Below are 72,089 nucleotides of genomic sequence, written 5' to 3'. Positions count from 1 at the left end.
CATTTCACACAAAGATATTAGGTTTATTTAACACTAAAAGAGATAAATATGATCCGTATCTATTTTCCATAGGATTTCTAATTTTTGTAATTTAGAAATTTTGTTTTGACGTCAGAATCTGGTCCTCGTTCCATGAAGCGATATTAGCACTAAGATGATATTAGCACTAAGATGATCTTACATAAGGTGATCTTAGCGCTTTTATGAGGTTTTAGCCCAGTTTTAAGTTTTCTTTTCCTATATGTAATAAATGTTTATCTTTAGTTAATATTGTGTCAATGTAATTGTTAGTTCCAAGATAACTTTCTAAATCTCTCCTGCTCCGCGGGGCACTCGCTTGATGGGCGGTCGGTTTGGGATCGATCCCCGTCGGTGGGCCCATTTGGCTATTTCTCGCTCCATCCAGTGCACCACGACTGGTACATCAAAGGCCGTGGTATGTGCTATCCTGTCTATGGGATGGTGCATATAAAAGATCCCTTGCTGCCAGTCAAAAAGAGTAGCCCATGAAGTGGCGACAGCAGGTTTTCTTCCTCAATATCTGTGTGGTCCATAACCATATGTCTGACGCCATTCTTTCTTTCTTTGTCCTATCTTTTCATTTAAAAGTGCTCTTGTTGAACTTGTATAACCGTAAATAAAATGTGTTGAGTGCGTCGTTAAATAAATCATTCCCTTCCTTCCTGCTCCGCGTGGACGACTTCTGCCAGTTTCTGAATAATGTTCGCCCCTCTCCGGTCAATCTCGGCAGACACCTCCACCGTGCTGATTTCCACACCAGTTTCTAATCTGTCCACTTCAGTCTTGATATTGGCCTCCAGGATTCTGTAGACTGACTTAGTGTCTTACATGTAGATTCCAAGGCCTGTCTGTGGGGGTATGCAGAGGGGGCACATCACCTAGGAAACAAAATACAAATTATAAATAATTACATGTATTTGTATTAAATGTGTCGCCTACCATAAATTGGTTTGGTGTCTTTGATAGTTTTACCCATATAACTATTCACTTGAATTCATGATGTGAAAAAAGCCAAACAAAACACACCATTTTTTTTTTTTAAATAATAAAAAAACCCACATAATTAATCTGATTCTAGTGAACTAATAGGACTTTTACTGTTCGTGAGAAATGTAAATGAAAACTTAACATTAAAATTAAAAAATGAATTGTCTTAATCTTATGAAGAAATATATAATGAAATATCCATTGTTAATATTCTGGTTATGACAAATATTTTGTCTGTAAATGAAAAGATGTATGTGTCTATGTTGTGTTGACACTTGTTTGTGTGTCTGAACACTGAGAAATGGTACGAATACATATTAGGTAACATAAATATTTTATTAGTACTGCGATATTTTGTATACATTTATAATTACTGCATTCTATTGAAATATTAAATGATAGATAATTCTGTCTGAGATTTTTTCTTTTCTTGTCCATCTCATATTCAGTTTAAAGTTTCAGCAAACTGCCACGGCTCTACCTAGCAGGCGGCAAATACTGCACCAACCCCACCCCCTATTCTAAACAGTATTTGAATATTTTTCTTTCTTTCTTTGCCCTATCTTTTCATTTAAAAGTGCTCTTGTTGAACTTGTATAACCGTAAATAAAATGTGTTGAGTGCGTCGTTAAATAAAACATTTCCTTCCTTCCTGCTCCGCGTGGACAACTCTTCTGCCAGTTTCTCCGGTCAATCTCAGCAGATTGCACTGATTTACAATTTACAATTGCCAAAATTATAAGGTATATTAGCTGTGGGGAATGGTTATATGATAATAGTGAATTAATTGGGCAAATATTACAACTGGTAGTTCAGTATTACAGTAGGTTTTATGACCACCAAACATCTTGAAGGACGATAGAAAGTTGACGGGGTTTTTTATCAGTAAATCGTAAATTCAAAAAAAAAAAAATGACTAAAAACAAAACAATAACAACTGTATGATCAGCAGAATGAAAAAGATTGACAGAAATAATGTTCCACAGTGATTAATCGACCCTCCTGGAAATTGTCAAAATCAAGAATGACACCGCATGCACGTGTACGGGGCAACTGCGTGATGCATATGCAAACTATGGAATGTGTTTCGGTGTGTTGATAAACAGACCTGAACGTTCTTTACTAGGATGTCTGTGGTCAAAACATGTTTGGTCTAATAGTTGATATTAATATTTCAGGTCCCCCTACTTGTTTGAAGAGTATATATATATATATATACAAGATTCACACACGCTTGAAAAGGCCCTGAATTTGAAGGGTTGCCCTAAAAAGTCCCTATTTTGATGATCTAGCCCTAAAAAGCCCTATATTTTATGGGCACATTCACATAAGACTGGGCCATATAAGCCCTGAGATCGATAGATGTTTTTCTTCTTCCAGAAACATTAAATAAATACATAGATATCTACTTTCATTTGTTGAAAATACATAGATATCTACTTTCATTTGTTGATCTCTGTGCTCGCTCGAACGTTGGGTGTGTAAAAAAATGCCAAAATTATACCAACAATTCATTCGTAAAACATTGTCAATGTTCGATATTGTTCGTAACTTTTGGGGTGCGCTTGATTGGTCATTCTAAAATAAAACACATTTCTAAAATACTAATCAAGAGTCTTAATCTCAGTGCAAACTGAATAAAATGGAATATTCTAAAATTATCTGAACTGAATCTGACATTTATGCCTATGTGGATTCTACATATTTATGTTAATGAAAATGTGTAGGATAGTTATGTCGTTTCCGACGGCCCGCTCGAACACCTCCCATTATTTGGTCAAGTTCGAAGGTCATTGCAAATGGTGGACGGCAACATTTTAGTCCCTAAATTTTTACTTACATTGACCCTAAAAAGTCCCTTAAAAGCCCTAAATTTAGGTTTTATATATATATATATATATATATATATATATATAGTTGACATTACATCCAGTGAAGTTAATTCTCACAAACTGACACTAACAGACACCCGGACAGGCAGGCAGACACTGACACAGACATTTCACACAAAGATATTAGGTTTATTTAACACTAAAAGAGATAAATATGATCCTTATCTATTTTCTATAGGATTTCTAATTTTTGTAATTTAGAAATTTTGTTTTGATGTCAGAATCTGGTCCTCGTTCCATGAAGCGATATTAGCACTAAGATGATCTTAAGTATATAAGGTGGTATGCACTTAAGGTGAATATCTTTAGTTAATATTTTGTCAATGTAATTGTTAGTTACAAGATAACTTTCTAAATCTTTCCTGCTCCGCTGGGCAGAACGTAGCCCAGTGGTAAAGCACTCAATTGATGGGCGGTCAGATTTGGGATCGATCCCCGTCAGTGGGCCCATTGGGCTATTTCTTGCTCCAGCCAGTGCACCACAACTGGTACATCAAAGGCTGTGGTATGTGCTATCCTGTCTATGGGATGGTGCATATAAAAGATCCCTTGCTGCTAATGGAAAAGAGTAGCCCATGAAGTGGCGACAGCAGGTTTCCTCCCTCAATATCTACGTGGTCCTTAACCATATGTCCGACGCCATATAACCGTAAAATAAATGTGTTGAGTGCGTCGTTAAATAAAACATTTCCTTCCTTCCTGCTCCGCGTGGACAACTTCTGCCAGTTTCTCCGGTCAATCTCGGCAGATTGCACTGATTTACAATTTACAATTGCCAAAATTATAAGGTATATTAGCTGTGGGGAATGGTTATATGATAATAGTGAATTAATTGGGCAAATATTACAACTGGTAGTTCAGTATTACAGTAGGTTTTATGACCACCAAACATCTTGAAGGACGATAGAAAGTTGACGGGTTTTTTTATCAGTAAATCGCAAATTCAAACAAACAAAAAAAGACTAAAAACAAAACAATAACAACTGTATGATCAGCAGAATGAAAAAGATTGACAGAAATAATGTTCCACAGTGATTAATCGACCCTCCTGGAAATTGTCAAAATCAAGAATGACACTGCATGCACGTACGGGGCAACTGCGTGATGCATATGCAAACTATGGAATGTGTTTCGGTGTGTTGATAAACAGACCTGAACGTTCTTTACTAGGATGTCTGTGGTCAAAACATATGTTAGCCCTAAAAAGCCCTATATTTTATGGGCACATTCACATAAGACTGGGCCATATAAGCCCTGAAATCGATAGATGTTTTTCTTCTTCCAGAAACATGAAATAAATTGCCAAAAATACATAGATATCTACTTTCATTTGTTGAAAATACATAGATATCTACTTTCATTTGTTGATCTCTGTGCTCGCTCGAACGTTGGGTGTGTAAAAAAAATGTCAAAATTATACCAACAATTCATTCGTAAAACATTGTCAATGTTCGATATTGTTCGTAACTTTTGGGGTGCGCTTGATTGGTCATTCTAAAATAAAACACATTTCTAAAATACTAATCAAGAGTCTTAATCTCAGTGCAAACTAAATAAAATGGAATATTCTAAAATTATCCGAACTGAATCTGACATTTATGCCTATGTGGATTCTACATATTTATGTTAATGAAAATGTGTAGGATAGTTCTCTGTCGTTTCCGATGGCCCGCTCGAACACCTCCCATTATTTTGTCAAGTTCGAAGGTCATTGCAAATGGTGGACAGCAACATTTTAGTCCCTAAATTTTTACTTACATTGACCCTAAAAAGTCCCTTAAAAGCCCTAAATTTAGGTTTTATATATATATATAGTTGACATTACATCCAGTGAAGTTAATTCTCACAAACTGACACTAACAGACACCCGGACAGGCAGGCAGACACTGACACAGACATTTCACACAAAGATATTAGGTTTATTTAACACTAAAAGAGATAAATATGATCCTTATCTATTTTCCATAGGATTTCTAATTTTTGTAATTTAGAAATTTTGTTTTGACGTCAGAATCTGGTCCTGTTCCATGAAGCGATATTAGCACTAAGATGATCTTACATAAGGTGATCTTAGCGCTTTTATGAGGTTTTAGCCCAGTTTTAAGTTTTCTTTTCCTATATGTAATAAATGTTTATCTTTAGTTAATATTGTGTCAATGTAATTGTTAGTTCCAAGATAACTTTCTAAATCTTTCCTGCTCCGCGGGGCACTTGCTTGATGGGTGGTCGGTTTGGGATCGATCCCCGTCGGTGGGCCCATTTGGCTATTTCTCGCTCCATCCAGTGCACCACGACTGGTACATCAAAGGCCGTGGTATGTGCTATCCTGTCTATGGGATGGTGCATATAAAAGATCCCTTGCTGCCAGTCAAAAAGAGTAGCCCATGAAGTGGCGACAGCAGGTTTTCTTCCTCAATATCTGTGTGGTCCATAACCATATGTCTGACGCCATATAACCGTAAATAAAATGTGTTGAGTGCGTCGTTAAATAAAACATTTCCTTCCTTCCTGCTCCGCGTGGACAACTTCTGTCAGTTTCTGAATAATGTTCGCCCCTCTCCGGTCAATCTCGGCAGACACCTCCACCGTGCTGATTTCCACACCAGTTTCTAATCTGTCCACTTCACTCTTGATATTGGCCTCCAGGATTCTGTAGACTTGACTTCAGTGTCTTACATGCAGATTCCAAGGCCTGTCTGTGGGGATGTGCAGAGGGGGCACATCACCTAGGAAACAAAATACAAATTATAAATAATTACATGTATTTGTATTAAATCTGTCACCTACTATAAATTGGTTTGGTGTCATTGATAGTTTTACCCATATAACTATTCACTTGAAACTGGTGTTTCAGCAAACTGCCACGGCTCTACCTAGCAGGCGGCAAATACTGCACCAACCCCACCCCCTATTCTAAACAGTATTTGAATATTTTTCTTTCTTTCTTTGTCCTATCTTTTGATTTAAAAGTGCTCTTGTTGAACTTGTCCAGCAGGAGTACACTCTGTTACAGCTATTTCTCACTCCAGCCAGTGCACCACGACTGGTACATCAAAGGCTGTGGTATGTGCTATCCTGTATGGGATGGTGCATATAAAAGATCCCTTGCTGCTAATCGAAAAAGAGTATCCCATGAAGTGGCGATAGCGGGTTTCCTCCCTCAATATCTGTGTAGTCCTTAACCATATAACCGTAAATAAAATGTGTTGAATGCGTCATTAAATAAAACATTTCCTTCCTTCCTGCTCCGCGTGGACAACTTCTGTCAGTTTCTGAATAATGTTCGCCCCTCTCCGGTCAATCTCGGCAGACACCTCCACCGTGCTGATTTCCACACCAGTTTCTAATCTGTCCACTTCACTTTTGATCTTGGCCTCCAGGATTCTGCAGACTGACTTCAGTGTCTTACATGCAGATTCCAAGGCCTGTCTGTGGGGGTGTGCAGAGGGGGCACATCACCTAGGAAACAAAATACAAATTATAAATAATTACATGTATTTGTATTAAATGTGTCACCTACCATAAATTGGTTTGGTGTCTTTGATAGTTTTACCCATATAACTATTCACCTGAATTCATGATGTGAAAAAAGCCAAAAGCCAAACACACACACACACACACACACACAAATATTACAAAAAAAACCAACATAATTAATCTGATTCTAGTAAACTAATAGGACTTTTACTGTTCTTGAGAAATGTAAATGAAAACTTAACATTAAAATTAAAAAATGAATTGTCTCAATTTTATGAAAGAAATATATAATGAAATATCCATTGTTAATATTCTAGTCATGACAAATATTTTGTTTGTAAATGAAAAGATTTATGTGTCTATGTTGTGTTGATACTTGTTTGTGTGTCTGAACACTGAGAAATGGTACGAATACATATTAGTGTTACCTAGCAACCGTCTGGCGGTCAGTGTGTGGGGGTTTGTTAGCGAGTAGACATACTGGATGAGGGGGGTAGCGTCATTCAGTCTCTCCCCCGCCACTTGATCCCCGCCCCTCGTGTCTCACAGTGAAAGGCGACTCTGTGGTTGTTGTATCAGGGAGAAATAGTTTGAAATGTGTTACGTCATCAGGACGTGTCGCCTCTCTCTCTCTGTCTCTGTCCCTGTCTGCAGGACAGGAGTTCTGCCTTATGGGACACGTGGTTGTTAAATTGTGTGTTCTTGTAGCATGTTCATCTCATAAATATTTTATTAGTACTGCGATAATTTGTATACATTTATAATTACTGCATTGTATTGAAGCATTAAATGATAGATAATTTTGTCTGAGATTTTGTTTTCTGTTTTTTATTTCATGTCCAGCTCATATTCAGTTTAAAGTTTCAGCAAACTGCCACGGCTCTACCTAGCAGGCGGCAAATACTGCACCAACCCCACCCCCTATTCTAAACAGTATTTGAATATTTTTCTTTCTTTCTTTGTCCTATCTTTTCATTTAAAAGTGCTCTTGTTGAACTTGTATAACCGTAAATAAAATGTGTTGAGTGCGTCGTTAAATAAATCATTCCCTTCCTTCCTGCTCCGCGTGGACGACTTCTGCCAGTTTCTGAATAATGTTCGCCCCTATCCGGTCAATCTCGGCAGACACCTCCACCGTGCAGATTTCCACACCAGTTTCTAATCTGTCCACTTCAGTCTTGATATTGGCCTCCAGGATTCTGTAGACTGACTTAGTGTCTTACATGTAGATTCCAAGGCCTGTCTGTGGGGGTATGCAGAGGGGGCACATCACCTAGGAAACAAAATACAAATTATAAATAATTACATGTATTTGTATTAAATGTGTCGCCTACCATAAATTGGTTTGGTGTCTTTGATAGTTTTACCCATATAACTATTCACCTGAATTCATGATGTGAAAAAAGCCAAACAAAACACACACAATTTTTTTTTAAAAATAATAACCCACAATTAATCTGATTCTAGTGAACTAATAGGACTTTTACTGTTCGTGAGAAATGTAAATGAAAACTTAACATTAAAATTAAAAAATTAATTGTCTTAATTTTATGAAAGAAATATATAATGAAATATCCATTGTTAATATTCTAGTTATGACAAATATTTTGTTTGTAAATGAAAAGATTTATGTGTCTATATTGTGGTGACACTTGTTTGTGTGTCTGAACACTGAGAAATGGTATGAATACACATTAGTATTACCTAGCAACCGTCTGGCGGTCAGTGTGTGGGGGCTTTGTTAGTGAGTAGACATACTGGATGAGGGGGTTAGCTCATTCAGTCTCTCCCCCGCCACTTGATCCCCGCCCCTCGTGTCTCACAGTGAAAGGCGACTCTGTGGTTGTTGTATCAGGGAGAAATAGTTTGAAATGTGTTACGTCATCAGGACGTGTCGCCTCTCTCTCTCTCTGTCTCTGTCCCTGTCTGCAGGACAGGAGTTCTGCCTTATGGGACACGTGGTTGTTAAATTGTGTGTTCTTGTAGCATGTTCATCTCATAAATATTTTATTAGTACTGCGATATTTTGTATACATTTATAATTACTGCATTGTATTGAAGCATTAAATGATAGATAATTCTGTCTGAGATTTTGTTTTCTTTTTTTTATTTCTTGGCGAGCTCATATTCAGTTAAAGTTTCAGCAAACTGCCACGGCCTTACCTAGCGGCAAATACTGCACCTACCCCACGCCCATTTCTAAACAATATTTGAATTATTAAAAAAAGAAATTCTTTGATTTAAATCTTATTGAACTTGTCCAGCATGAATACACTCTATTACAGCTATTTCTCGCTCCAGCCAGTGCACCACGACTGGTACATCAAAGGTCGTGGTATGTGCTATCCTGTCTCTGGGATGGTGCATATAAAAGATCCCTTGCTGCTAATCGAAAAAGAGTAGCCAATGAAGTGGTGACAGCGGGTTTTCTCCCTCAATATCTGTGTGGTCCTTAACCATATAACCGTAAATAAAATGTGTTGAGTGTGTCATTAAATAAAACATTTCCTGTTACTCTATTACAGTGCACTAGACTTTGTTTTGCTTATGAGATGGGTTTTTTTTTTAGGGATGTGTGTGTGTGTGCGCACACGCGCAAATTTTGGTTGATGTGGGGTTTCTTTTAGTGGGGGTGTTTCTTGCTTTTGTTTTTATTTCTTTTACTGGCCTTTTGTTATTTTAGGATAGATATAGCTATGATTCTGGACATAAATATCAAATATGCAGGTGGCTAGACCCCACACTACAAGCACATTTCCTGAATATATTTTCTGGAGGAACATGACCAAACATTTTTAAAAGTTCCCTCACCACATTCTAGAACCACTACCCCCACACCTGCTATCTGTCTAGGACTGCCGTTTGTGAGTATGGATGTAGCCTCGTGGGTTCGGACACACCCACCCACCATCGAAGCTAAAACATATTTTTTTACAGGGCATTCATATCCACTGAAAAAAAAAAAAAATTAATATAGAAAACGGGTTTGCTAGGCTGATATTTAAAACCTCCCACCTCCCACCCCTCACCCCAGGTTCCGACCATGCTGTCCTGTTGAGAGAAATAAATATTTAGATCGTTTATCTTGCACGAGTGAATTGATGTTGTCCTTCCAGAACCTTCCCGAGTGAATTAATGTTGTCAATTCACGAGTACAAGATAAACGGTATTGCCCAGTAGCGAGTTGGGTACATTTATTATCCATGTGGTTCAACATAACCGAGTTAATAATAATCATACGAAGCACACGTGTAATAATAAGTGTAATGACGTAATTTTGGGAAGCGACGTCATAACATGACGCTACTTCGCCAGTCCTAGCTTAGACTGTGCATTTGAAATATGACGTCATTTCGTCATCTCGTTCTAGTTGTGGCGGAAACATTTTGAGCCAGGTCTTGTTATTCATAAAGAAAACAATAATAATATGGATAATAAAGATATTATTACACTGGCGCGAGTCGTACCGATTTTACGAAATTCGTGTATTACCCTCGCTCTCGCTTTCACAATACAAAAATCCTGACACTCGTTTCGTAAAATCAGTACGACACACAAGCTCGTATAATAATCTCTATTATTACCCATTAACAATCTTTATTATTTTATGACAAATTTTCAAACGATATTCTTGTTACAAACAAGTTTGCAAGTTGAGAAGAGACAGCGCTGCGTCATAGCTGTGACGTACGTATCGCTGATGACGTAAGTTAGTTGTTGCCATGGCTACCACCATGGAAACTATTCTTACACACAATGACTATTAACCGCCTATAGTGAAGCATTGTTTATGACGTAAAAACGTATTTGGGGAAGAGATTGTACGTCTTTTTTCTTTCCCCACTTCTCTCTGCCCATATTAGTAATAAAGTGGTCTTTCTCTTCCCTATAGATTTGTGACCTCACTCAATGTTGGGTGCGATCCAATTCAGTCGGGGGCGGGACGTAGCCCAGCTTTGGGATCGATCGATCCCCGTCGGTGGGCCCATTGGTTTATTTTCTCGTTCCAGTCAGTGCACCGCGACTGGTATATCAAAGACCGTTGTATGTGCTATCCTGTCTGTGGGATGATGCATATAAATGCATAGAAAACGTGTCAACATTACAAATTGTTTGACATCCTCAGTGTGCTCTTGTGGTGTCGTTAAACAAAACAAACTTCAGTTCGACAGTAGTGCTTTGATCATAACATTGGACACCCACTGTGGACCCATTCTGCGATTGGTTCCCCCCCCCCCCCCCCCCCCACGTTCCCAACCAGTGTTCCATGACTGGTATATCAAATGCCTTAGTATATAGTATTATAAAAATGAGCTATAATATTAGTATGCAAGAGTCAAGACAACAGGGCTAGTTCTGGCACTCGCCAAATTCGCCATTTGCGAATTTCAATAACAATTGGAAGAATTTATTTTAATTTGTAATAATTTCATTAAATATTTTTTATTTTATCACAAATTTAAGTTTAAAGGTATATTGTCACAGACCACTGACCTATTTAATGGTCTAACAAAGTATTACCTGAACAAAAATAATTTGATTTGTCCATAAATGTACTCTTCATAACCACCATGCTCCATTTATTAATGAGATTTTGTAAAACTAATTGAATTATGGCAATGGTCAATAATTCAAAAACTAAAACTGCTGAGAGGGATGAAATAGATTTCACTCCACCATGGTTCAGTTACGGTGATGCGATAGCTAGATTTGGTTTCCAACAATTAATGTAATTTTCATTTATTATCCATTTTTAGAGAAATAAGGTCCTTAAATCCTTGACAGTATGCCTTTAATATATAATTTGGCCGTATCTGCTGATCCAGTGTTAGCACCGAGACAATTATATATCAAATTATTTTGAAGCCAAACAAAACTAATATTACAATTATTGTTTAACTACTATTTTTTAGATACTGGATTGGAGGTGCAAAACAACTAATACACAATGTACATCATTTTATAAAAAAGGGTGGGATGTAGCCCAGTGGTACAGCGTTCGCTCGATGTGGGATCGATCCCCGTCGGTGGGCCCCATTGGGTGATTTCTCGTTCCAGCCAGTGCACCACGACTGGTATATCAAAGGCTGTAGTATGTACTACCCTGTCTGTGGTATGGTGCATATAAAAGATCCCTTGCTGCTAATCGGAAAGAGTAGCCCATGAAGTGGCGACAGCGGGTTTCTTCTCTCAATATCCGTGTGGTCCTTAACCATATGTCTGATGCCATATAACCGTAAATAAAAGGTGTTGAGTGCGTCGTTAAATAAAACATGTCTTTTTTTTCTTTCATTTTATAAATGATAATAAACACTGGAGCAGTAAGTAGTTTATTCATACTATTACAGCAAAATGTAATGCCATTTCATCAATATGCACAATTTTAAACAAAACTAAAATGTTTGTTTCTTTCCCAGAGATTAATTATACATGTATGTAAATATTTTATCAAATGTTTCAGCTTTGTTTACAATATTTAAATAATTATATAAAATCATAATGAACGATGAACGTACTCAAATAGACAAACAGACAGCTAGGTAATGCAAATAATATACAGGTCAGCTCAAGCAAAAGCAAATAATCGTTCTAATTCTACTGAAGCAAATAGTCTACAGGTGAAATCAGAATAAGTCTGCCATTACTGTTTAAAAGGACATTCCCGAGTTTGCTGATTTTAAGATGTTTCCGACTAATAAAATATTTCTACAATTAAAGTTACATATTAAATATATTTTCTCGATTAGAATATCAGTGTCTGTTTATTCAATGTGTTTCTGGTTGTCTTAATATTAGTAAAAAGCTCAAACTGAATTTTGTCTTCAAATAATTGCGTACGTACGAAAAATTTATATTTTAGGAAATAAATGAAATTTAACCCAGTACAAATATTAGAACGATCAGAAACATGTTTAACATATAGCCACTAATATTTTATGCAGAAAAATATATTTGATATGTAATTACAATAGTTAGTCTCTGGTAGTCGATAACATCTTAAAAATTGCATCAAACTCAGGAATGTCCCTGTAACACACCACACCGCCATTCAGCAAAAACAGCTATTATTTGACCAACTAAGTTAAAATGTACTCAAATAGCTCCTTAAGTTTACTTTCTCCCACCCAGCCCAACCCTTTCCTGGTCGGAGGGACCGATACAAGTCAACACCTGACCCACGATAGACATGTGCTACAACAGCTTGCTCTTAATGTGCACGTTAAACCCGGACCTGACCAGTCAGTCGCAAAAGTGAAAGGGTGTGCTCATGATAGGCATCCTTGAACAGTTTTCTGATGAAAGCATGCCAAAAATGTCCCAAACCCATACCATTCCCTATGTGAGCATTTCAGTTTAATTGTCCACTTTAGGAAAAAAAACCCATAAAATACAGAAATGCTTTCTCAATTTTTAATATAATTGTTTTTACGATTACATATAGCCCAGTGCATTAAAATTATTTTCTACTGTTGTTACAAGTCATGCTGCCACTTATGTAACAACAAAATGAGGTGGTGCTTTGGCTTAGGGGTGGATAACTTCCAACATTTTGAGGTCAACCTACTATATTGACTTTTTGTATGGTGGTTACAGAGTGACTACTTCCTAACTAGCATTCTAAGAATACATATTCCCTACCAGGCCCAACAATTCTTCATATCTCTGAAGTTCAAGGGCCATAACTCTGTCAAAAATGGGCAAATTTCAATGAGTCGAAACTTGATCTACAAGATAATATTTACACAAAATTTCAGCTCAATATCTCAAGGCATTGAGAAAAAAAGTTCGGGAAATTCTATATGGGACAGACGAGACAGACAGACAAAGCATATAGCTCCCTCTAGCTGGACCAGTAGGGAACTAGCAGTCATGTCATTGTTGTATTTTTCACATGATTTATTCTGATACAGAAATTACATAGACAGAATTTGCTAAATATTTAGTCAGTTAACTGAAATCAATTAACTAAACTAAATATTTCACACCATCTTAATCTTCATAGTACACTTTGTTATTAACTAGTATTCTATTTCTTACATATCCTCAAAACCCCCAGATTTTAAACAAATTTAAATCTTTTTTTCTAACTGAAACTGTATGGTACTTACAGTTAACGCATGGGCGTACATGGGGGGGTTCGATGGGTTCGACCGAACCCCCCCGAAATCGCTTTTTTTATAATTTAATATATCTGACATTATTATATTTACTCAACATAGAAATATATGCCCAATATCTCTGCAATCTATTTTGGAACCCCCCTTTTCAAAATCCTATGTACGCCCATGTAACGTAAATGATATAGAACAATCAGTTTCATTTTAAATTATACACCACAGAGCAATCAATCCATTTTGATTGTGCATTGGATGGAATGGCTGTGGTAACTTTAAATGGATATCACAAGTATGTTGGAGATTATTATGTGATACCACAATTCTCACACAGTGTTCTCTTCAATGGGTATGTAAGAAAATCAAGTTCATTATAAATATTATACAAAATGTTCACACCATATATGAAATGACTATAGTATAAATTCACCCACAACTGTATATTTTATTCATATTCCCATTATAGGGCTCTAACTAAACGACAACACCAGTGTCAAAAAAACAATTCTGATATATTGTCTTAGAGAGGAAACCTGCTACACTTTTTCCATAAGTAGCAAGGTATCTTTTACATGCACCATCCTATAGACAGGATAGCACATACCACAACCATAATATGGGACCAAGAAAAAAGTCCAGTTTTATGAACAAGTATGTTTTGTTTAACGACACCACTGGAGAATATCAATTAATTAATCATTGGCTATTGGATGTCAAACATTTAGTAATTCTGACTCGTAGTCATCAGAGGAAACCCGCTACATTTTTTCTAATATAGCAAGGGATATTTTATATGCACTTTCCCACAGACAAGAAAACACATACCACAGCCTTTGTCCACTTGTGGTGCACTGGTTGGAACAAGAAAAACCCCAATCAGCTGAATGGATCCACTGAGATGGTTCGATCCTGTGACACAAGCACCTCAATTCTGCCCATTGAATGCTCAACCGACTGAGCTAAATCCCGCCCCGCACCAATGACAACTGCTGTAGTTTCAATATGAATTGTTGTAGGTCAAGCACTGAATAAACATTAATACTACTGGTCGATGATGATGATGATAAGTTGTTTACCGTGTCCATATACCACTTGGGTTTCGAACACGCCCATCCCGAGTCCGACCTCCGATAAGATCGGTGACCTGACTCGGGATGGAGGAGGGGTGGGGTAGAGTTGAAAATGGGCAGAATTTTGAAAATAGCAATTAGTAAAAAAAGTTAATAGAATACATTTTTTAAAAAAAAGAAGAAAAAACCCAGTTACATGCCAAAAATAAAAAGAATTGACTGCTCGGCCGAATATTTATATAATTTGGAGCATTTTAGAAGGACAGTCCAAATTTAAATAAGAGAAAGAAGAGAGGATCGGACTATTTAATAATAATAATTTAAAAAAAAGTAATTTCGACATAAACTTTTGAACGCAGATCTAAAAGTTTAAAGTCCGATTGATATGTCCACATGAGTGGCCTCGTTAAGGCCGTTTGGGTGCACAGCTTATATGGACGAGATGGGTTGCATCCCGTCAAGAAAACCCCTAGATTGACAGTCGATAGACGTTGAAGGTGTAGTGCTGTGCTGAAATACAGATCTTGAGAAGCCGGATCCGTCTGAACGAGACAGAGTATCAGAGTAGGGTATAGTCCAGTCGTCATGGGTTGGTATAGTGGTGCGGACGGGCCCGACTCCGGAGGATACGAGATGGTATCACTATAAAGCAAAGTAAAGTCTAGAAAAGAGTAGTAGGGGCCGACCCCGCTTCCTATTTCTTCTTAGAGTGGGCGGTCAATCTTCCAGTGCTGCTAGGACAGGCTCGGACATGTAGAGACTAAACGCGAACAACCGTGGCAACCGTCATACGAGTCACGAAAAAACAAGTCAACATAGTCAGACGGAGAAATGACGTGGAGGCGAGGAATCTCGCTGAAAAAGAATCCAACCTGGTGGTGCAGACTGTCGAAACGAGAAGCGTTCCAGCGTTCAATCAGTTCCAATGGCCGCATACATCCCAGTAGAAAACTTCATTTCGCTGACAAAAACAACGAAATGAAGGATTCCCAAGTCGAGCACGAAAGCACGCGCAGTGTGCACCAGCGAAACAAACACGTCTTACCGCGTGGAGCTCCAGACTGGGAATCCCATTGGTCGAAGGGATCATTTTTGCTTTTTCATTTGTTGCAAAAGTCACTGGTTTAAAATTGCCGTATATAGGCTAAAAATTGTCATATAGACATTTTGCCTACAAAAAAACCCAATTTTTAAAATTGCTGTAGGTAATAAATTGTAGACAATTTGGATATTGTTTTCTTTTATGAATACTTAGCTTGACCTCAAACAATTGGTATTTCCCCCCAATGTAAGTAGACTGGTCCAAACATCCCAACAGCCAATGGGATGGCTTAAAATCTTCCAGCAAGACCTCTGCTTCCTGTTTCATTTGTACAGTCTGGACATCTTTTTTTTACTATTGTACAGGGCTTCTAGATTATGGTAGCCCCACTCCCATGGCTAGTGATATTCAATGTTGGGCTAGTAAATAACTACTATTGCCATGCCCGACAGGGCTTCTAGATTATGGTAGCCCCACTCCCATGGCTAGTGATATTCAGTGTTTGGCTAGTAAATAACTACTATTGCCATGCCCGATGGCTAGTGAAAACAATTTGTCCAAATATCAGGGCTAGCTCTGGTACTCTCCAATTGCGAATTTCAAAAACAATTAGCGAATTTTATTTAAATTTCAGGTAATAATTAATATTTTCTTATAAAAAAAAATGGGTTTCTGCAATTTTTAAAGTTTAAGAGATAATTTGTCTGACCCAGAGCTAGCTGTTTGTAAATATGAATATCCTGCTCCCACCCAAAACCAAATGTTAGTATTTTTAAGATCTATCTCCCTCTTTAGATGACATATCTGATCATTACTATTATTTACTAAAATTGTATTAACTTAAAGTAAAGTAGAGCCAGTGAATTTTTAATCGTGGCTAGTAAATGTTTTAAATCACTGATCCCATGGCTAGTGGATTTTCAAAAAAATTCTAGAAGCCTTGAAATTTAATGTAAAATCTAAGCCATCATGATTTTTCTGTTCGGTTCGTCAAGTGTTCTTTTATGTGGATTAATTTCTACCACATTTATTTTTGCGTATTGTCGCTAAGTTGCAAAGAAAAGTTCAGTTTGATCCCTGTTGGACATTCTCAATCACATAAATATACATTTTAATAACAACACTAGGCCCCCTAGTGTAATGTACTCGGATTAGTTAATGATGGGTCATTGTATACTTTACTAATCAAAACACTGTAAAAATTGTAACAAACCCATAAATACCTCATTTTAATTTTAACAATTATTGATAGTGTTTTACAAAACCAAAAAGCATGTTATCAAAACCAGCTAGATGCCTGATCTAAGAGAAACCCAAAGTTTAGAAATATAAAGTCTCCAGCTATCTTTCCAAACTTCCTTTCTGGATAGCTTCGTTAACTATGTTTCTCATGTAGTTGATGGTCTGTCTCGGGTTGTCGCTATTCACCAGCGCACTTCCCGAAATGATCACGTTTGCTCCAGCCTGAAAATACAAAAGGAAAAAGTGAACATTATGGTGTGATTTTCTTTTGTCTGTAGATCCATTATGTATTGCGTCATGAATGTTTTGCAATATGTCAACAGTAGCCCAAACCGCGAGTGTGGAAAGTTCTGCGACATCAGATGTAGCTTACATGAAAAGTATTGCGACCTTAGCTGTTATTCAAAGAGTAATAAAAATAAAAACTCTTCGAAAGCAGATGCTTTGTCCAATGTTGAACAGAGTGCTTACACTTACGTGTCTGGCATGTCTGGTTTTGATTAATATCTATAGCCTACATTTATTGGCCAGTATGCAGGTATAACATGTGCATCATCTCATACCGGTGAGCTCCAGCCCATGGATTTATCAGTGAACGCAGAGTTTACATTAGCAATCAAGGGGAAATTTACCAAGTGGTACAATGTATGCTGACATCGTGGCCAAGAACATAAAAACCCCACCAGCAAGCCTGTTGACTTAAGAATCAGTTTGATCAAACTGTTTTATTTGTAAGTAAAGTTGCTATATTATTGCGTGGATAAAGTACTGCGATGATTAGTTGTTCACAGTTTTTGCAATACTTTGTTGTTTGCAATACTTTGCTGTTTGCAAAACTTTCATGTTCTACAGTATTTAAAACACAGCCAATGGGGTGTCAACAGCTGTATTACAAAATGGGGAAATGTTATGGGGAACCTGTCCCCCTCCCCAAATTATCTGAGTGACTCTTTTTTAATCTTTCATTTTTTTAAAAATTGGTATGGCTTTTGACGATTCATGTGCCTTTTTCCCTGTTAAGACTGGTATATCAAAGGTCGTGGAATGTGCTATCCTGCCTGTGGGATGGTGCATATAAAAGATCCCTTGCTGTTAACAGAAAAATGTAGTAGGTTTCCTTCATGTCAGAATTGCCAAATGTTTGACATCCAATAGCCAATGTGATCTGGTAGTGTTGGTAGTGTTGATAAACAAAACAACCTTTTCCCGCTCCACACACCCTCCCAACAAAAACATCTATTTCTTGGACCTGCTCTTGGGTAGGGGATGTTTGTCAAGAAATAAACAAAATTAAATTCAAAATAATATCCAGGGCTCGCTTTGGCACGCGCCAAATTTGCCAATTACAAATTTCAAAAACAATTGGCGAATTTGATTTTAATTTGGCGAAATAATTTCAAGTAATAATTGATATTTTGTAAGAAAATAACTGGATTTCTGCAATTTTTAAAGTTTAATAGATAATTTGGCACAATGTTTTGCTGACCCAGAACTAGCCCGGAATATTTCTATTTTATTCAGAAAGTAAATACTGCTACACAGGACCAATCTGTATTTGGTTTTAAATTACAATAATTTTGTACATAATATAAAAATATAATCATTATTATGATACACGACTGAGCTTGTACAAACATTAGGACAATCAGAAACATCCTGAATAGAGGAAAGAAAGAAATGTTTTATTTAACGACGCACTCAACACATTTTATTTACGGTTATACACATTTTATTTACGGTTATATGGTGTCAGACATATGATTAAGGACATTTTATTTACGGTTAAATGGCATCAGACATATGGTTAAGGACAATACAGATATTCAGAGAGGAAACCCGCTGTCGCCACTTCATGGGCTACTCTTTTCGATTAACAGCAAGGGATCTTTTATATGCACCTTCCCACAGACAGGGTAGTACATACCACGGTCTTTGTTGCACCAGTTGTGGAGCACTGGCTGGAACAAGAAATAGCCCAATGGGCCCAACGGCAGGGATCGATCCCAGATCGACTGTGCATCAAGCGAATGCTTTACCACTGGGCTACGTCCCACCCCTCTTGAATACAGAGTCAAATGTATTCCAAACAAGAAATTGTATTTAATATATAATTTTAGTCATTAAAAAGGTTCTATTAGTTGATAACATTTTAATGACAGCAAACTCGGGAAAGTTTCTTTAATTTTATAAAAGAAATTTGGAACGTAGCATTCATGATTAATTTATTCATATATACTTTTTAAATATTTTTAAAGTTAATTTGAATTTTTTATTTTATTTTTACATGCATTAGGATGTACACACCACCAGTGAAACTATAAATTACGTTTTTTACTCTTTGTTTTTTAATCTAGGTTTCTAGTTTGTAAAAAACCAAAGCTTAAAGTTAATACAAACACTGAGCATGGTGCTAAACACAGAGTTCACAGAAACGTAATGGTCATGGTGATATAGGTTGTAGAAGAAAGGTTGTTTTGTTTAACGACACCACTAGAGCACATCGATTATTCATCATTGGCTATCAGATGTCAACCATTTGGTAATTCCGACATTATTGCCTTAGAGAAGAAACCCGCTACATTTTTCCATTACTAGCAAGGGATCTTTTATACGTACCATCCCACAGACAGGATAGCACATACCACAGCTGTTGATATACCAGTCGTGGCATACCGGCTAGAATGAGAAACAGACCAATGGGCCCACCGATGGGGATCGATCCTAGGCCGACCGTGCATGAAGCAAGTGTTTTTCCACAGGGTACATGCCACCCTTTCCCACGACCAACAGGAAAAGAAGGAAGGAAATGGTTTATTTAATTACGCACTCGACACATTTTATTTACGGTTATATGGCATCCGATATATAGTTAAGAGGATAGAACATACCACGGTCTTTGATGTACCAGTCGTGGTGCACTGGCCGGAACGAGAAATAGCCCAATTAGCCCACCGATGGGGATCGATCCTAGACCGACCGCGCATCAAGAGAGCGCTTTACCACTGGCTACATGCCCCCCTCAACAAGGAAAAAAAAAACGGATGTCAAAAGTTCGCACCTCAGCACATTCGTGGATGGTGGTTGGACCGACTCCGCCATCAACCTCAATATCCATGTTATGAAACTTCTCTCTCAAGAACTTCACCTGTAAATAAACAACAAATATGCATCAATGTTAAAGTAAAGTTTGTTTTTATTTAACGACGCCACTAGAGCACATTGATTTTTTATCTTATTGGACGTCACTACTACCAGCCTGTAGACCGATGGCCTAAGCATCAATGTTATGACATTCACGATCGGATCCCAGGGTGGGTACTGGAGATGTGCACAACCTCTATATACCAAAGTGCTGAAAACATTCATCATTTTAACAAATGTTAAAAAAAATAATGAATTCATTGAAGATTATCTGAACAAAAACAAGAAAAACACCATTTATTGTTTTCACTCTTGTTCAAATAAAATTTTTTAAAGTATTCATTTCTGTTTGTTTAAAAATAAGGGTTTTTTTCCATGTGTCTTCAAACACTCTAAAAACTACTAGTATGCTAAGAGAATGACAACATAGAACTTTAGCCACATGTTATCTTTTCCATCCCACAGACAGGGTAGTACATTCCACAGCCTTTGATTTGACGGTATACACTCTCAGTAGGGATAGCTCTGGGAGAGCAAAACATTTTGCCAAATTATTTATTAAACTTCAAAAACAGCACGAACCCAGTTAATTTCAAAATACAATATCAATTATTACACAAAATTATATCGCCTTATTAAAATTTGCCAGTTGTTTTTAAAATTCACACTTGGCCGTATCCGACAACTTTAAACTTTAAAGACAAAGGGGCAAATTTACCAAGCCTGTTTTAAACTTACACACGTGTAACTATGCACATTTACAGAGATGCCAAACCTAGTTTGAGTGTCATAGGAATCCAGGCCTTCAAAAATAGGAATCTCACCCCTCACCCAAAATAGGAATGTTATCAGTAATGGCTCAGGATCCTGTTTTTCGACATTTTGGTAAAGTCAAGTTTAAGGCCATACCCAAGCGTCAAACATCGGGGCAGTTTGGAAGACAGATTGCTAAACTGGTTTATTCTATACCGTCACGCTTGCTATGCTCGCTATTTGGAATCCATAAGTTTAAAGAACAAGGCAGGAAACCAATCTACGATTGTTGCAAGTGAAGAGGGAAAAAGTTCTATTTCTCCGGTATTAACAACAATTGTGCCTTCCAAAATACGATCCGACACCAAATACGCGAAATTACTATTTTCTTTTTAAAAATCAGAATTTCGAACAAGGCAATCGTAATAGTGCAATATATGCTTTAAATTCGTAATGATTCTGCCAAATTCGTAATGGTTGGCATCTCCGCATTTACCATGCTTAAACACCTGCATTTAAGAAAAATCATCCTTCGTAAATTCAGCCTAAAATATTGTTAAAGCTCTCTGTATGTGAGTAAACCTTGGACATGCAGTCGACCATGAACTTCTGTCCACCGAACCCCGGCCTCACAGTCATGACGAGGATGAGGTCAACCGTGTCCACGAACGGCAGCACCACATCTACGGGCGTATCTGGACTGACCGCCAGGCCAACCTGCAATAAGGAGAAGAAGTTTGTTTTGTTTACAGACACCACTAGAGCACATTTATTCATTTATTAAACATTTCTTTTCCTTCTTTTTATTATTCCATCTACTTTTGAACTATATTTCTATTATTTGTCCAAATTTGAGTAATAAAAGTATAAAGTTACACGCTTGCCATTTTCAGGACCTTGCATAAGCTTTGTAGGCTTACAGTTGTGAACTAATCAAGACAATTTTATCAACTTCGCTGATTTATGTAACAAGTTCATTTGTGTAGACTACAGAAGCGACTGTTTAATTCAATTCCTTTTTTATTCATAACTATATGAACAGTATAAATTAGTTAGACTTATCAGATGTTGTGATCCATTACCTTACAAAAGTGGACTGTTTCTAATCTGTAATAAATTAAACAGGCAAAGGAATTTTGATCAAAGTGGTACATCTTCGAAGATGTTTATTAAACCAGTGTTTTCCAATTTGTATAGCAAATATAAGTACCATTAGAACACACTGATTTATTAATCATCTGCTATTGGATGTTTTGTTAATTTTGACATATAGTCTTAGAAAAGAAACCTGCTACATTTTTTCATTAGTAACAAGGGATCTTTTATATGCACCATCCCACAGACAGGAGAGCACATACCACGGCCTTTGGTATACCAGTTGTGGTGCATTGGCTGGAATGAGAGATGGCTCAATGGGCCCCACCGATAGTGATCAATCTGAAACAAACATTTTACCACTGGGCTACAACCCTGGTGTAGAGAATAGAATAGAAATGTTTTATTTAACGACGTACTCAACACATTTTATTTACGGTTGTATGGTTATGGACCACACTGATATTAAGAGAGGAAACCTAATGGGCTACTCGTTTTGATTATATGCACTATCCCACAGACAGGGTAGTACATACCACAGCCTTTGATATACCAGTCGTGGTGCACTGGCTGGAATGAGAAATAGCCCAAAGGGCCCACCGATGGGGATCGATCCTAGACCGACTGTGCATCAAGCAAACACTTTACTACTGGGCTGTGTCCCACCCGCCTGCTGTAGAAAAGAAAAAGAAAAGTAACTCACTTTCATCCCAGACTCCCTGACCATGCGGATGCAGTGAGCCGGGTCTGAGGTGGCTTCGTAATGGAAAGAATACATATCAGCCCCTGCACCAGACATATCCTCCACCCACTGAAAACACAAAACACGTATCAGTCCCTGCACTAGACATATCCTCCACCCACTGAAAACACAAAACACGTATCAGCCCCTGCATCCATCCTCCACACACTGAAACACAAAAACAATACCGGATATATCCTCCACCCACTGAAAACACAGAATACATATCAGCCCCTGCACCAGACATATCCTCCACCCACTGAAAACACAAAATACATATCAGCCCCTGCACCGGACATATCCTCCACCCACTGAAAACACAAAACACGTATCAGTCCCTGCACTAGACATATCCTCCACCCACTGAAAACACAAAACACGTATCAGCCCCTGCATCAGACATATCCTCCACCCACTAAAAACACAAAATACATATCAGCCCCGGAACCGGATATATCCTCCACCCACTGAAAACACAGAATACATATCAGCCCCTGCACCAGACATATCCTCCACCCACTGAAAACACAAAATACATATCAGCCCCTGTACCGGACATATCCTCCACCCACTGAAAACACAAAATACATATCAGCCCTTGCACCAGGCAGATCCTCTACCCACTGAAAATAAAAAATACATATCAGCCCCTGCACCGGACATATCCTCCACCCACTGAAAACACAAAACACGTATCAGTCCCTGCACTAGACATATCCTCCACCCATTGAAAACACAAAATACATATCAGCCCCTGCACCAGACATATCCTCCACCCACTGAAAACACATATCAGCCCCTGCACCAGACAGACATATCCTCCACCTACTGAAAACACAAAATACATATTAGCCCCTGCACCAGACATATCCTCCACCCACTGAAAACACAAAATACATATCAGCCCCTGCACCAAATACATATCAGCCCCTGCACCAGACATATCCTCCACCCACTGAAAACACAAAATACATATCAGCCTTTGCACCAGACATATCCACTACCCACTGAAAACACAAAATACATATCAGCCCTTGCACCAGACAGACATATCCTCCACCTACTGAAAACACAAAATACATATCAGCCCCTGCACCAGACATATCCTCCACCCACTGAAAACACAAAATACATATCAGCCCTTGCACCAGACACATCCTCCACCCACTGAAAACACAAAATATGCTGATTAAAAATGATGTCATAACTCAAATTACAAGTAACAAAAACATTTATTTTGTTTAACGACACCACTAGAGCACATTGATTAGGTAATCATAGGTTACTGGATGTCAAACATTTGGTAATTCTGACTCGTAGTCATCAGATGGAACCCGCAACTTTTGTCCTAATGCAGCAAGGGATAAATTTTTTCAGACAAGAAAGCATGATCTTTGATCAGTTGTGGAACACTGGTTGGAATGAGAAAAAAATACCAATCAGTTGAATGGATCCACTCCTGCGATGCAAGAATCTCAGGTGAGTATTTAACTGACTGAGCTAAATCCCGCACCTACAAGTAACAAAATGCATATTAATTTTTGTCAAATATTTTTTAGTTTCATCACATACATGTAGGGACTCATTCTATATAGTTAATTGCACTATTTACCCCTATAACCATTAAGGGCTTTTTAGTGGCAACTCCTCCCCCCCTCCCTTTCCTGTCATGGACGGAGGAACTGGCCAAGGCCGGCTCTTGTGCCCCCCCCAACCTTGTTCTGAATTCCTGTCAAGGGGTGGGTGGGTGGGTGATAATTCAAATAAATTAAATCATAGTTTCTGGCACTCGTCTTTTTGTAGATATGGTTTTTTGACACAAGTATCTGACAAAACAAGAAATATTTTCTATTTCAATCATCTATAATTTTAAAACCATCTATAAAATTAAAGTTCTGCATTTTATTTTTGTACCATCACGTCACGACCCTGCTGACAGCTGATATATATATTGTCACTAGAAAGAATGCATGCATGCAGTGTTACATATATTACGTGACATCACATACTACCTTTAAGTTTAATTATGGAATGACGTCATCAACAGGTACCGGCCTCGGTGGCGTTGTGGTTTGGCCATCGGTCTACAGGCTGGTAGGTACTGGGTTCGGATCCCAGTTGAGGCATGGGATTTTTAATCCAGATGCCAATTCCAAACCCTGAGTGAGTGCTCCGCAAGGCTCAATGGGTAGGTGTAAACCACTTGCACTGACCAGTGATCCATAACTGGTTCAACAAAGGCCATGGTTTGTGCTATCCTGCCTGTGGGAAGCGCAAATAAAAGATCCCTTGCTGTCTGTTGGAAAAAAGTAGCCTATGTGGCAACAGCGGGTTTTCCTCTAAAAAACCCAGTGTCAGAATGACCACATGTTTGACGTCCAATAGCCGATGATAAGATTTTTTTTTAAAAGTGCTCTAGCAGCGTCGTTAAATCAAACAAACTTTACTTTTTTTACTTTCATCAAAAGGTAGCAAAGGCTATCTGCCTCCTAAATGATGAACACAATCAACCAATGAAAAGGCTGCATTACTGTCTAGAGCACATGTGCTAGACGTTATTTCTAGCACTTTTCTACTAGTCGATTGACCGGCCTCGGTGGCATCGTGGCAGGCCATCGGTCTACAGGCTGGTAGGTACTGGGTTCAGATCCCAGTCGAGGCATGGGATTTTTAATCGAGATACCGACTCCAAACCCTGAGTGAATGCTCCGCAAGACTCAATGGGTAGGTGTAAACCACTTGCACCGACCAGTGATCCATAACTGGTTCAACAAAGGCCATGGTTTGTGCTATCCTGCCTGTGGGAAGCGCAAATAAAAGATCCCTTGCTGCCTGTCGTAAAAAGAGTAGCCTATATGGCGACAGCGGGTTTCCTCTAAAAAAACCAGTGTCAGAATGACCATATGTTTGATGTCCAATAGCCGATGATAAGATAAAAAATCAATGTGCTCTAGCGGCGTCGTTAAATAAAACAAACTTTACTTTTACTAGTTGATTGAACCTTTCTAAGAAAGGGACATCTTGACCCCCTCTCCTCGAGACCTTTCATGGGAGTAGAAAGCTTTTAAACATTTGTGTTTTTTGCAAACTCTATTAAGCCCAAAGTTTAAAAAAAAAAAGAGCTATTGTCCGAACCAAATTGTTAACCAACTACGAAAAATTACTCTCCTACCTTTAATTGCCGTTAGATTTCCTCCAAAGTTTGTCCAGACAGAAATCTTGAAAAAACCATTACAATGACACAGATTCCACATACCAGATGATAACTATGTCACCTATATCGACTTCGCTGAGTGTGTATAGGGCAAAAAGCATGTAATTTTGTGCCAGCTGCCATTTTGACTTTTTTTGGAATATTCTTCTAGAGGGGTGAAAGGATAGGACTTAATCTAACAACGTCATAACATGTTATGATATAAAAGCAAACGTGATGACGTCATATTATTTATTATTAATTTTTTAATGATACCACTAGAGATCGTTGATTTCATATTAATTGTGTCACATACTTTGGAGGTTTTTACCCCTCTTGAAGAGTATTCCATAAACAAGCAACATGGCAGACGGCAAAAAAATGCATGTATTTTTTCCTATGCAATCTCAGCAAAGACGATATCGGCGACGAATGCCAGACACAACTCGGCCCGGAGGACAACTTGGCCCAGACAACTCGGCCCACATCGAGACAGTTCGGCCCACCGCGAGACAACTCGGCCCGGAGTCCAGAGACAACTCGGCACATGGACAATCTTGTCTATTGTTGAACAATATTGTTGAACAAGTGTTGCTTTTTAAATTAAAGTATTCTCACAGAAATAAAAGAAGTTTTTGTTAAATTGATAAATTGCTGATCCATTTATCTTTGAAGATAGTTTCCGCTGTTCGAATAATTTGTTTTTGTTCTACAGTCGGTGACCTAAACATTGGAGATGATCCCAGAAAAAACATGCAAAAGTTATTTATCGTTGTAACAACACGGACTTTTATCTCTATGTTCTTTTGGTGATTGGTGTTTTATTTCTTTATTATAACTATTTATGTATATGTGTTCTGTTGGGTTTTTTGCGTACATATGTGCGTATGTATTTAATGTAATAAATGTGGGAATTTGGCAAATGATGTCTTTTGCGTTATTTCTATAGTACAATACTTCTAGAAACCCATCCGACACTACGATATGCGCCTACGACATACACAATTGTCATTCTTAATGGTGACCATATAGTTAGCGGTATCAGTATAATGCATTATTATTACTATAGTACAATACTTCGACGACGGCCAACTATCATACTTAACACGCATATAATGTGTCACAGCATGCCCCATCTATCAGTCTAATAACTTGGCCCCGTGGCCGAGATGTCTGGGCCGAGTTGTCCCCCGGTCCGAGTTGTCTGGTCCCCATCGGCGACATCGTTGCAGTCTTGTGTGTGGAATATGTATATTTGTAGTGGGGGTTTTTGCGATTTGTGTCTGGACAAACTTTGGAGGAAATCTAATGGCAATTAAAGGTAGGAGAGTAATTTTTTGCAGTTGTTAAAAATTTGGTTCGGACAATAGGGATGCTTATCAAGTTATCTTAAAGGGACACACCCTAGTTACGGCTATTTATTCCATTACGGCGTTGTTTTTCGCTATTAAACCCCATTTTTCACAAATAAAATTGCACTTTACTTACATTTTATTATTTAGAATACACATTTCCATTCACCTGAAGTGCTTTTTGGTAATCCTGATGTTTGTAAAACCACGAAATGCATTTTTTCACAAGACGTTCTGTCGAGAAAAAAACATTAAGCAAGCGAGGTCCAATCTATTTTTAATGTCATAGACGTTGGTATATCACGTGACCATTATCATTTTGGTTCGGTTTGTTTTCTCGTGCACGGTTCGCGCAATCAACATCTGATTTGTTGTTGTTCATTTGTGAGATTTTTCTTCACAGTTCGTGAACATTTTCAGTAACAATAAAGTTCAGACAAGTAAGTGTCTCAATACAAAACGTTACAAACCCTTAAACCCAATAATTTTGCTAAGTCTTACGATATCTGGAGAGGGGATACAACCAGGACAGAACAGTTGGAACATGTCCAGGAGAGGTGAAACTAACGCACCCCAAGTCTGTGAAATTTGTCGTGACGTAGGCATTGTTGTGCTTCGAGCGACATCTACCGGTGACATCAGAATACTAACTTTCAAAATTATTTCAAGCAATTGGGACATGGGGATTCCCATGGTATTTATCGATATAAAACCTGCTTTTTCACTCCATTTCATAAAAAAAAGTGATCTAAGTGTGTTACAGGTTTGTAGATAACCAAATTATAATTTATTTTCGCTGGATGGAACTAGGGTGTGCGGCTTTAAATGATTGAATGAAAATTAAAACGAAAATAAGAAACCTCCGACCTGTCATATGCATAAGGAGCCAAAACCTTACCGGCTCTGCACATGGCGGTCTTCCACAGGACGGTTCTGCACAGGACGGTCTTAGTATATGCTGCAGTGACCGGTTACCAGTCGTTTGTGTACATGTGTACTAAGATATGGGGGTGGGTGGAGAGTCAGTAATAATAAAGAAAACATATGTATATTGTGGATAATACTCAATAAAATAAAAACGTGTATTTACTTTTCCCAATTAGAAAAAATGCAACAAAACACATTCTAATATTTAAAATATTACTTTACTCTTAAAACAAAATTATACGTAATTTCAAGTCACTCAGAAACCCGCAAACACTCTCCGTAATTTAAAAAAGTACTTTCTGGTTCCTTTCTTATTGAAATGAACGCCATCTTTGTGGAACTCGGCCGGGTATTGGATGTTCAGACCAATCACACGTTTTCCAAACTTTTTCCTGAGGTGTCTGTTGATGGAATTTCTCTGCTTACAATATGCTCTTGAGGTAAGCCCGGGAGATTTCTTAAAGTTTCCTCGTCTGCTAATCTCTACAAAATATACTTCTTCAACTCTGAGTCGTTTGAACGATTGCTCTACTGCGCACAATTTATCAAATATATCTTTTGGTGAACTGCTCCCAGAAATGTCATTCCAAACAAAGCGATTTTGGCCATTTCTAAGTATATATTATCGATCTCAAAACGTGTTCTCTATAAAAGGTTTAAAAGGTAGTGTCTTTGTTACTCTTTTATGTATTTCTGTTTCAATTCAATCTTCAATTTAAATGCTACGTGTGTGTATGTATATAGATGTATATAGATATTGATATAAATATATAGGTATAGGTATAGATATATAGGTATGTATATGTATATAGATATAGATATAAATATATAGAGATATAAATATAAATATAGGTATAGGTATAGGTATAGATCTACAGGTATGTATTGTGTTTGATGAAATGAATACTGAGGTGTAGCAACCGGTAATAAATATTGTTTAAACCATATCTTTAATTACAATTGTGAGCTTTAATCTCTCAAGCTATACTTGTCCAGCATTCGATGTGTATATATGTATATAGATATATTGTATATATTGTATATTGTTTCTGTATAGAATTATGTACGTGTATAGAATTATGTATGTAAATAAATTGATATTGATTTCCATGGTTGTTCACTGTTTTCTTCATTTAATTAACAGTTATCATCAATAAAGTAGCCCAAGTGCTCCCAGAGGGGTGTGTGGTTGTAGGTCATTAACTGAATTGATAACTAGAAGGTGGGGGCTGCAGAACTCGCTCTCTCTCTCTCTCTCTCTCTGATATATATCCAATACACCCGACATTGATGGTACACAGTATTTTACGCAGATATCACTCCTCTATTAGTAATAGTTAGTGAATTAAATTTGATCTACAAAAACGACGTGTCTATATACGGTAGACAAACGTATTTTACGCAGATATCACTCCTCTATTAGTAATAGTGAATTAAATTTGATCTACAAAAACAACGTTTCTATATACGGTAGACAAACATTTATATTGTCTAAAGTTAGCAATGTCCATTACTGATATAAACTGACAGAACACAACCAGTCGCACACATACTGGGCAGCGCCGTCCCGTGTAGCGCTGGCTGCAATGACCCATACACGTCACGTGACCGTCCTGTGCAGAGCCGGCTCTGCACAGGGCGGTAAGCTTTTGGATACGTATCATCATATGGAGTATGAAGGGGATCTGGACACCATGTCACTTCCATTAGAACCACCCTTGCTAACTGTAACCCTAACTAACATTATTTCAGAACTAGTGGCTAAACCTTTTCTGGTTCTGAAACCATCATGTGCATCTCCAAGAAAACTCCGGGGATATGAGGGCGGAGACAATTGACGACAGGGTGTCCGAACGTCAGGTTGGGAACAAAATGGCCATCCATTACGTCCAGGTGTAAGTAGTCGGCGCCGCAGTCAATGAATCGTTGGCATTCTGACGCTAGATTTGACAAGTCTGCGTTTAAAATCGAAGGAGCGATTTTGCAACAACTTCCACAGGAGGTCGCCATTGTTGTTCATTTTATGCGTTTTCAGTCCGGAATTTGAGAAGCACCAACGTTTTCTTCTTTGTTATTAGGATACTGATGCATAAAAGAAACGCACTCATTGCACGGGAGCGGGAAAAGTGTACGTTTTATGATATATATTTTAAAGGAAAGAGTTGCTTTATCTGTAATTTAGTATTCATTTGTTATATTTTTTTAGTTGATAGTTTGTTTGTTTGTTTGAATGGAAGGTTGCGTAGTGAAATCAGTTTTGGTGAGAATAAGCATTCGATCAGTTCTAAAGCATATCAATATTTATAAACAGACAGTTGTTATTCAAATAGCTACCTTTGTATTGGTATTTCTTCGCTTCATATGATCACTAAACTGGCTGCTATGTAGTAACGTTCGCCAAGAACTGTAGCATGCATCAAACGTAACCTGTTTGGGTGAGTGAAAATTTGAAAAAAACATGTACTATAATTTATAAAAATTATTTAAACTATTTTAAGGCAATTTACTGCATTACGAAATGCATTAGTTATACGGAATGGTACTTACGCTTGTGAAGTTGCATGTATCCGCGGATGCACCATAAACATAATATTTATAAACTGTTCATATGTTATAAAACATTTCTATTTTATAACCAACCAACAAGAATTAGTACACTCTAGTTTGTGTGACGCCAGTGCACCACGAATGGTATATGAAAGATCATCTCCCTGGGGGGGGGGGGGGGGTGGACTCCAGTGGTGGGCGTGTATGGGGGGGGTGCGCATTTAGGGGTGGGCAGTTTCGGCCGTGGGGTTGACTTGGGCCCTTTTCACCTCCCTTTCGATTGGTCACACTCAAGTTCCGATTATGATTGGTGTTTTTCCTAACTCAAATAAATAATCTTCTCTGTTAGGCTTGGGATCAACCTCTTTCCTTATAACCTCTAAAGGGCTAATATGATATAAATTAAAAACATAATTTTTTTTTGGATTAATTTAAATAAATAATTAATTTTTAGAAATGCTTGCTCTAAATTTTGGCGCTTTATGCTATATTTTTCAACGAGTACTGTAAATAATTAGATTGCACTTTCTAAATTATAAAAATTGTCTCCCAAAATTAATTTCTGTCCCAGGTCGGATCCCTGGACAGAGATCGGACCCGTGGTATGTGCTATCCCATCTGTGGAATGGTTCATATAAAAGATCCCTTGCTACTAATTGAAAACGTAGCGGATTTCCTCTCTAAGAGAATGTCAAAATAACCAACTGTTTGTCATCCAATAGCCGATCATTAATAAATCAATGTGCTCTAGTGGTGTCGTTAAGCAAAACAAACTACATGTATAATTATTTTGTATGACAGTAGTTCTTGAGTATACACAAGATAAATTATGAAATCGAGGTTATGACCCCCATTCATTTCCGGAATATCCAAAATGGCTGCTACTGAGTTGTTGCAGTTAATAGATCACGAAATTCCAGACGGAAGACAGACGTTACAGGATAGTTATGGAAATCTTGAAAAAGTTGCACGATATTGTGAAAACAATTATGTTCAGGTATACAGTAATAATTAAATAAATAAAATCCAACATTTGCTATTTTTTTCAATAATGTTATCTTCTAGCTGACACCCCAAAGGCGGAAGTAATATTCACACAATAACCAATTAGTCACATTTTACCAAACTACGAAAAACACCCAATGATTAGATCCTGTGAAATAAATTAAAACCATTCAGATAGTTTAGGGTGCTTATATAATCAGAGAATGAATGCTATATGTAGATTTATTGTGATGTAGAACTTTGTATAAATCGGTGCTGTCAAGTTGGCATACAACAAGCATTTTTTTAACATACTTTTTTATGACTTTTATAATGTAAACTGAAGTAAATGGACCTAATTAGAAGAAAAACAAACAAAATGTAATAATATTTCATCACAAATCTTGTTCAGCGTACATGTAAACATGACATGTCAATGGATATTCCAGAGGCCAATTTCGAAAATTTGCTAGAAAGTGTCCCCTCCTCACCAAAGCAAGATATAATACTTTAACAAAAAACTAAAATTAGCACAGTTTTCTGTGTTATCTTAGCTAGTTATCCTCCAAGTTTTAATGTGTTTGGTTAAACTGTGTATTTTTAATTATTAACCTTTAGACTACTGGATTAATTTTTAACAAAAACCACGTTGAGTGGGTACAAGTTTATAATTTTTACTCACATATATTCACTTAAATGTTTTATAAAAACATGAAATAAAGTTCATATATTAATCGGTAAGTATTATTTTCGTGTCTTTTTTTGTAATTTTTATTATTTTAGATCGGCTAATGGTGATTAAAATTAGGCAAAAAATCTAAAAAGTTGCGTTTACTTACGGGTATTTGTGGCCAGCTGTCCAGTATTTATGTCCATTATTCCCGATAACAGTGGTTTTCTGACCAGAATTATTTTTAAAACCCGAACAAAGATTCATATTGCAATATTTGGTAATTTTCGTTGTTGGTAAAACGATCAAATTTATTATCAAATTAGCTGTCACAATCAGCTATCGATCCCTGAAAATGACTGCGATGTGCCGCCATTGTTGTCAAGCGAAAATACTTGCTGAAAACCACTTTTTGAACTCAAAATTTCAAGGTATTTTCAATTGAAAAAATCAAAACAAAAGCCACCATTTTGAAAAAAAATCTTTTTTCTTTAATTATATTTCCATTTCCGGTGAGTGTCGTGTGCAAAACGGCGGGAAATATGAATTGGGGAATGCACTGTATACAGTGTACAGTATATCGACTGACGTGACGTGACGTCGGGCGAGATATCTCGCCTGCAGTAGTCAGAAGGTTAAGCAAATTGTTCTCCATCCCACACTTGAGGACAAAAATGTATGTTTTAAATTTTCACTACTCCACATAAATAAAGATGATATAAAGATGAAAATCTAGTTTGTATCCCTCACTAGAGACTGTATACCCCCCACACACACACACACACACAAACACAGTTCAAATATCGTTCCTACAGGCCTGTACAAATGTGGACAATATGTAGAGGCTGACGTTAGGAGCCAGTTCCTTTTATTTTTAGGATTTTGTAATCACGATTTTAAACCAACTGTATCAGCTAGTTTGCTCCACATACTGACATAAAACACATTTGTTATTATATATTGGAATAAAACAAAAATAATTACAATATATCCAGTATTGTTTTCTTTAATCATTCATGAAGGAAGAAGGAAGTCCTGGTGAAAATATATTACAGGTAAAACAAAACAAAATAATATATGATGCTGATTGCAAGTGCTAACTATTGTACATTTTGCTTTAAATTGCTAGATGCCAAAAGTGATTAAGTATATTATTTTATGGTAACAGTCAAAAATTAGACGACCAATTGTTTCAACCTCTGTCAAAGGTAGCAGGCTTTCTGCCAGAACATAATTCAAGGGTACGTAATACAAACTAAATATATTCAAAGGCATATATTGGGTAGTTATGGGTTTGAAATGTTGTTTTATTGGACATTTTATTTAATGCACTTTTACAAATTTTAAACAGCAATTATCTTCCTATAATCTATCTTAAAAATTAAAACAAAACATATCCATTAATTTCCGAGATTTTCGAGTACATACATGTAATTTTACCTGCGTTCCCTCTAGCAGAAACCCAGGGTAGGGAACCAATTATTTGGTGTAGAGTATTTTTAATTTGACATAAAGAAAGCTTTGAAAAGTGCAATTTTATTATGCTTTATTAGTGGACATTAGCTTTAAAACTAATTAACCATCATTAATTCTGGCCAAAGTAGGCCTACATATGTTGCTCCTGCCAAAGTGTTAGCATTTTAATTTTAATGACAATATACTGAACTGACGATAAACATTGTTAGCTAAACGTTAAACGCAATCTGATTAAAATCAGGTCCACTGGCCTGTACTGGAAAGTAAAGATCCAAATAGAGCTGATTTTAATCAGATTGCGTTAAACGTATCAATTCATGTTTTGAAGCTGTTTTGCAACTAGAAAGACGTTAGTATGAAGTCGTTATGGGCTGTCGGTGAAAATTAATTTACAGGTAAATAAATGTGAACTATAAATATTCATATGTGAACAAATTGCAATACCTTTATTTAATGTATATCTTAAGTACATTCTTGTCTTTCATTTTCACATTGTAAATATACCAAGTTGTCATGTTTATGTATTACATTTATACTTTTGGTTTACCACTGTCACACTGAAAACATTTGGCCCATAACTCTATTTAGTCAAATATTAGGCAAAATCTAGACTGGAAATGATTTATGCTTATTAAATCTTTTTTGCAATTTATTTATTTTATTTTTGGCATCAATCAGTCTTGTTTATAATAGCAATATGTATGCAAGTTTGAGATTCTGTGTGCGCTATGAAAGAAACAATCTTAAAATTAGTGGCGAGAATTTCAAAAGTTATGTCCCTTGGTATAAAAATCCCGGTCAATCATAATTACTTTAATAAATCAATTCTTTTACTTACGATGGTTTAAATTTATGTTAGTGACATAAATCGGTTCTTTAAAATACTGCACATAATAACATATACATATAAATGGTGTTTATGGCTGATAAAGGGTTATAAATTGATAACCTATATTTGGAAAAATAATTTTACCACTTTTAATTTGCAACTAAGGTGCTAGACTCACGTAAACAAATTTATTCATCATTCTAGTTTACGAACACTACCGATGTTTAATGATTAAGTCGGCCGTTAATGACTGTAAAGCCGTAATCGACATGTAGGTTTTCGGGGTCGCGTTTTTGGCAAAATGATAAAACGCATTTAGAGTTGCGGCCCTTTGCTTGGTGGTTGCTAGTCAAGTGTTACGCATTCGGTGTGAGACTCAAGCATTTGAACGTTGTGTCACGCTCTCACGCCGGTACATAATTTTCTCATGCATTTTAAACATAGCAAATTGTTTTTATTACATATATATTTTTTGTTGTTCATTTGATCTCAATGACCGACAAACAAGCCTGCAACTGCCGGCCAGCCCGGTTAAGCAATGTAAGACATTAAAATCATATATAATAGGTGTCCACATTGTTTATTAGTCAGAATCTCAAACCTTGACCAATTGTCAGCGTGCATATTTTTTGCGCCGGTTTATTAGGATTCACGATGTTGGACTCGATCGGACCAGACAAAATTTCACTCCTTGTGAAAGTTCCAACTTGAAAGCTTTGATAAATGCACACGGGTCAGCATGACCGATGTATGGAAGTTAAATTTCCAGCAGTTGGATCATACTTCTAGCCTGAGTACTCGCCCGTTTGAGAGCTAGACGGACATTTTGATGGTTATGCTTTCTCTCTTATCGAGAGATAAATCTATTATCTAAAGCGTAAATAAGGGATTTGCTGCCTACCACCAGGTAGCCAAAGATTTCTGCTCTAGTATATAGCAATAACTCTATATTTGACACTAAATGCCTTTATTTTGATCATTAAGTTCGCCAGTAACAAATCTTTCGCATAGTAGGCCTAACCACAAATATATATACTACAGGAAGAAACCCGACAACACCCCTTTTCAATAATGTTCTGGTTAAAATATGTATACACAGGGCTTCTAGATTATGGTAGCTAGTGATATTCAATATTGGGCTAGTAAATAATACTATTGCCATGCCCAATGGCTAGTGAAAAAAAGAAGTCAAATGTTACAGTTAAGTTGATTTTGTAAATATGAATATCCTGCCCCCACCCCAACGTTAGTGTTTTTAAGCTCTATCTTCTATCTCACCCTTTAGGTGACATATCTGATTATTACTATTATTTAGTAAAATTATATTAACTTAAAGTAAAGTAGGGCTTGTGAATTTTTAATTGTGGCTAGTAGATTTTTTAAATCACTGATCCCATGGCTAGTGGATTTTATACAAATTCTAGAAGCCCTGATACATGTAAGTTTGGTGTAATTAGAACATTATTGAAACGGAGTGCTGTCGGGTTTCTTACTGTAGTGTGTGCATTAGTGATTAATATGTAAAATATAGAGTTGTCTTACTGAGAGCAATCAGAACTGTCCAAATGTCCGTCTAGGTCGAACAGCAGAGTACTTGGGCTAACCGGTCATTATGACTGCAATTAAGAAAATGTCCACAGAAAAAAAACATGCTATTGAAGGGGAAAAAACCTGAATAGTCCGAGGCGAAAAAGTGCCGTGGAGAACTAAAACTCCATGACATTGCCAGTTGCCGTGGGTAATTGCAGGTGTTGTGTACACATTTAATTTTTTTTTCTTCTTCTTGTTGTTCCAGTCATCAAATAAACGTGACGCACTGGATCTCACCAAGAGTTACACGACTCACTCGCTAGCCAGCGTCGCGTACCAGATCAACAGCCTAGCGACCAACTTCCTCAAACTGCTTGATCTTCAGCAGAACCAGTTGGCGGAGATGGAGTCAAGTGTCAATCATCTCTCACAGGTTGGTTAAAGGCTGTGGTGTGTGCTGAACTGTCGGGGTTTTTGTTTAATGACACCATTAGAGCACACTGATTTATTAATCATTAGCTATTGGATGTCAAACATTTGGTCATTTTGACATAGTCTTAGAGAGGAAACCTGCAATATTTTTCCATTAGTAGGAAGGGATCTTTTATATGAACCATCCCACAGACAAGATAGCACATACCGCAGCCTTTGATATATTAGTCGTGGTGTACTGGCTGGAATGAGAAATGGCTCAATGGGCCCATTGATGGGGATAGATCCCACACCGACTGCGCATCAGGCAATCGCTTTATCTCTGGGCTATGTCCTGCCCCATACAAGTTGTAGAGCTTGAGTGTAAGAATCTGTCACAGCAGTTTGGAAAGGTTTTTGTTGGAGGCGAAATGCTCACCTAATACAAATTTGAGCCTGTCTATGGTCATTTTAAACCGATAACTTTTGTAATAAACAAGGGTGCGGCGTAGCCCAGTGGTAAAGTGCTCATCTAATGCGTGCTCATCTGATGCGTGGTCAGTCTTGGAATCGATCCCCATCAGTGGGCTCATTAGACTATATCAAAGCCTGTGGTATGTGCTATCCTGTCTGTGGAATGGTGCATATAAAAGTTACCATGCTACTAATGAAAAAAATGTAGCAGGTTTCCTCTCTAAGACTATATACCAAATGTTTGATAGCAGCTAATGGCTTTTTTTTCTCAATGCCTCAAGATATTAAGCTGAAATTTTGTGTATAGCGTTTTGTACTGTTACAGATGAGGTTTGAATTTCATGACGATATACCCATTTTTGGCAGAGTTATGGCCCTTGAAATTAAATATCAAACTTTGTTGGAACCGATTGGAGACATGTATTGCTTTATCAGTACTGTCAGAATGCTTGTTTTATTTAGTTTAGATGGTCAGTCTCTTGTTTTGTTTTTGTAAAAAAAAAAATTCTAAAAATTTAATGATTCAAAAATGTGAATTTTAATTTCAAGTGAGGTGTATGTTATTTTCAGATTGTCAGCATTCACAAAGAAAAGGTGGCAAGGCGTGAAATTGGTATTTTGACGACAAACCGAAGCACATCGCGACCTGTTGGGGTGAAAAGTGGTATTATCTTCCCCGAGCAGACAGAGCGACCAATCAAATACATGCGCAAACCTGTCGACTACACCGTGCTGGACGAAGTTGGACATGGAGTGAGAGTAAATGTTTATATTCATGTTATAACCTGACCTGTTTAACCTGCTTGCGGTTTACCCCCATTTCAGTAAACATTTTTCTTCACTGGATTATATAGTGTTTTCTTTAGCTTCTTTTAGCATAGTGTGGCACCATGCCTCAATAGTCTAGCATCATCTTACCTTAAGTAGCGTCTTTTTCAATAATTAATTCTAAAATCGCCTTTATAAAACACTCAGAAATGTATTATTAATTAATTAAATTTGTATATTCATGTTATAACCTGACTTTTCCGAGCTGTTTTATATTTCCCCCATTCCAGTGGAGGACTAGCTCTGGGTGAGCAAAAACATTTGCCAACTCGTCTATTTAACAGGGGTGGGAATTCTCCTCGGATCAGCTGTTTTCCCTGTCTTGGAACATTGCGTTTCCTTGCATTTTAATTGTCCTTTCCTCCAAAATGTGTCAGATGGCACAGATTTTAACCTAGGATTTCACAAATTTCTGGGACCCCTCTAGATTTCCTCTTTTTTTTTACAGTTCACCAATTCCCACCCCTGATTTAAACTTTAAAAATTGCAAACACCCAGTTATTTTCTAATAAAATAACAATTATTATATGAAATGTATTCGCCAAACTAAAATACAATTTGTCAATTGTTTTTAAAATTCGCAGTTAGCAAATTTGGCGAGTGCCAGAGCTAATCCTGTAAAGAACATTTATTCTTCAGTGTATAAAGATACAGTTCTTATCAATCAATCGGTCGTTCATTTAATTTGTCCTTGCATCCACGGAAGGTTCTGGCAGATCTGGCATGGAAATGTTTTCAAGTTCCATGGGAAATTAGGGGATACATACAGATATACATGCATTAAATACATTGCTTTGTAATTTGTATTGCCATTCATTCCACTCCATTCCATTCTATTCATTATATACATTTGTTACTAACATTATACAGACACACATACACAAACACACACCAGTTGGTGTGAAGCAAAATAAAGGTACATGTAATAAATAGATCAATAAATAGAGGATTCATCACAAGTGAATTTTAATATGGAAAATATCCGAGTCGCAGCTCTGACGAGACAAAATATCAATTAACTAGATGATGTTGATATTTTACATATTTAAAAAACATGAGTAGCGAATTCTATTTATCCTATAACACTTCTAAAATAAAATTTCCATTCGATATTTAGTAAATTACAATACTAAAGTCACGTCCATCATTGATTTGACGTCATCACGATTAGCACAAATTAGTTTGACGTCATGCATTTTAACTAAATCGTTATGTTCATGTATACAGGTCTTGTTGGTTTCTAATCAAATGACCCATTGACAGCAACTAGAGACCGTGTAAATTTGCATATACCTTTAAATCTGCATACCATTATTAACCGGATTAATACACTAAATTATCTTATGGGTTTATGACATGAATATCATGGGTAAGTTATAGGATAATAGATTATCTATAATACCCTAAGTCACGTTTTTCTTGTACCAAAATATTATTTATCAACTCAAATGGCCAACTTGTAAGGGTAAGAATTCACTGATAAAAAAAACTAATACGATTCAAATGCAATAATTTTAAATAAATTAAAGAAAACTTAATTAATATTTGCATTTCTTTTAGTTCAGTATATTATCAGATTGTAATGATGAAAGTTCTAAAAAAAAAAAGGTAACAGAAAATGCCTTCAATTTAGTTAATAACAGTGTGTATAAACTGTGTATTCTATTTTCCAGCTGCACACCGCCGGTCCTAAACCAGTCCGCACTCCGTCAATCAGCAGTCAGGGGTCACATGCTCCAACCACGATGCCGCCCACACCACCAGTGTCAAGATCAGGGTCGATATCGGGCAACTCGTTATCAGGGACACTAGGCAGGTCACAGGCTGGTCACTATCGATCAGTAGCACCACCTATTGCCCCGCCTTCTTTGCCAGGTAATGTTGACCTACAGCAGAAACTCGGTGTTAAAATACAGTAGACAGTAGTGCTGTCTTAACCAGATTCAAGGGTGACTGATGTAATATACTGATTATATATGGATTAGTGATATCGTTAAACAAATACAGTGAAACCTCTCTAAACCGGACATCCAAGTAAAAAGTCTGGTTTTAAGAGGTATCCAGTTTAGAGAGGTTCTCTTCTGTACAGATATTTCAAAGGGACCGCAAAAAAAAGTCCGGTTTTGAAGGAATTCCGGTTTACAGAGGGTCCTTTTTTGAGAGGTTTCACTGTACAAAGTTTAATTAAAATTCAAGCACGCTGTCCTGGGTAAACACCTCAGTTATCATATCTGGGCTGTCTTGTTTGGGGCAGTGGATTAGTGGTTTGTGGTTAGTGAGACAGAAGTTGGGTTAGTGGTCTTGCACCACCCCATTGTGTTGTTAAAGCCCGCTCTGTGTGGGAGCCAGTACCAGGGTATTAAGATTCAAGCACGCTGTCCTGGGTAAACACCTCGGTTATATCTGGGCCGTCTTGTTTGGGGCAGTGGATTAGTGGTTTGTGGTTAGTGAGAGAGAAGTCGGGTTAGTGGTCTTGCACCACCCCATTGTGTCGTTAAAGCTCGCTGTGTGTTGGAGCCAGTAACAGGGTATTAAGATTCAAGCACGCTGTCCTGGATAAACACCTCGGTTATATCTGGGCTGTCTTGTTTGGGGCAGTGGATTAGTGGTTTGTGGTTAGTGAGAGAGAAGTCGGGTTAGTGGTCTTGCACCACCCCATTGTGTCGTTAAAGCTCGCTCTGTGTGGGAGCCAGTACCAGGGTATTAAGATTCAAGCACACTGTCCTGGGTAAACACCTCAGTTATCATATCTGGGTTGTCTTGTTTTGGGCAGTGGATTAGTGGTTTGTGGTTAGTGAGAGAGAAGTTGGGTTAGTGGTCTTGCACCACCCCATTGTGTCGTTAAAGCTAGCTCTGTGTGGGAGCCAGTACCAGGGTATTAAGATTCAAGCACGCTGTCCTGGGTAAACACCTCAGTTATCTTATCTGGGTTGTCTTGTTTTGGGCAGTGGATTAGTGGTTTGTGGTTAGTGAGAGAGAAGTCGGGTTAGTGGTCTTGCACCACCCCATTGTGTCGTTAAAGCTTTCTCTGTGTGGGAGCCAGTACCAGGGTATTAAGATTCAAGCACGCTGTCCTGGGTAAACACCTCAGTTATCATATCTGGGCTGTCTTGTTTGGGGCAGTGGATTAGTGGTTTGTGGTTAGTGAGAGAGAAGTCAGGTTAGTGGTCTTGCACTACCCCATTGTGTCGTTAAAGCTCGCTCTATGTGGGAGCCAGTACCAGGGTATTAAGATTCAAGCACGCTGTCCTGGGTAAACACCTCGGTTATATCTGGGCCGTCTTGTTTGGGGCAGTGGATTAGTGGTTTGTGGTTAGTGAGAGAGAAGTCGGGTTAGTAGTCTTGCACCACCCATTGTGTCGTTAAAGCTCACTCTGTGTGGGAGCCAGTACCAAGGTGTGAACCGAGTACTTATCAGCCTTAATGCTAATGGCGACCCCTGCAATTGCCCACGGCAGTCGGCAATGCCTGGGAGTTTTTCATTCTCTACAGCGCTTTGTTTAGCCATGGACATTTTCTTAATTGCAGGGATTGTATGTTATAGCTACCATTATTATATAAGATTTAGTGAAATATCTTAAAATATCAGTGAAATAAAAGTGTTATCAGTCACTCGGTGACGATAACACATTTTAGAGTGAAAATTTCACTATTTCACTCTAAAATGTGTTATCGTCACTGTAGATAGTGTTATCTTCACCAAAGCCGGAACTATTTTGCTGCTGGCATTTTAAAAATAAAGGTAAATTGCCAAAAGTTATATAATAAATAGAAAATTTCATATTTTTTGTCAAATATGATTTATATCTCATCTTGTGAAGTTTGCAATCATATCACACTTGTCGTGCAAGCGCGACTCGTGAGATATGATTGCAAATTTCACTGGATCAGATATAAATTATATTTGACAAAAAAACATGAAATATCCTCTATTTTCACTGAGGAGCATGTTTGAACCCGAATAGGATACAAGTGTGAAATTACATGAATTGTGCAATAGCACAAAAATAAAAACCATCAATAGGAATATGCAAAAATAGTTTTTCTTTTCCACATTACCTGTACTCAAGGATGCACTTGTTCCAGTTTTTTCTTAATCTATAATAAATAGGGTTTTTTTCTGTTCTTAGGTTCAAATCCCTATGGCCAAGGTAACCAACAGCATTACCCAGGAAACTATGCCCCTACTATGATGGGCACTATCCATACCCCTACACCCACAGCTGTGGGAATATCACGACCCATTTCTCAAGGCATGGGCTACCCACCTGCTCCAACAATGGTACAGTCTACACCACCATTATCGTACCAGGATTCAGTGGGTAAGTGTTTGAGAAATCTCATTGGGGGTACATTTTCTGGCGCAAGTCAGTCTGTGCCCCCAGTTAGCATGTTTGGTCATTAATTTGATATAAGCACATTAAATTCCGACATTTGATCTGACAATCTTATGTGGATTTACGTACGTATACATACATACATACATAACATACATACATACATACATACATACATACATACATACATACGTCCTTTTTTATGGATGCCTCAATTGCTCCGAGCACATCGTGGTTAGTCTTGCAATTTGCGGGCGATTCAGTGCCACAGGTTCAAGTCCCAGCAACGGCATGGGAAATTTTGTGAGGCCAGAAAGGATTTAATTATCCCCTGCGCCAGTGCGTTAATATCTATGTATTTAACAGTCAACCTCGACATAAATACAATATATAGATATTTATACAGCAATACGTACATACATACATACATGCATACATACATGCATACACACATACATACGTGTTTAGAGAAAAGAACAGTGTTATTTGTTTTGTTGTTTTTAAAATTTCTGTTTGTGTATTTTGCAAGCATGAAGGATAAGCTTTTTAAGATATGTCATCTTAGTTAAAATAAAATGATGCCTTGTAGCATAGTTACACATATATGTCATCTTAGTGAAAATAAAATGATGTCTTGTAGCATAGTTATAAGATATGTCATCTTAGTTAAAATAAAATGATGTCTTGTAGCATAGTTATAAGATATGTCATCTTAGTTCAAATAAAATGATGTCTTGTAGCATAGTTACAGAGATATGTCATCTTAGTTCAAATAAAATGATGTCTTGTAGCATAGTTATACAGATATGTCATCTTAGTTCAAATAAAATGACGTCTTGTAGCATAATTATACAGATATGTCATCTTAGTTCAAATAAAATGATGTCTTGTAGCATAGTTACAGAGATATGTCATCTTAGTTCAAATAAAATGATGTCTTGTAGCATAGTTATACAGATATGTCATCTTAGTTCAAATAAAATTATGTCTTGTAGCATAGTTATAAGATATGTCATCTTAGTTCAAATAAAATTATGTCTTGTAGCATAGTTATAAGATATGTCATCTTACTTAAAATAAAATGATGTCTTGTAGCATACATGTAGTTATACAGATATGTCATCTTAGTTAAAATAAAATGATGTCTTGTAGCATACATGTAGTTATACAGATGTGTCATCTTAGTTCAAATAAAATGATGTCTTGTAGCATAGTTACACAGATATGTCATCTTAGTTAAAATAAAATAATGTCTTGTAGCATAGTTACACAGATATGTCATCTTAGTTAAAATGAAATGATGTCTTGTAGCATAGTTACACAGATATGTCATCTTAGTTAAAATAAAATGATGTCTTGTAGCATAGTTATAAGATATGTCATCTTAGTTAAAATGAAATGATGTCTTGTAGCATAGTTATAAGATATGTCATCTTAGTTAAAATGAAATGATGTCTTGTAGCATAGTTATAAGATATGTCATCTTAGTTAAAATGAAATGATGTCTTGTAGCATAGTTATAAGATATGTCATCTTAGTTAAAATGAAATGATGTCTTGTAGGATAGTTATAAGATATGTCATCTTAGTTAAAATGAAATAATGTCTTGTAGCATAGTTATAAGATATGTCATCTTAGTTAAAATGAAATGATGCCTTGTAGCATAGTTACACATATATGTCATCTTAGTTAAAATGAAATGATGTCTTGTAGCATAGTTATAAGATATGTCATCTTAGTTAAAATGAAATGATGTCTTGTAGCATAGTTATAAGATATGTCATCTTAGTTAAAATGAAATGATGTCTTGTAGCATAGTTATAAGATATGTCATCTTAGTTCAAATGAAATGATGTCTTGTAGCATACATGTAGTTATACAGATGTGTCATCTTAGTTAAAATAAAATGATGTCTTGTAGCATACATGTAGTTATACAGATGTGTCATCTTAGTTAAAATGAAATGTCTTGTAGCATACATGTAGTTATACAGATGTGTCATCTCAGTTAAAATGAAATGATGTCTTGTAGCATAGTTATAAGATATGTCATCTTAGTTAAAATGAAATGATGTCTTGTAGCATAGTTATAAGATATGTCATCTTAGTTCAAATGAAATGATGTCTTGTAGCATACATGTAGTTATACAGATGTGTCATCTTAGTTAAAATAAAATGATGTCTTGTAGCATACATGTAGTTATACAGATGTGTCATCTCAGTTAAAATGAAATGATGTCTTGTAGCATAGTTATAAGATATGTCATCTTAGTTAAAATGAAATGATGTCTTGTAGCATAGTTATAAGATATGTCATCTTAGTTGAAATGAAATGATGTCTTGTAGCATAGTTATAAGATATGTCATCTTAGTTCAAATAAAATTATGTCTTGTAGCATAGTTATAAGATATGTCATCTTAGTTCAAATAAAATTATGTCTTGTAGCATAGTTATAAGATATGTCATCTTACTTAAAATAAAATGATGTCTTGTAGCATACATGTAGTTATACAGATATGTCATCTTAGTTAAAATAAAATGATGTCTTGTAGCATACATGTAGTTATACAGATGTGTCATCTTAGTTCAAATAAAATGATGTCTTGTAGCATAGTTACACAGATATGTCATCTTAGTTAAAATAAAATAATGTCTTGTAGCATAGTTACACAGATATGTCATCTTAGTTAAAATGAAATGATGTCTTGTAGCATAGTTACACATATATGTCATCTCAGTTAAAATGAAATGATGTCTTGTCAGGGTTTCAGCTGGAAAATTTTCATTAATAGCCAAAGTTGTAGCCAAATGTTTACTTTTATAGCCACGATATAAATTTTATAGCCAAAAGAGCGGATTGAAAATTTTAATATTTATATTTGTGTAATTTATTCTCAAATTCATGTGGTGTATTTGTCCTAGTGAGCAATACATTTGTGATTCTTCGTACGATCAACAAGCCTATCGCCGATAGTATCGCTATCGGTGGTCGAAATGTCAACCAGGTACATGCCGTCATAATTATCTTTAGTTTCATCCTCAGTAGTGGCGGCGCAAGTTTCAGTTGAGGTCTCACTACACAGATCACTTCCGGGTGAGAGTTCATTCATCACGGTCCACTATAGTTCCTAATTGTGACACATGTTATGGTTCACATATTCACTTCTAGGAAATGGTGAAGAATTAAAACAATATGTATGTTTAATGGTAAGCCTTCTGGCTGTATTTTGCCCATGTTATTTTGTAATATTGTGCATCGACCTTTTGGGACATAGGTATATAGCGCAAGTGACAGCCGGAGTGAATCGGTTAATGAACCACCTGTTCGGACCGGTACTACTGCCAGATGCGGTCATATAGCTAAAAACTGAGACTGAAATGTTCTCAATTTTGGAGTGAAAATAAATGCTTGTATAATGTATGTTCACAATGGTGTATGTTGTTAGTGCCAATGAGAACCCGTTCTATGGGCAATCTTCGCTTGAAGTTGGGCAGTTTAACATGGGTTTCAATGGCAGATGACATCTGTGTAGTGAGACCTGATTCGTTGATGTCGGTGTCAGCCATGTGGACTTCCCGAACGGGTAGAAGCATATCTGTTATTTGTACCTGAGATTTCGAATCGCGATCCCGTTTGTACTTGGTTGGTCGCGGCATTGTGTTGTAATCACTGGCGGTCCCGCAACGCTTAGCATCACCATGTGATAACTGTGATTAAAGATCGCATTTGAACGAGCGTTTGATTTACTAGAACAATGTTTTAAAATTAAACCTGAACAATGATAAAAAATGCAAATTATCTTGGTAGATAAAACAATATAATTCGGTGTGAAACTTAAATAAAAAATTGTGGACCCGCATATCTGGCGTTTTAATAGGTTATACCGAGCTTACGCAAACTGAAATAAATATATTCATACGAATGAAGTACTCGATCGAACAGAGCCCTGTATGTAGATTTTATTCGTGAGGAATCGTTAACGATTTGATTGGTTCACGATTCACTGCATCCACATTTTATTTTATTAAGGGCAAGGGTTTCACGCATATATTTTCTTTGGGATGGTGGCGACATTAAATATATATACATATATTAGGAAAATAAGATAATCCGAATTTCGGGAAACATTGGTTGAAAAAAAAAATCGCCATTTTGTATCGCCTGATTGACCAGATTATAGCCAAATTTGTGATAATTCGCCAATTGGCGACAATGGCGAACGGCAGCTGGAACCCTGTCTTGTAGCATAGTTATAAGATATGTCATCTGAGTTAAAATAAAATGATGTCTTGTAGCATAGTTATACAGATATGTTTGAAATCGAGGTAATTTTTTTAATATTCTTTAAATTGCTGTTCATACATGTATTTCATAATTTACATATTTTGTTTTAAATGGGCATGTAATTTGCATATTATTATATTAGTGTTTTGATTATTCCAAAGCATTTTATTTGCATACAAGTTTAACATTAGTTTACTGTGACCTAGATTAGCAAGTATAGGATACTAAAGGTTATGTGCAGCTGTATAGAGAATAACTAGTTACTGACGTCGGATATCTGCTTTATCCTGTGAAGGTAAGAATGGGATAAAGCAGATATCCAACATCATTAATTAGTTATTATCTTTATCCTGCAGACCATAAAAAGTAAGGGGAAAAGCTATTATTTCTGTTATTTCTGCCACATTGTGCAATGACCTAGAGGTTAAATGAGCAATTTTGTAATGTAGCTATCTATGTGTGTGACGTCATATGAGTGACGTCAAAAGTGATAATCTGCTAGTATGCGTTTATGACTTTGCTTTAATCAGTCGTCATAATCTGTCAATAGAAACAGTGGTTGCAGGATAAAACAATTTAAATGTGAATAATGTATTCTATAGTCAGTCCCACTGTGGAATTTACTAAAAGTTATTTGTTTCTAAGCCAGCTCCCAAGGGTGTGTTTTTGAAATTGAGGGGAGGGACAATAAAGTGTTACCCAGGCAGCTCCCAAGGAGGTGTTTTTGAAATTGAGGGGAGGGACAATAAAGTGTTACCCGCCAGCTCTCAAGGGGGTGTTTTTGAAATTGAGGAGAGGGGCAATAATGTGTTACCAAGCCAGCTCTCTAGGGGGTGTTTTTGAAATTGAGGGGAGGGACAATGAAGTGTTACCCGCCAGCTCTCAAGGGGGTGTTTTTGAAATTGAGGGGAGGGACAATAAAGTGTTACCCATCCAGCTCCCTAGGGGGTGTTTTTGACATTCAGGGAAGGGACAATAAACTATTAGTGTTAACCAGGGGGTGTTTTTACATTCAGGGGAGGGACAGTATTCTCAGACGAGCTACCGGTATTGAAAAACTTCAAAAAATTACATTTTCCAAAACCTGAAGTGTAAAAATCATTTGTGCACATATCGATATATCAGTTATAGAGGTGTCTTTTTCAGTTCCTGCGACAAAGCCAATGAGCTAGATCTTTATTGAACTGAAATATATTTTTATATAATTACCTTCATGTACACATGATGTAGTGGTCTCAATTCATTAAGAGGGCGGGAGTTAGCTCAGTCAGTTGTGCGTTCATCTGAGGTCGCAGGTTCGAACCACATCAGTGGATCCATTCAACTGATTGGCGCTCTTCTCGTTCCAACCAATGCACCATAACTGGTAAACAAATTGTTTGCTGTACATGTAGATAGAATATGCTAACATGTTTTGTGAGCCGATGATGGCATGTGACGAGTTGTTATTTTGTCATGACAGCACCGTACCGCTATGTGAGCAAAAACGTGAGCAAGAGCTGGATTGGTGAGCACCGTTGAGCACTCTGTGTTCCTAGTGCATGAGTAGTGAGAATTGTTGTGTTTACTCTGAGCATGCTGAGGGCTTTCTTTAAAGGGTTTGTTCAGTAACACCTTGTAGTAGCATATCATTTAGTAACCCTTGTAAATGTGAATGAGCATTCAGCAATGATGATGTAAAAACTAAAGTAAAATTCATCAATGTCAACATTCTTTATAAGGGGTTGTTCATACAGTGCATTTTGCAGTAACAACTTGTAGTAGCATGTGATTTAGTAACCCTTGCAAATATGAATGAGCATTCAGCAATGCCGGTGTAAAAACTAAAGCAAAATTAATTAATGTCAGCATTCTTTAAAGGTTTTGTTCATACTGTGCAATTTGCAGTAACGACTTGTGACATGTGATATTAATTAACACTTGCAAATTTGAATGAACATTTGGCAATGCCAATGTAAAAGTTATTAAAGTAAAATTAATTAATGTCAGTATTCTTTATAGGGGGTGGTTCATACTGTGTAATTTGCAGTAACAACTTGTAACATGCTTTATTAACCTTTGCAAATTTGCATGAGCATTCAGCAGTTCCTAAGTAAAAGCTAAAGTAAAATTAATTAATTAAAATTGTTATGATTCAGCTGTTCTCATCTTGATCACATGCTATTGCTAATACAAGTTGTGCAGTGTGAGCACCCCTTCAGTCCTCCAAGATTCGTGTGATGTTCTCTGTGTTATATTTTGTGATAATTGTTGTCATCCTGAAAAATAGCAACAGTATATTGATGAAACAGTAAATAAACTTATTGATTTAATTTTTTTTTTAATTTAATGAATACTTTTTTACCTCAATGAATGCAGTTTACAAAGGATAATAATTGATAAATGATATATTTTCAGAAACACCGCTTATAATAATAATAATAACGCTTAGTAGCATCTTGCATATTTATGCATTTCTTTAACTTCATTTTAAGGTTGGCTTGCTTACAAGTAATTTAAAGACAAAACACAAATACATTTTTAAAAAAAAAATTGAAAAAAATACCAGTTTTAGGAGATTGGTACATGTAAGTGGGTAGGATTGGGTATAATTTGTCAGATCGTTCCAATATTGGCACCAAATCTTGGCACAAAAAGCCAACAAAATCAAGAAAAAAACGAAAACGTACATGTGTCAAACCACCAGTTTTGGAATATTGAAAAGACAGAGGGTCAAGAGTGCAATAGTGGGTTTCTTCTCATTCTGCTATCAGCTTTCGCATGGGTCAGAGGTCAATAGTCTATATGCATGAGATAAGATGATATATATATATATATATATATATGCAAACATATACTGTTACTACACTATACGATTATATAGTATATTGCATGTCATGTCTTAGAATGGTTTCATAACTACATGTATTGCATCCCAACTAATGCCCCATGAGTGGTGTACCTAAAGCCATGGTATGTGTTGTCCTATCTATGTACCTAAAGCCATGGTATGTGCTGTCCTATCTATGTACCTAAAGCCATGGTATGTGCTGTCCTATCTGTACCTAAAGCCATGGTATGTGCTGTCCTATCTGTACCTAAAGCCATGGTATGTACTGTCCTATCCATGGGAATCATAGTGTGCATACTAAAGATCCCTTGCTGTTATTTGTCATAATTACTAAATGTTTGACACCCAAATGCCGATGAATAATAAATAAATGTGCTCTAGTTGTGTCATTAACTAAATAAAACAGTCTTTAATTTTTTTTATAATTACTGCCCAATAGAATTTGTAATGATTGATTTTGATAGAAAATAAAATGCTTAGGCTGTAGTAGTGACGTCCTAAAGGGGTGTTCTCACTACGCGATTAGTCGCACCGACTTGTCGCATGTGATCGAATGATACCGTGAGAACACGTAAATCGGTGCGACTAATCGCGTAGTGAGAACACCCTTTAATCAGTTATCAAGTTCATAATCAAGTAGCAGGACAGGATGGGAGGGGGAGGGGAGAAGGTGTTGACAGTATTGGATGTTGTACTCTTGAAGTCTTAGTTCCCATATGTGCATGTTATGTAAAACCCATTTCTTTTTAGATATGCGTAATAATACCTTTCCAGGGCTCTGATGATTGAAAATTGGCGTAACCTAAATTTATGGGTTACCCAAAAATAAATGAGGTAGCCCATTTCCTTTTTGCATAACCTGTTACATCTATGTAAATGATGTCCAAAATTTAATGCGCAAAAAAAAAAAATATATATATATATATGCGTTACATGAAATTAGATTTGCGTGAGCGATGCACAAATGAAGCGATTGTTCTTGCAATTTTCCAAGGCTTGGCTATTCTAAATCAAGTGTGTGCTGCAGTCTATTGATGTTGTGATCTGTGCAGCATATTGTAAACTAATCATATACTGTGATTGTATTAATAGTCCAACATCCATTATCTCGTTAGCCCAGGAAATCTTCTGGTTGAGAAATTATCCCATGGTATATTTTCACAAAAAACTAATGGTCCAAATTTATGAGGCCTGTTTTTGTTAGACACAGCTGTTTAAGCATGGTAAATATATATAGTTACACATGTGTATAACAAGAACAGGCTTTGTAACTGGGGTCAAACAGGTAAAATTTGAGGTTTTAGGGGGCATAGCAAGTGCTGCCTTTAGTTTAATAACAACAATTAGGGCACCGATGGCAAGTTTGGAGGGACCCGAAAGGTAAACTTTTCCTTCATAAGAGAAAGCAACTTGTTTTCTGTCAAGTTTTCTCAGACAAAACATTATTTCACCCTTTTGCCTGGGGCTCCAGCCTATCCAATTTGTTGGATTTGGATGATTTTTATCATATTAGGGCAAAATAAATTTCTGGTCTCTGGTCAGCGATTTTGACCCTCGCGATCAGCTTTTTTTTTTTTTTAATTTCCCGCTTTATGTCATCGATTTTTGCCGGGTTTTCTTGCTATGATGTAAAACCACATTTGGAGCCAAAATGCCATCGTGCATGAAGTAGGATGTGGATTCTGATTTCAGTTTAAATATGCCCTTTATTTCAATATCAAATATACCCACATTTTTCTGTGCAAATCTTGCTTTTAACAAAAAAATAATTTAAAAAAAAAGTTGCATCATGGCAACAATTCTGGAACTTTGGTCTTCAGACCAGAGACCACTTTTTTTTTTTTTTTTTTTTTTTTTTTTTTTGCCTTACCAATGATAACTTTACTATCTTACATGATAATATTATGCAATATATGGGAAGGGCATGGTAGGGCACCACAGCATCTTTCTTACCATTGACATCTGATTTGCAGGGCACATTGGCAAGTAAAGAGGGCAACTATGGCACTTTCTTACAGTGCTGTGGTAAAATTCGAATCCTGGCCTAATATGTTTATCTCGATCCACTGTTTTCTTGAGATGTTTTGTTCTGTCCCTTCAGCAATGGAGATAATGCATTTCTTTTCAACATCACCTGTCCTCAAACGAGTGTCAAACCCTAAGGATAGTAATGGAACCAGACTAATATCCTTAGGGGAATATGCACCAGTTTGAGGACAGGTGATGTATCTATAAAAGAGAAAACACCTCAACTTTCTTCAGTTTGTGTTTTACCTGCAGAATGGAAACAGGGCTTTAGATCTCACTAATTGGGACACAACAGGGACCTTTGTCTGTTTTTGAGTTCATGAAAGGCGTTTTTAGTTCAGTACAGTCAATAACAGCTGCTGGACAGTTGTCAGTACTCAGAAATGCGTTTGAGTTTATTTTAATCTCATTAAACTCAATACTTCAGTGGATGTGAGATGAAATATTTTGAGGTCAGCATGTTTGCACTCAATTTGGGCGTGATTATTTTGAACACAACGTTTAACACCTTGACTTTGATACAATCTAAGTAGCTCATGAACTGGCGGCAGCGGGTTTCCTTTCTCAATATTTGCATGGTCCTTAACCATATGTCTGATGCCATATAACCGTAAATAAAATGTGTTGAGTGTTGTCGTTAAATAAAACATTTCCTTCTTCCTTCTTCATACATATCTAAAACCCTGTGGAAAGCAAAAGCAGGGCTCGAACTTAACGACAGCACCGATGGCAGTTGCTGTCGAGATATAAATTGCTGCACGTCGGGAGCATCACCGTCGACACAAAAGTGCTGTGTGTAAGGCTCCTCAATCATAGCAAAATGTTTACACCTGGTGTACATTAACTGCTAGTATATAATATTAGTACTTTTGCAATATGTCTACATGGGGGCCTACACCAAAATAACCTTTCATTCGTTTTTATTTGCTGCAAAAGTCTTCTTTTTTTCAAATGCCGTCGGCAGACTTTAAATTGCCATCGGTGGTCCATTTCACTCACAGCAATTTTATTTTTCAATCATCGTGGGAGACAAATTCTTAATTTCAAGCCCTGCAAAAGTGAAAAATACTCTTGTTTTAAACTCTGTGATATTTACGATTTTCTCTCTCTTCTCTTTTCCTGCATTGTACCTACTACGTACACCTGTCGTGTGTTTTTGTTGTGATGTTTGTTTGTACTGCATGCATGTTTTCTTCCAGATTCACCTCCGCCGCCACCCCCTGTCCCAGACAATACTGAGACGGTTACTATGGAGATAGCAGGTTTGCATGTTCTGTTTATGGTGGTAGTGTACATGTACACACATGTAGCATGCTCTGAGGTTTGGGTTACAATTGAAAACAAGATCTAAATCTTTGCCGCATTGTTTATTTGTTCACAGAGATGTTATTTTGCAGCTTTTTATCTCATTTAAGCCTTGTTGGATTTTGCACTATTTTCCGTTTTCACAAAGTACTAGATTTAACCTCCCTTTTTTTTTTCTTTTTTTTTTTCTTCTTTAAAACAAAATTTATTAACGTTTGTATTAATGTTGAGGATTGACCAACAGGGGATGCCTATATTAAGGTTTCTCCTTTTCGTTTAGTATGACCCTATGGAATCATTCAACAATTACGCACCCCTTTAATGGGGAGAGTGGGGAGGGAGAACCAATAAGACACATTGCAGGCCTATATCAAAGGCTGTGGTATGTGCTATCCTGTCTGTAGGATGGTGCATATAAAAAATCCTTTGCTACTAATGAGAAAAATGTAGCTGATGATTAATAAATCAATGGGACTTAGTAGTATTGTTAAAGAAAACAAACTTTTTTTTAACATTGCTGGCCTTGAATTTGACAAAAAAGAGGGAAAGGCCAGTGGCTTAGATCGATGGAGATTGGGGGGGGGGGGGGGGGGGGGGGGGGGTGGCATTACGCCCAGAAGGCAGGGCAACAAGGCAAACGTAAACAAGTATCTCAATACAACATAACAACACTCTTTTAAAATGAATAAGTGTGAATGATGATCTGTTACTAATATGAAAAATAAAGCTTGGCCATATCTGCAGTGAGACTGTTTAATTTTCTAGGCACTGGAGCATTAAAATATATGACTAGGACATTGCGGCAATTTGCTGCATTCGGGAGTTAAAAAGTAACATTGCCCAACGCCCGGGGCAAGTGGAATATGATTGTCGCGGGCAAATGACAGGCAAGATGTTACTTACCCATGAGCATGTGAACTATTAAACAATTAAATTCTCAATAAAATGACATTCAATCAGTAATTTCAACTACTGCAATTAAGGAAATGTCCACGGCCGGCATAAAAAACATGCCATTGAAAAAAAAACCACCTGAATATAGTCCAAGGTGAAAAAGTGCCGTGAAGAACTAAAACCTCCACAGCATTGCTGGTTGCCGTGAAGAACTAAAACCTCCACAGCATTGCTGGTTGCCGTGAAGAACTAAAACCTCCACAGCATTGCTGGTTGCCGTGAAGAACTAAAACCTCCACAGCATTGCCAGTTACCATGGAGAACTAAAACATTGCCGGTTGCCGTGAAGAACTAAAACCTCCACAGCATTGCTGGTTGCCGTGAAGAACTAAAACCTCCACAGCATTGCTGGTTGCCGTGAAGAACTAAAACCTCCACAGCATTGCTGGTTGCCGTGAAGAACTAAAACCTCCACAGCATTGCTGGTTGCCGTGAAGAACTAAAACCTCCACAGCATTGCTGGTTGCCGTGAAGAACTAAAACCTCCACAGCATTGCCAGTTGCCATGGAGAACTAAAACATTGCCGGTTGCCGTGAAGAACTAAAACCTCCACAGCATTGCTGGTTGCCGTGAAGAACTAAAACCTCCACAGCATTGCTGGTTGCCGTGAAGAACTAAAACCTCCACAGCATTGCTGGTTGCCGTGAAGAACTAAAACCTCCACAGCATTGCTGGTTGCCGTGAAGAACTAAAACCTCCACAGCATTGCCATTTGCCATGGAGAACTAAAACCTCCACAGCGTTGCCAGTTGCCGTGAAGAACTAAAACCTCCACAGCATTGCCAGTTGCCATGGAGAACTAAAACATTGCCGGTTGCCGTAGAGAACTGAAACCTCCACAGCATTGCCGGTTGCCGTGAAGAACTAAAACCTCCACAGCATTGCTGGTTGCCGTGAAGAACTAAAACCTCCACAGCATTGCTGGTTGCCGTGAAGAACTAAAACCTCCACAGCATTGCCGGTTGCCTTGGAGAACTAAAACCTCCACAGCATTGCCGGTTGCCATGGAGAACTAAAACCTCTACAGCATTGCCGGTTGCCGTGGAGAACTAAAACCTCCACAGCATTGCCAGTTGCCATGGAGAACTAAAACATTGCCAGTTGCCATGGAGAACTAAAACCTCCACAGCATTGCCGGTTGCCGTGGAGAACTAAAATCTCCACAGCGTTGCCAGTTGCCGTGGAGAACTAAAACCTCCACAGCGTTGCCAGTTGCCGTGGAGAACTAAAACCTCCACAGTGTTGCCAGTTGCCATGGAGAACTAAACCCTCCACAGCATTGCCAGTTGCCGTGGAGAACTAAAACTACCACAGCATTGCCAGTTGCCATGGGTAGTTGCAGGGGTTGAATTTAACATCCATTAAGTGTTCAAGCACATCTACCCTGGACACTCTCCGAGGCACCTAGAAAGATTTGCCTGTTGTTTCGTCTCGTCTTTTCTACTAATATTTTCTGCTCACCTGCAATTAATACCTGTCCTTCTCTGCCATGTTTTCTATAAAGTATTGTTTTATTTTCTATTGCCCAGAAGCAACAGACTGACTACATTGTGCACATGTTATTCACTTTATGATCATTAGAAGCTATAACAGGCCTGTGGGAAGGGGGAGGGCACGTCCCCCCCCCCCCCAACTTGTGAGCTTTTTTTTTTTTTTTTTTTTACACATTAATGTTTGCCATTGTAACCAAAATCTGATATAGAGTTTGTACCTGATCTGTCAGTGCTCCCCCCCCCCCCCCCCACACACACACACACACACACTTCCAAAGTCTGTATAATATGTACTACACTGCACATGTTATTGACTTTATGATCATTGGAAGATATATGTGTACTACACTGTGCACATGTTATTCACTTTATGATCAATGGAAGATATAATATGTACTACACTGCACTTTATTCACATGCTCATTAGAAGATATAATATGTACTACACTGCACATGTTGTTCACTTTATGATCATTGGAAGATATAATATGTACAACACTGCACTTTATTCACATGCTCATTAGAAGATATAATATGTACTACACTGTGCACATGTTATTCACTTTATGATCATTGGAAGATATAATATGTACAACACTGTGCACATGTTCACTTTACAATTATTGGAAGATATAATATGTACTACACTGTGCACATGTTGTTCACTTTACGATTATTGGAAAATATAATATGTACTATACTGTGCACATGTTATTCACTTTATGATCATCAGAATTTTTTTTTTTATGTAGATTCATGTAGTACAATAATATGACATTAGTAACATTTGTTTTTATGCAGATAATTCAATGATATCATAACATTAGCATTAAATGTTACTGACAATTTTCAGGTTTTTGTGTATGGATCCCCAAGCACCATTTAATGATGTGACACTCACACGTTTCATTTTGTATTGAAAATCAACTTTTACTTATACTGACAAATGATTCCTCAATTATATCCAGTGTCCGATTTTAATTTTAAGTCACAAGTTGTATTTTATTTAAGTACAAATTGCTAAACATTTTTGGTTAAGTCTATATAAATATATAAAGCTTTTAGCCATTAGTATCCCATGATTTTAGGGTACCCTATGTAATTTTACCCTCCATAAGAGGGGCTGCAACTGCCAGAAACACTCCTGTTGCTCTAGGATTGATCCGTGTTGGTCTAGGATCAATCCCCATCAATGGGCCCATTGGTGTACTATGTACTATTCTGTCTGTGGGATTTTGTTTATAAAACTGCTGATCAAAAATACTAGCCCAGTATATGACAGCAGCGGGGGTTTCTCCAAATTATCTGCATGGTCTTTAACCATATCTCCGAAACCATCCAACCATAATTAAAATGTGTTGACACGACAGCCGTTAACATAAAACATTTCTTCCATCTGTTCTGTTTTTCAGCTTCTCCACCCCTTCCACCCCCACCAGTGACAAGCCAGGCCCCACCCCAGCCTCAGATGGAATACATCCACAATGCACCTCCCCCTCCTGCTGACTTCAGCGACAACCGCGATGATGATGAGCATGTCCAGATCCGACAGGTTGACGATGACCCGTACGCAGTCACTGGGCAGCAGTCTATGATCATCAGACAAGATCTGGTGCCTGAACAGTACATTGAAAAAGGTTTGTCTGTCTGTATGCAGTCACTGGGCAGCAGTCTATGATCATCAGACAAGATCTGGTGCCTGAACAGTACATTGAAAAAGGTTGGTGTGTCTGTATGCTGTCACTGGGCAGCAGTCTGTGATCATCAGATAAGATCTGGTGCTCGAACTGTACATTGAAAAAGGTTTGTGTGTCTGTACGCTGTCACTGGGCAGCAGTCTATGATCATCAGACAAGATCTGGTGCTCGAACAGTACATTGAAAAAGGTTGGTGTGTCTGTACGCTGTCACTGGGCAGCAGTCTGTGATCATCAGACAAGATCTGGTTCCAGAACAGTACATTGAAAAAGGTTGGTGTGTCTGTACGTACGCTGTCACTGGGCAGCAGTCTATGATTATCAGACAAGATCTGGTTCCAGAACAGTACATTGAAAAAGGTTTGTCTGTCAGTACGCTGTCACTGGGCAGCAGTCTATGATCATCAGATAAGATCTGGTGCCCGAACAGTACATTGAAAAAGGTTGGTGTGTCCGTACGTACGCTGTCACTGGGCAGCAGTCTATGATTATCAGACAAGATCTGGTTCCAGAACAGTACATTGAAAAAGGTTTGTCTGTCTGTACGCTGTCACTGGGCAGCAGTCTATGATCATCAGATAAGATCTAGTTCCAGAACAGTACATTGAAAAAGGTTGGTGTGTCTGTACGCTGTCACTGGGCAGCAGTCTATGATCATCAGACAAGATCTGGTGCCCGAACTGTACATTGAAAAAGGTTGGTGTGTCCGTACACTGTCACTGGGCAGCAGTCTATGATCATCAGACAAGATCTGGTGCTCGAACTGTACATTGAAAAAGGTTTGTGTGTCCGTACGCTGTCACTGGGCAGCAGTCTATGATCATCAGACAAGATCTGGTGCTCGAACTGTACATTGAAAAAGGTTGGTGTGTCCGTACGTACGCTGTCACTGGGGCAGTCTATGATTATCAGACAAGAGTCAGTACATTGAAAAAGGTTTGTCTGTCTGTACGCTGTCACTGGGCAGCAGTCTATGATCATCAGATAAGATCTAGTTCCAGAACAGTACATTGAAAAAGGTTGGTGTGTCCGTACGTTGTCACTGGGCAGCAGTCTATGATCATCAGATAAGATCTGGTGCTCGAACAGTACATTGAAAAAGGTTGGTGTGTCCGTACGTACGCTGTCACTGGGCAGCAGTCTATGATTATCAGACAAGATCTGGTTCCAGAACAGTACATTGAAAAAGGTTTGTCTGTCAGTACGCTGTCACTGGGCAGCAGTCTATGATCATCAGATAAGATCTGGTGCCCGAACAGTACATTGAAAAAGGTTGGTGTGTCCGTACGTACGCTGTCACTGGGCAGCAGTCTATGATTATCAGACAAGATCTGGTTCCAGAACAGTACATTGAAAAAGGTTTGTCTGTCTGTACGCTGTCACTGGGCAGCAGTCTATGATCATCAGATAAGATCTAGTTCCAGAACAGTACATTGAAAAAGGTTGGTGTGTCTGTACGCTGTCACTGGGCAGCAGTCTATGATCATCAGACAAGATCTGGTGCCCGAACTGTACATTGAAAAAGGTTGGTGTGTCCGTACACTGTCACTGGGCAGCAGTCTATGATCATCAGACAAGATCTGGTGCTCGAACTGTACATTGAAAAAGGTTGGTGTGTCCGTACGCTGTCACTGGGCAGCAGTCTATGATCATCAGACAAGATCTGGTGCTCGAACTGTACATTGAAAAAGGTTGGTGTGTCCATACGCTGTCACTGGGCAGCAGTCTATGATCATCAGACAAGATCTGGTGCTCGAACAGTACATTGAAAAAGGTTGGTGTGTCTGTACGCTGTCACTGGGCAGCAGTCTATGATCATGAGATAAGATCTGGTGCCCGAACAGTACATTGAAAAAGGTTGGTGTGTCCGTACGTACGCTGTCACTGGGCAGCAGTCTATGATTATCAGACAAGATCTAGTTCCAGAACAGTACATTGAAAAAGGTTGGTGTGTCCTACGTACGCTGTCACTGGGCACAGTCTATGATCATCAGATAAGATCTAGTTCCAGAACAGTACATTGAAAAAGGTTGGTGTGTCCGTACGTTGTCACTGGGCAGCAGTCTATGATCATCAGATAAGATCTGGTGCTCGAACAGTACATTGAAAAAGGTTGGTGTGTCCGTACGTACGCTGTCACTGGGCAGCAGTCTATGATCATCAGACAAGATCTGGTGCCCGAACTGTACATTGAAAAAGGTTGGTGTGTCTGTACGCTGTCACTGGGCAGCAGTCTATGATCATCAGACAAGATCTGGTGCCCGAACTGTACATTGAAAAAGGTTGGTGTGTCCGTACACTGTCACTGGGCAGCAGTCTATGATCATCAGACAAGATCTGGTGCTCGAACTGTACATTGAAAAAGGTTGGTGTGTCCGTACGCTGTCACTGGGCAGCAGTCTATGATCATCAGACAAGATCTGGTGCTCGAACTGTACATTGAAAAAGGTTGGTGTGTCCATACGCTGTCACTGGGCAGCAGTCTATGATCATCAGACAAGATCTGGTGCTCGAACAGTACATTGAAAAAGGTTGGTGTGTCTGTACGCTGTCACTGGGCAGCAGTCTATGATCATGAGATAAGATCTGGTGCCCGAACAGTACATTGAAAAAGGTTGGTGTGTCCGTACGTACGCTGTCACTGGGCAGCAGTCTATGATTATCAGACAAGATCTAGTTCCAGAACAGTACATTGAAAAAGGTTGGTGTGTCCGTACGTACGCTGTCACTGGGCAACAGTCTATGATCATCAGATAAGATCTAGTTCCAGAACAGTACATTGAAAAAGGTTGGTGTGTCCGTACGTTGTCACTGGGCAGCAGTCTATGATCATCAGATAAGATCTGGTGCTCGAACAGTACATTGAAAAAGGTTGGTGTGTCCGTACGTACGCTGTCACTGGGCAGCAGTCTATGATCATCAGACAAGATCTGGTGCCCGAACTGTACATTGAAAAAGGTTGGTGTGTCTGTACGCTGTCACTGGGCAGCAGTCTGTGATCATCAGACAAGATCTGGTTCCAGAACAGTACATTGAAAAAGGTTTGTCTGTCAGTACGCTGTCACTGGGCAGCAGTCTATGATCATGAGATAAGATCTGGTGCCCGAACAGTACATTGAAAAAGGTTGGTGTGTCCGTACGTACGCTGTCACTGGGCAGCAGTCTATGATTATCAGACAAGATCTAGTTCCAGAACAGTACATTGAAAAAGGTTTGTCTGTCTGTACGCTGTCACTGGGCAGCAGTCTATGATCATCAGATAAGATCTAGTTCCAGAACAGTACATTGAAAAAGGTTTGTCTGTCTGTATGCTGTCACTGGGCAGCAGTCTATGATCATCAGACAAGATCTGGTGCCCGAACAGTACATTGAAAAAGGTTGGTGTGTCCGTACGTACGCTGTCACTGGGCAGCAGTCTATGATCATCAGACAAGATCTGGTGCCCGAACTGTACATTGAAAAAGGTTGGTGTGTCTGTACGCTGTCACTGGGCAGCAGTCTGTGATCATCAGACAAGATCTGGTGCTCGAACAGTACATTGAAAAAGGTTGGTGTGTCTGTACACTGTCACTGGGCAGCAGTCTATGATTATCAGACAAGATCTAGTTCCAGAACAGTACATTGAAAAAGGTTGGTGTGTCCGTACGCTGTCACTGGGCAGCAGTCTATGATCATCAGATAAGATCTGGTGCCCGAACAGTACATTGAAAAAGGTTGGTGTGTCCGTACGCTGTCACTGGGCAGCAGTCTATGATCATCAGATAAGATCTGGTGCCCAAACAGTACATTGAAAAAGGTTGGTGTGTCCGTACGTACGCTGTCACTGGGCAGCAGTCTGTGATTATCAGACAAGATCTGGTGCCCGAACAGTACATTGAAAAAGGTTGGTGTGTCCGTACGTACGCTGTCACTGGGCAGCAGTCTGTGATTATCAGACAAGATCTGGTGCCCGAACAGTACATTGAAAAAGGTTGGTGTGTCCACGAGTGTCAGTTCCAGCAGCAGCAACTAAATTTCGGCCGTCTAAGTCTAATAACTCGAACAGCTCCAGTTGTACTTTTGATGAACCATTACAAATTATGCCTAAAAATTTTACCTTACTAAATTGCACAAACTATTTCATTTTTGGACCTAATCCTATGGGACATTTGCAAGTTCAATAGCCCCCCTCCCCCCAAAAAAAGAAGAAAACCCACGCGCTACTGACCCTAGTCGGGCTGCTTGTGCTCCCTTGCACATGTCAGCGCATGTGATCCCCTCTCCCAACCCCATCCTCCTAAACCCTTTTCTTGTCCTGGACGGAGGAGCCGGCGAAAGTCGACACCTGTGCCCATGACAGGCGTGCGCTACAACAGCTTGTTCTGAATGTGAACATAAAATCCTCTGACCGGACCTGACACGAATTTCAGGCCGCACAGTGCAAACAATTTTATTTTACGTATCTTTTTTAGATATGTAGAGTATTGCTTTTAAAATTAGGAGGGGGATGGGGGCTGGATGCAGCCCAGTAGTAAAGCACTCTCCTGATGTGTGGTAGGTCTGGGATCGATCCCCGTCAGTTGGTCCATTGGGCTATTTCTCGTTCCAACCAGTGACCCACACCACATCGTCACTTTATATTGGTAATTTGTCTTATTGAGCTGTATTGTTTAAGAACCAAAAAATAATTCAAAATAAAATATGCATTTTTAGTGTTATTATTAATAAGTATGTTTCAAATTTAATTGTAAGGATTATAGGAAAAGTATGTATTAGGACCATTTTCAGAAGAAGGGGCAAATAACGGTAAAGACATTGCAGCTTCAGAATACAGTGTAAATAAACGGGGATGTACATAAAAAGCATCATCACTTGACGTTCTGGATATGATATTTGGACATGTAGATGCATTAGAAAAGCTTGTGGTTAATATTATATACCCAAAATGTCTACTCCGTTATTGTGCACAAAAGCACATGTTATTGGTATGAAATCGCTATGTGTTCTTGTGATGTTATTAAACAATATAAACTTTGGGGTTTTTTTCTTAAAACAATATTTACTTTCTTTTCTTTTGCCAATAGCCACTAATTAATCTGTAAGCTCAGGTGTGAATAAATTAAACATTCTGTAACACTGATTAAACAGTAAGCTGTGCTGTGAATAAATTAAGCATTCTGTAACACTGACTAAACAGTAAGCTCAGGTGTGAATAAATTAAACATTCTGTAATACTGACTAAACAGTAAGCTGTGCTGTGAATAAATTAAACATTCTGTAACACTGACTAAACAGTAAGCTGTGCTGTGAATAAATTAAGCGTTCTGTAACACTGACTAAACAGTAAGCTCAGGTGTGAATAAATTAAATATTCTGTAACTCTGACTAAACAGTAAGCTGTACTGTGAATAAATTAAACATTCTGTAACACTGACTAAACAGTAAGCTGTGCTGTGAATAAATTAAACATTCTGTAACACTGACTAAACAGTAAGCTGTACTGTGAATAAATTAAACATTCTGTAACACTGACTAAACAGTAAGCTGTACTGTGAATAAATTAAACATTCTGTAACACTGACTAAACGGTAAACTGTACTGTGAATAAATTAAGCATTCTGTAACACTGACTAAACGGTAAACTGTGCTGTGAATAAATTAAGCATTCTGTAACACTGACTAAACAGTAAGCTGTGCTGTGAATAAATTAAGCATTCTGTAACACTGACTAAACAGTAAGCTGTGCTGTGAATAAATTAAGCATTCTGTAACACTGACTAAACAGTAAGCTGTGCTGTGAATAAATTAAATATTCTGTAACACTGACTAAACAGTAAGCTGTGCTGTGAATAAATTAAACATTCTGTAACCACTGACTAAACGGTAAGCTGTGCTGTGAATAAATTAAACATTCTGTAACACTGACTAAACGGTAAGCTGTGCTGTGAATAAATTAAACATTCTGTAACACTGACTAAACGGTAAGCTGTGCTGTGAATAAATTAAGCATTCTGTAACACTGACTAAACGGTAAACTGTGCTGTGAATAAATTAAGCATTGTGTAACACTGACTAAACGGTAAACTGTGCTGTGAATAAATTAAACATTCTGTAACACTGACTAAACAGTAAGCTGTGCTGTGAATAAATTAAGTATTCTGTAACACTGACTAAACAGTAAGCTGTGCTGTGAATAAATTAAACATTCTGTAACACTGACTAAACAGTAAGCTGTGCTGTGAATAAATTAAACATTCTGTAACACTGACTAAACAGTAAGCTGTGCTGTGAATAAATTAAACATTCTGTAACACTGACTAAACGGTAAGCTGGGTTGTGAATAAATTAAACATTCTGTAACTTTTCTCTTTCAGTGGTGGCTATTTACGACTACTCAGCAGATAAGGCCGATGAACTGTCGTTTGCTGAAAATGCTGTCATCTACGTCATCAAGCAGAATGACGACGGATGGTGGGAGGGAGTTATGAACGGAACGACCGGACTATTCCCGTCAAACTACGTAGAACCGCTAATATGAACACGGTGACCAGACTGGTTCCCATCAAACTATGTAGACCAGCTGATATGAACAGTTGATGTGTTACAATGAACTTTCATTCTATACTGGTGGGAGGGAGTTATGGTCATTTCCCGTCAAACTACATAGAACCGCTGATATGAACAGTCGATGTATTACAATGAACTTTCGTTTTATATTGGTGAGAGGGAGTTATTAATGGAACCATAGGACTGTTCCTGTCAAACTACGTAGAATCGCTAATATGAACAGTTGGTGTATTACAATGAACTTTCATTCTATATTAGTGTGAGGGAGTTATGAACTTATCCCGCCAAACTACGTAGAACCGCTGCTAATATGAACAGTCGATGCATTACCAATCATTTTCATTCTATACTAGTCAATATTGAAGCAGCCTTGGCAATTAAGAAAATGGTCTCAGAAAAAAAAATATAACCAGTAACACTGTTTCACTATACAACACCCCTCAGAACAATAGGTGCGAACTGTGAAAAAGCGGTGTGCAACATGAATATTAGTAGCTAGAAATAGCATCAGTAAACACAACTGCAGATTTGTAACAATGCAAAATTAAAAATATTTAATCTTACATTTATACTGTTATTTTATTTATTATTTTAAAATACATGTATAAACAAATAAAATGCACATGTGTATCAGCATTCAGACAATGTTCTGCAGTTAAGAGTAAGATAGACTGTCCACAAGGCATTTGTAAAGTTTACCGTTGGTTATGGAAATGGGGCTGTATCAGATAATCGGTTTTACCGGTTAATTTGACATGCACTGGAACTATGTAATTAAGCAGATTTGACTGTATTGAGGAAAAAGTATTTTGCTTCATGTAAAATATACTTTGTCTGAGAATTTCAGATGGTTTATAATTGCCTTGGTGGAGAAAAAAACAAATACTGCTGGAAAAGTATTTTGCTTCATGTAAAATATACTTTGTCTGAGAATTTCAGATGGTTTATAATTGCCTTGGTGGAGAAAAAACAAATACTGCTGGAAAAGTAGTTTGCTTCATGTAAAATATGCTTTTTCTGTGAATTTCAGTGTATTCAATGGAGTGGGGGAAATACTGATGGATAAGTAGTTTGCTTCATGTAAAATATGCTTAGTTTGGAAATGTCGGATGTCCATAACTAAGTTAATAAAAACTATTACATAGCCGTATGACACACAAGTTCGTATCAATAGAATCTCTATTTACTGAAATTAATTTCAGGGTTTCTGCCAGAGGGTAAAACGGGTATGGCGCCATACCCAAATTCTTTTGCAGATTTTTTCTTTTGAAGTTAACTAATTACTCTTATCATTACTGTATGATTTTCTGAACCCTAACCCTAAACTTAACCCATTTTCGTTTTGGTGAAGGCCCCCCATACCCCCTGTTGACTGTCGTTGCATTCAATTCCATAGCACCATACCGGTTTTGTAGTCATCAAATGGTCACAGTTACTTGCGAAGTATAAGTTACATGGTCAGAACTAAATGGTGCTTAAATAATTTACAGGTGTATATTTACCGTTGTCATCATTTGTATAAAACAAAACCCACGACAGTATACTTTAATTCCTTTGGAGTATTTCCTCATACATTTTGAAAACTCCCAAGAATACATTCTTAAGTAGTAAGGCCGTGGTATGTGCTATCTTGTCTGTGGGGAAAGTGCATGTAAAAGATCCCATGCTGCATGAGAAAAAATGTAGCGGGTTTCCTCTGATGACTACGTGTCAGAATTACCAAATGTTTGACATCCAATAGTCGATGATTAATTAGTCAGTGTGCTCTCATGATGTTGATAAAAAAAAAAAAAACTTTAAGCCTTTGCAATTGTTTACGGAAATGTCCACAGCAAAACACGTGTTGAGGAGAGTTAAAAACTACGGCATTGCTGATTGCAGGGGTCGAGTAGATAGTGGGATCTCTCAAAATATGGGCCCTTTTACATAGTATATCTTTGTGGAATATACAAACGTACACAGACACACATGCACGTGTGCATATCTCATGTTACAATTTCTAAATTAATCTATAGAAATTTGATTATTCTTTTTGCATTTATTTTGTTTTATATATCGGTCAGTCATTTATTAGTTCCTTACCTATCCAACTGGTCGGCTGGTCCGTCCGTCTGTCAGTCTGTCTGTCTGTCTGTCTGTCTCACATAGTTTTCAAGGCTTTGTTTTGGCAGTGCCTCAAGATACTGAACTGAAATTTTGTGTACAGCTTTATCATGTACTGTTACTGATCTAGCGATTGACCTATGTTTCACAAAGTTATGGCCCTTGAACTTCGGAGATAAGAAAACAATTTAGGACTGGTAGCGGATATGTATTGTTTTAGCAGTCGGTGGTGTAGGAAGGTGCCTAAAAGTGTGGGGGGGGGGGGGGGGTGGGGGGGCACACAATTTTATTTACTCACTTTTACACTTATAAAGCAAATAAAAAGCAAAATATCAGAAAAGTGGGGGGTACATGCCCCCCACCCCCAACTTCCTACGCCAGTGGCAGTACACTGAGAAGGCTTGTGTTATGACGTACTGGGACAGTAATGATGCTGTCTTCAAAGTATACATTTTAATTAATATATACATACATAAATTTATTGTACAGTTAAAAAAATTTTTTTTTTTAATGTTTTATGTTTCAGTCAGTGACCTTAGTTCTGGTGATTTGTATTTTACATAAAATGTATTTGGAGCTATTACAAAGACTTGAATCTCTAATGACGTCACATGTATATAGTTTGTATTATGTTGCCATGATGTCGGGGTCTTGTTTACATAGTGGGGGGCGGGGGGCGGGACGTAGCCCAGTGGTAAAGTGCCACTTGATGAGCGGTCGGTCTAGGCTCAATTCCCGTCGGTGGACCCATTGAGCTATTTCTCGTGCCAGTGCTCAACAAAATATCCCATACTGCTAATCGAAAAGAATAGCCGATGAAGTGGCGACAGCGGATTTCCCCTCTCAATATCTGTGGTCCATAACCATATGTCTGATGCCATATAACCGTGAATAAAATGTGTTGAGTGCATCATTATCATACGTTTATGCTCGTTTATAAAACTTGGGAATCCAGACTCAGATCTCTAATACGGTCACAACTATACAGTTTGATGATGTTGCCATGAGGTTAAAGTCTCTGACTATTACAGTCGGGGGGAGGGGGGGGGGGGGATATCCAGTGGTAAAGCACTCGCTTGATGCGCAGTTGGTCTGGGATCGATTCCCGTCAGTGGTCCCCATTGGGCTGTTTGTAATTCCTGCCACTGCATCACTACTGGTATATGAAAGGCTGTGGTATGTGCTGTACTGTCTGTGGGATGGTGTATATAAAAGATCTCTTGCCATGGGAAAAAGGTAACAGATTTTCTAAGACTATGTCAAAATTACTGAATGTTTAACATCCAATAACCAATGATTAATAAATCCATGTGCTCTAGTGGTGTTGTTAAACAAAATTAACTTTAAACTTTTATTTTACTAGATTTTGGAGTCTAGACTAAAACTTTTATGAGCACGTATTATTTTCTTCTAATGTGATAGCCAAAAATATTTTATGCAGCCTTTAAACTAGGGTCAGTGTATTGAACCGGTACTGTGACTGTGACCTGTAATTGTTTTTAATCTGTACAGTTTCTCTGAATGTAACATGTCTATTAAAGTGTACATTATTTCTATTCTTGTTTTTTGTTCATTCATTCATTTCAACTTATTTTCGTGTTTATATCCAATTAAGGTTCAAGCACGCTGTCCTGGGCACACACCTCAGCTGTCTGGGCTGTCTGTCCAGGACAGTGGGTTAGTTGTTAGTTGGTTAGTGGTTAGTGAGAGAGAAGAGGGTGTAGTGGCCTTACACCTACCCAATGAGCCCTTAAGAACTCGCTCTGGATTGGAGCCGGTACCGGGCTGCGAACCCTGTATACCTACCAGCCTGTAGTCCGATGGCTTAACCACTACGCCATTTTTTAGTGTGGGACATAACACAGTTGTAAAGCACTCGCTTGATGCGCAGTCAGTTTACGGTCGATCCCCGTCGGTGGACCCATTAGGCTGTTATGCTTGATCTAGCCAGTGCATCACAACTGGTATAACAAAGGTGTGGTATGTGTTATCCTATTTATGGGATGGTGCATGTAAAATATCCTTTGCTACTAATGGTCAGCACCTGTGCTCATAACGAGGTGGGATTTAGCTCAGTGGGTTGAGTTCTCGCTTGAGGTGCTTGCATCGCAGGATCGAACCACCTCGGTGGATCCATTCAGCTGATTGGGATTTTTCTCATTCCAACCGGTGCACCACAACTGGCCGTGCTATGTGCTTTCCTGTCTGTGGGAAAGTGCATATAAAAGTTCCCTTGCTTCATTAGAAAAAATGTAGCGGGTTTCCTCTTATGACTACGAGTCAGAATTGCCAAATGTTTGACATCCAATAACCGATGATTAATTAATCAATGTGCTCTAGTGGTATCGTTAAACAAAACAAACTTTAAAAATGTTTTGCCCATGACAGGCATACACTAAAACAGCTTGCTCTGAATGTGCAAGTTAATCCCTATACCATACCATAATGGGAAAATGTAGCGGGTTTCCTCTCTAAGACTATATGTCAAAATTACCAAATGTTTGACATCCAGTAGCTGATAATTAATAACTTAATGTTCTAGTGGTGGTGTTAAACAGAAATAAAACTTATGTGTATTTTGGGGGAGTTGTATGTAACTGTGCAATTCCCAAGAGTTGAAATTCATTTTGTTTTGTCATGGGTGTATACGGGCTCCAAGTTTTGTTGAGGGGCAGGGGGGGGGAGGGGGGTGCAAGCTGGGTTTTACACTAATTTGGATAACGATGTTTATATTTGGATAACGATATTTATATTTGCATTAGGGGGCGAGACATAGCCCAGTGGTAAAGCACTCGCTCGATGCACGGTCGGTCTAGAATCAATCCCTGTCGGTGGACCCATTGGGCTATTTCTCATTCCAGTCAGTGCTCCACAACTGGTGTAACAGGCTGTGGTATGTACTATCCTGTCTGTGGGATGGTGCATATAAAAGATTCCTTGCTGCTAATCGAAAAGAGTAGCCCATGAAGTGGCGACAGCGGGTTTCCTCTCTTAATATCTGTGTGGTCCGTAACCATATGTCTGATGCCATACAACCGTAAATAAAATGTGTTGAGTGCGTCGTTAAATAAACTATTTCCTTCCTTATATTTGCATTACTCCCATTATACATTTCTACATGGATTGCAACTAATATTGTGGATAGAATTATGAAAATATGTTGTGAAAAGGGTTCAGGTCAGTTCATTTTGCCCGAAAAGCTATTGTTTTTTGCCCAAATTTTTGGATTTGCTCCATCACGGGGGTGGGGTATTGCCTCCTTCTCCATCTCGCAGTGATAGGAGGCACGGGGGGTCATGCCCCCCCCCCCCCATCAAACTTTTTAAACTTGAATATTATAGAAATCATACATGTATGCAGTGTGGGTTGCCCCACCCCCAACCCATGCCAAGAAAAATTATAAGAAATCGTGACTACGCCAGCGCTGTATCATACGCTTTTGTGTGGAATGGGAAGCAATCTGTACTTGTGAAAATTTAATTTTAAATGTTAGAAACTGTTCATTTATAAATAGTAGCACAAAACAACCTCTGTAAATTTTAAAACAGGACTTTTTACTTGATCCAGTAGGTGTCTGGTTTAGAGGGGTTTCACTGTATATCGGATAGCATACTAGTATTGTGCATTTTGAGGGGTATTTGCTGTCTTATACCAGTCAATTAGTAGGTGTCTGGTTTAGAGGGGTTTCACTGTATATCAGATAGCATATTGTGCATTTTGAGGGGTATTTGCTGTCTTATCCCTGTCAATTAGTAGGTGTCCGTTTTAGAGGAGTTTTACTGTATATCAGATAGCATTTTGAGGGGTATTTGCTGTCTTATCCCTGTCAATTAGTAGGTGTCTCGTTTAGAGGGGTTTCACTGTATATCAGATAGCATATTGTGCATTTTGAGGGGTATTTGCTGTCTTATCCCTGTCAATTAGTAGGTGTCTGGTTTAGAGGGGTTTCACTGTATATCAGCATGATGTGCATTTTGAGAGGCATTTACTGTCTTATCCCTGTCAATTAGTAGGTGTCTGGTTTAGAGGGGTTTCACTGTATATCAGATGGCATTTTGAGGGATATTTGCTGTCTTATCCCTGTCAATTAGTAGGTGTCTGGTTTAGAGGGGTTTCACTGTATATCAGATAGCATATTGTGCATTTTGAGGGGTATTTGCTGTCTTATCCCTGTCAATTAGTAGGTGTCTGGTTTAGAGGGGTTTCACTGTATATCAGCATGATGTGCATTTTGAGAGGCATTTACTGTCTTATCCCTGTCAATTAGTAGGTGTCTGGTTTAGAGGGGTTTCACTGTATATCAGATGGCATTTTGAGGGATATTTGCTGTCTTATCCCTGTCAATTAGTAGGTGTCTGGTTTAGAGGGGTTTCACTGTATATCAGATAGCATATTGTGTATTTTGAGGGGTATTTGCTGTCTTATCCCTGTCAATTAGTAGGTGTCTGGTTTAGAGTGGTTTCACTGTATATCAGCATGTCGTGCATTTTGTCGTGCATTATTAAATGCGAGTTCATATTGTGCATATTGTGGCCCCAAGTTTCAGAGTTGGGGGGGGGGGGGGGGGGGGTAGTGCCTCCTGGCCCACCCGGTTCCGACGCGTATTTAAAGGTAATAGTATGTAGTACTGTTCCCCATTAATGGAACTGTAATTGGCGTAGCGATCGGTAATATCGATCGCGCTCAGAGCCGGTTTAAGGATCTGCGGGGCCTGTAGCACAAATAACAGGGGACCCCCTTTCCAGGACATATACTTTGCACCCCCCTCAGAGGGAGGGAAAAAAATGACCTGGGGGTCCCCTGAAGCGCGTGGCCTGCTACTAGGATAAACCGCCTCTGATCGCGTTGCGCCATCACTGGATCCGTCGTTAGTTATCGATAGTGTCACTGTAATATCGGATATTATTACCCATATGGTCTACAATAAACGGTTACATAAATCTGGTATTTCCCCACTCTGTCTTTATGGCATGGGCTATAATAATACATTGAAAACTGTTATAGTGCACTGCTGACGTAACTGGGCCATTCTCCCAGAAGTTGTCACTTTGCATAGTGGTACCTTTATATAAAAAAAAAATAATGTCTTTAAAATATGATGTTTTAATGTCATGTCTTATCATGTCCGGTGAATGTATTTCAAATTCAAGCAGCGATCTTTACATAGAATTTTATTATTTTTATCAACTGGTTTTTTTACCTGTGAAACTGTCTGATAGCAATGGCTGCCACGTTACGGTGTTGACATACCGTGTTTTCTTTTAATAAAAAAATCGAAATATTTTATACGTGATGAACATTTATTGATTCATATTGATGAGTAGCCCATCAAAGAGCAAAATAGTTTGAACATATTTAATTTCTTTTAACAAGGAACAATGAATGAAAGAAATGTTTTATTTATTTAACGACACACTCAACACATTTTATTTACGGTTATATGGCGTCAGACATATGGTTAAGGACCACACAGATTTGGAGAGGAAACCCGCTGTCGCCACATAGGCTACTCTTTTACGACCGGCAGCAAGGGATCTTTTATTTGCGCTTCTCACAGGCAGGATAGCACAAACCATGGCCTTTGTTGAACCAGTTATGGATCACTGGTCGGTGCAAGTGGTTTACACCTACCCATTGAGCCTTGCGGAGCACTCACTCAGGGTTTGGAGTCGGTATCTGAATTAAAAATCCCATGCCTCGACTGGGATCCGAACCCAGTACCTACCAGCCTGTAGACCGATGGCCTGCCACAACACATTTCATTTACGGTTATATGGCGTCAGATATATGTTTAAGGTATAGAGAGAGGAAACCCGCTGTCACCACTTCATGGGCTACTCTTTTCGATTAGCAGTAAGGGATCTTTTATATGTACCATCCCACAGACAGGATAGCACATACCACGGCCTTTGTTACACCAGTTTTGGTGCACTGGTTGGAACGAAAAATAGCCCAATGGGGCCACCGATGGGGATCGATCCTAAATCGACCGCGCATCAAGCGAGCGCTTTACCACTGGGCTTCGTCCCGCTCCCAGGTTATGCAATGGATTCTCGCATAACAGGACAAAAATGTAAATTTTTGTGGGATTTGGGTTTTTTAACCTACTCTATATAAAACTTTTGTTTTTGTTTAAAGACACCACTAGAGCACATTGATTTATTAATCATCGGCTATTGGATGTCAAAACATTTGGTAATTTTGACATATAGTCTTAAAGAGGAAATCCGCTGTACATTTTTCCGTTAATAGCAAAATATATTTTATGTGCACCATTCACCAGTCGTGGTGCTCTGGCTGGAACGAGAAAAAACCCCTAGTAGGTCCACCGACGGGGATCGATCCCAGACCGATCTAGCACCAGTCAAGCACTTTACCACTGGTTTACTTCCTGTCCCTGGGACGAGACATAGCCCAGAGGTAAAGCGCTAGCTTAATGTGCGGTCGGTGTGGGATCGGTCGCCGTCGGTGGGCCCATTGGGCTATTGCTCGTCCCAGCCAGTGCACCACGACTGGTATACCAAATGTCGTGGTATGTGCTGTTCTGTCTGTGGGATGGTACATGTGTAAAGGTAGTGTGTTTCCTCTCTAAGACTACACTTGGTCAAAAAAGTTAAACAATTTGGTAAATGTGCTTAATTAAATAAAAGAAAACTCGTGACTTACAAAATAAAATCAGACACTACATTTAACTGAAGTGTCATTTGTCAGTA

The 72,089-nt window shown here is 38.1% G+C and overlaps 2 protein-coding genes across 6 annotated transcripts; one reads left to right on the top strand and one right to left on the bottom strand.

The window, feature by feature from the left end:
* Positions 1-16,820: 16,820 nt before the first annotated feature.
* LOC121385616 (ribulose-phosphate 3-epimerase-like) lies at positions 16,821-30,082 on the bottom strand. The gene is made up of 5 exons (XM_041516361.1): positions 29,817-30,082; positions 22,539-22,646; positions 21,323-21,457; positions 19,905-19,991; positions 16,821-17,068 (listed from the first exon to the last, which is right to left on the bottom strand). The coding sequence occupies exons 1-5, from the start codon at positions 30,057-30,059 to the stop codon at positions 16,946-16,948; spliced, it is 696 nt and encodes a 231-aa protein (XP_041372295.1). The 5' UTR covers positions 30,060-30,082; the 3' UTR covers positions 16,821-16,945.
* Positions 30,083-31,464: 1,382 nt separating this feature from the next.
* LOC121384948 (abl interactor 1-like) lies at positions 31,465-66,930 on the top strand. Of its 5 annotated transcripts, none has more exons than XM_041515438.1 (9): positions 31,465-31,593; positions 36,351-36,518; positions 37,541-37,723; positions 39,472-39,673; positions 41,929-42,120; positions 47,883-47,927; positions 52,478-52,540; positions 56,444-56,668; positions 63,081-66,930. In XM_041515438.1, the coding sequence occupies exons 1-9, from the start codon at positions 31,471-31,473 to the stop codon at positions 63,242-63,244; spliced, it is 1,365 nt and encodes a 454-aa protein (XP_041371372.1). In that variant the 5' UTR covers positions 31,465-31,470; the 3' UTR covers positions 63,245-66,930. The 5 variants fall into 5 exon arrangements, with proteins under 5 accessions (XP_041371372.1, XP_041371371.1, XP_041371373.1 ...); XM_041515437.1 differs by having other exon boundaries at positions 37,541-37,729; XM_041515439.1 differs by lacking the exon at positions 47,883-47,927 and having other exon boundaries at positions 37,541-37,729.
* Positions 66,931-72,089: the final 5,159 nt, after the last annotated feature.

Source organism: Gigantopelta aegis, chromosome 11 (assembly GCF_016097555.1).
Source record: "Gigantopelta aegis isolate Gae_Host chromosome 11, Gae_host_genome, whole genome shotgun sequence".
In the NCBI taxonomy this organism is placed as follows: domain Eukaryota; kingdom Metazoa; phylum Mollusca; class Gastropoda; order Neomphalida; family Peltospiridae; genus Gigantopelta; species Gigantopelta aegis.
The sequence above is the reverse complement of the archived record's forward strand: the minus strand, read 5'-3'. Positions and strand labels throughout refer to the sequence as shown.

What these genes read in the sequence shown, in the direction of transcription:
- LOC121385616 (XM_041516361.1), bottom strand. Translation starts at nt 30,059, where the DNA reads ATGGCGACCTCCTGTGGAAGTTGTTGCAAAATCGCTCCTTCGATTTTA. An exon ending in TGGTTTCAGAACCAGAAAAG is followed by an intron (nt 22,647 to 29,816) that starts GTTTAGCCACTA and finishes TTGTGTTTTCAG; the next exon opens with TGGGTGGAGGATATGTCTGG. An exon ending in TGGTCGACTGCATGTCCAAG is followed by an intron (nt 19,992 to 21,322) that starts GTTTACTCACAT and finishes GTTTATTTACAG; the next exon opens with GTGAAGTTCTTGAGAGAGAA.
- LOC121384948 (XM_041515437.1), top strand. Translation starts at nt 31,471, where the DNA reads ATGGCTGCTACTGAGTTGTTGCAGTTAATAGATCACGAAATTCCAGAC. An exon ending in GTGAAAACAATTATGTTCAG is followed by an intron (nt 31,594 to 36,350) that starts GTATACAGTAAT and finishes TTGTTGTTCCAG; the next exon opens with TCATCAAATAAACGTGACGC. An exon ending in GTGTCAATCATCTCTCACAG is followed by an intron (nt 36,519 to 37,540) that starts GTTGGTTAAAGG and finishes TGTTATTTTCAG; the next exon opens with ATTGTCAGCATTCACAAAGA.